The sequence below is a fragment of the Papaver somniferum genome, chromosome 4 (assembly GCF_003573695.1).
Source record: "Papaver somniferum cultivar HN1 chromosome 4, ASM357369v1, whole genome shotgun sequence".
Taxonomy (NCBI): Eukaryota; Viridiplantae; Streptophyta; class Magnoliopsida; order Ranunculales; family Papaveraceae; genus Papaver; species Papaver somniferum.
Window position 1 is genome coordinate 134,098,678 of NC_039361.1, and position 72,089 is coordinate 134,170,766.

The 72,089-nt window shown below is 36.8% G+C and overlaps 3 protein-coding genes across 4 annotated transcripts; 2 read left to right on the forward strand and 1 right to left on the reverse strand.

The window, feature by feature from the left end:
- Positions 1 to 16,117: 16,117 nt before the first annotated feature.
- LOC113274284 (non-specific lipid transfer protein GPI-anchored 1-like) lies at positions 16,118 to 17,314 on the forward strand. Its single transcript, XM_026523715.1, has 3 exons — positions 16,118 to 16,688; positions 16,832 to 16,903; positions 17,016 to 17,314. The coding sequence occupies exons 1-3, from the start codon at positions 16,304 to 16,306 to the stop codon at positions 17,156 to 17,158; spliced, it is 600 nt and encodes a 199-aa protein (XP_026379500.1). The 5' UTR covers positions 16,118 to 16,303; the 3' UTR covers positions 17,159 to 17,314.
- Positions 17,315 to 40,682: 23,368 nt separating this feature from the next.
- On the forward strand, positions 40,683 to 43,104 carry LOC113276639 (PHD finger protein ALFIN-LIKE 4-like). Of its 2 annotated transcripts, none has more exons than XM_026526264.1 (4): positions 40,683 to 40,971; positions 41,104 to 41,365; positions 41,841 to 41,979; positions 42,245 to 43,104. In XM_026526264.1, the coding sequence occupies exons 1-4, from the start codon at positions 40,878 to 40,880 to the stop codon at positions 42,809 to 42,811; spliced, it is 1,062 nt and encodes a 353-aa protein (XP_026382049.1). In that variant the 5' UTR covers positions 40,683 to 40,877; the 3' UTR covers positions 42,812 to 43,104. The 2 variants fall into 2 exon arrangements, with proteins under 2 accessions (XP_026382049.1, XP_026382050.1); XM_026526265.1 differs by having other exon boundaries at positions 42,263 to 43,104.
- A 1,586-nt stretch (positions 43,105 to 44,690) lies between these two features.
- Positions 44,691 to 46,507, reverse strand: LOC113276641 (50S ribosomal protein L27, chloroplastic-like). Its single transcript, XM_026526266.1, has 3 exons — positions 46,127 to 46,507; positions 45,176 to 45,277; positions 44,691 to 45,084 (listed from the first exon to the last, which is right to left on the reverse strand). The coding sequence occupies exons 1-3, from the start codon at positions 46,445 to 46,447 to the stop codon at positions 44,902 to 44,904; spliced, it is 606 nt and encodes a 201-aa protein (XP_026382051.1). The 5' UTR covers positions 46,448 to 46,507; the 3' UTR covers positions 44,691 to 44,901.
- Between the last annotated feature and the right edge of the window lie 25,582 nt (positions 46,508 to 72,089).

Consider the following 72,089-nt stretch of genomic DNA (forward strand, 5'->3'; position numbering starts at 1 on the left):
CTTGTCTGTAAGAGTCTTGAGATAATTGCATAATTCCTTCTGAGTGGCAGCCATGTCAACCTGATTCTTAGAAAGAGTTTCTTGCACCTTCATGAGATCACCATGGTAGGCGTATTTTCTCTGAATTCTTCAGGGACCGGCCGAAGAGAGGATTGTTGATGGCACTAGTACCGTCGTTTGCAGGGGTGATCACTGGAGCACCAGTATTTAGAGGAGTAGTATTGGCAGGTTGCGCTAGAAGAGTGGTATTAGCGGTACCACTAGAGCTTGTAATGTTAAGGTTGGGTTTTGAACCTGAGTTGGTAACTGAACCAGACCTAAGATCGACCATATTTGTGAGAACTGAGATTGCAACCGAGAGAATGATCTCCCACTGTGGTCGCCAAACTGTAGATGGGGAAAAACGATTTGCTGGTTTTTACGGGATTGTGGAGACGACTGTGCGGATGAGACTCCTTGAACCGAGCGAAATGTTTAACCTCACGCAGATGCACTGCAAGAAGGGAGTGATTTAAGTTCGAGAGATCAATCTGTAGGACTCCGGCCTAAACCAAGACAATGGCCGTTCCAGAGTCAATTCGGTCACAAGAGAGGATGGGTCGATCTGTAGGAGGGAAGCTGAGAAATGTGTGAGATCAATGGTTATCGAAGATTGTAGGTGTGTTGTGTATTCTGCGTGAAGAAATAAAATAAGTTCTGATTGATTGAATTTTCTTTGTTGAGAGTAATTGCTCAGATGTTGAGTTATTAATCTCGTGTTGTCTTCTTGACGAGAGATTGTCTTCTTGTCCTTCAATCATGATCCAGAGACTTATTTATATTGCTATAATTGTAAACACCTCGATCCCATGAAGTGTGAAATTTGCTGGAGTTAAAGAGTGGGGAAGTGGAAATCGTGTTAAAACCAGTTGCTCACCATGTAGAGACTTGGTTAATTTTCCACCCACCACTTTGCTAACTCCTCCAACTGATTGCACGACTTGCTCACATTCTCGTCGTGTGCATGAACACACATGCCATAGACCGCCAGACCAAAATCCTAGTTAATATCCCCCATGTGACACGATTGACATCTCGTGAATGTGGAGTCAGTTGCTGACTTTATGGGACGATGAGTCCTTGTATCGCTAAGTCGAACGTGATTTGCAAATGTTCCAAGACTCATAAAATTGAACATGTTTGTTGAGACAAAGGTATCGGATAAATGTTGATAACCTAAGGTGAACAAATTTTGCTGAATCGTTGAGCATTGATAGGTGAACCAATATTCAGCAAATGTTGCTCGTCTGAGCAAATGTTGCTCATCCGAGCAAAATGCTAATTTAAGATGCTGGCATCTGAGCCGAGCATAATTATTAAAATGTTGATCACGGGATCACGTAAAATTATTAATGTTTGAATCTGCTCAAAATTATGTTATTGCAGAGCTCTGGATTCGAAATCCTAATTTTGATCAAGTGATGATTTATTGAAAATCAACCACAGTGAAGGAGGGACCGGCTACATGGGATGACGAGTCGACCATGTAACGCACGGATGTTCAAATGAGTGAAATACCAAAGTCTCTTGAATACCAGTTGGTGAAAAGATGACTAAATGCTGGTTTAATCATTTATTAAAATAGTGCTCTTACGAGCGTCAGATAGTAAAACCTGATTATGGAGAGATGAGGATCCGACCAAGGGGGCATGAGACCGGCCCTTGGTGGTCATGGGACCAGTTGATGGTTGTTTGAGCAAACTCCAAGTTGTTTGAGAAGAGTTTGGAACCAATATGAGCAATTGAGAAAATTAGGTCAAAATTGTTAAAACACATGGGACCGGCTCTTTGCAAGCCTCAGGGCCGGACTTGGTCGGTCAAGGAGACATGCCCATGTCACCAAATTGTCAGTGTCTCAGTCCTGAGAGTTTCGATATTTCCTGATGCGCGTTTGAGCAACATTTTGAGAAAATATGAAGGATTCAGGGTTTTGCTGAAACTGGGAAATCTTCATGAGATGATGAAAAATAATTAATAAAATAGGGAATTGCAAGGTGTGGGACCGGCCGCTAGGGCATGGCCTTCCATCTAGCAAGCTCGGTCCCACAACAGCTTTCCCAATTTTATGCAATTTTATGTATTTTCCATGATGTGAGCGAAATACCATAAAACTGAAGAATTTCATGAGATCAAGGAATTTCCATGAGATTATGGAAATAATAATAATAAAATAGGGATTCATGAATGTGGGGCCGGCTATGGCTATGGCATGACCGACCGGCCAATGAGCACGGTCCCGTGGCACTTTCCCTAATTTTATATTATCTTCATGACTTTAGGGAAATATCATGAAATCAAGGAGTTTGTTGAAACTAAGGATTTTCCTTGAAGTGAGGGAGTTTCCATGAGATGAGGGAAACAAATAATAATAAAATAATGAGACAAGGGCATATGGGACCGGCCACGGCTAGGGATGGCCGGCCGGCCAATGAGCCAGTCCCGTGAGCTTTTCTCTAATTTTATATTATTTTTCATGGGTTGAGGGAAATATCATGAAATCAGGGAATTTTCATGGGATGATGGAAATAATAAAATAATAAGGAATCATGAGGTGTGGGACCGGCCACGGCTAGGACATGGCCGTCCGGCTAGTGGACTCGGTCCCGCGATGCCTTTCTTAAATTTTATTATTTCTTTGATATGATGAAACACAATGAGACTGGGGAGTTTCCTTGAGACGAAGGAGATTTGTTCAAATGAATTTTCATGAGGTCAGGGAAAAATAAAATATGATAAAATATAAAATTGGGCGTGGGGCTGGCCACGACGTGACTAGCCGGCCGGTGGACCCGGTCCCCTGATGCCTTTGCTAATATTTTTTATTATTATTTTTCTTCCTATTTTGCATAGGTTCATCGTTCCTTCATGTTTTGGAATGCTCGTTCGTGCATTCAGGTACTCGTTTGCGCATTATTGTTGAATACACTTGCACCATTTTAGTTGAGGCTTACTCGATAGCTGCTCAGACGCCAGTACATCGAATATTTATTACTCACCCATGGAATTCTGCTGGGAAGAGCCATCAATTGAAGTAACAAAACATCATGAATAATGTAGAATATTTTCCAGGGATTCAGTTAATGAATCTAATAATTTAGGGATAATTAATTGATGACGCTATACTAGTAAGATCTTCTAGGAGCATTAATTATTCAGGAATTGAGCGATATGAGCTAGTTGAAGCATCATATTTATTACGTATACTCAGGGAACACGTTGTTGCATCCTGAAGACGTTATCACTCTATACTAGAAGGCAAGCTGTATAGGAGTCGTCCAATCATTAAGATTCTATACACATGTCCTTTATATAGTCAGGGAAAACATTGTTACATCCTGAATACGTTATCGCTCTATACTAGCAGGCAAGCTGTCTAGGAGCCGTCCAATCATTCGATTCTATATAGAAGTAATTACTGATATTGCTCAGTACTCGTGAGATATGTCGTTGCCTCAGCTGAGAGACTACACATTTATATATACTCTGAGAGACAGTATTCTCAGTCAGAGATTCTCGCGGCATGAGCTTTCATGCTTCGATGAGAGACATGAGCCTCAATACTCATCTGATTGCTGGATCAGGAGTATGTATAATTATGGTTTTACGATTTTAGACTTTGTCGAAAATCCACCATCTACAACAGGGTCTGCAGCTACTCACTCACCAGAGATGATATGACCCATATACTCAATTTGAGTTTGACCAAAAGAGCACTTGCTAAGTTTTGCAAATAAGGAATGTTGCTGAAGTAGAGTGAGAGTTATTTGAAGATGCTCTAAGTGTGATTCCATTTCAGGGCTATAAATGAAGATGTCATCAAAAAACACTAAAATAAACTTCCTTAAGTAAGGATGAAACACTTTATTCATCAATGCTTGAAAGGTAGCAGGGGAATTTTTCAAGCCAGATAGCCTGACTAAAAACTCAAAGCGGTCTTGGTGGGTTCTAAAAGTTGTTTTGTGAGTATAAGTAGGATATACTCTAATTTGATGGTAACCAGCTCTGGTTACAATCTTGGAAAAGACTTTGGACTTCTTTAGTTCATCCAACAACTCATCAATAATTGGTATATGATATTTTTCCTTAATGGTGAGGTCATTCATCTTCCTATAGTCTACACAGAATCTCCAACTGCCATTTTTTCTCTTTACTAAAAGAATGGGGTGAACAAAATGGATTGTGACTAGGTTGAATCACTCTTCAATGAAGTATTTATTGGACCAACTTCTCAACCACTTCCTTTTGCACATAAAGAATCTTGTATGGTCTTTGATTTAAATGTGAGGAAAAGGGTTTAAGGGGTATGTGATGGTCTTGAGTTCTGGAAGGATGTAATTGAGTTAATTATTTAAATATGTCAGGAAATGACTCTCGTAAGGTGGCAATTGGTGGTGGTGGAGAGGATAATGTGATGGGTTGTTGAATAGATGAGATGGAGAAAAGATGACCCACTAACCCAGTTTTGGTATTCTGAAGTACCATGTAACTCAATATTTCTATCAGCTCTAGTAAATGATATTGTAAGGTTGTTGAAGTCAAAGACCACAGGACTGGCACCCTTCATCCATTCCATTCCAAGTACCATGTCAGAACCTACCAAGGGTAATGATCCAACATCAAATCGGAAATCATGTCCTTGCATTTTCCATGAAAATGCAGGACATCTGGCTGTACTGACTAGCATGTTACCATCTAGTACAACTACCAAAAATGCAACTGTGGGTTCTATATAACTGCTACATCTTCTAGCATCCTCTGGATCCAGAAAACTGTGAGTATTCCTGCAGTCATAAGAATTGACAAAGCTGTTTTCCTGACAAAACCTTGAATCTTGATGGTAGAGTGGGAAATATTGCCTGAAAGTGCATGAAAAAATATATCTACCTCCTCATCTACCTCTTGAATCACTGGAGTATCGACTGTGAGTCAACCTCAATGGAGTGGTGGTATTCTTCCTCGGAGGCAAGCATAAAAATCTGTTGTTTAACACATCTGTGTCCTCTCTGATAGACTTCATCACAGTTATAACAAAATCCCTTGTCCCTTGTTGCTTGCATCTCAGTTGGTAACAATATTTTGATGGAAGGGAGTTGGTGAGTAGGTCTAGTGATAGTGGGGATAGTGGTCTTGTATGAAAGTGTTGGACTAGTAGTTGGTGATGAATGATTTCTAAAGAAATATTGGTTGGGTACAAAGACTGGTGGAGGTCTATGATGAATTTTATTCTTAGCTATACTCTGCAGTAATTCCTCTGGCATACTAGCAAGAAATGTTGTTTGTTGTAAGATTTTTGCGGAGTGTGTTTTAACACATGTAGGCGCAAATCTTATTTAAGGCCACTAATAAAGCTAGAGGTAAAATATTCTTCAGTTAGATGATGATTCTTTGCTAGCATGAGAGCTTTTAGTTCCTCAGAAATTTCCTGGTAGTCCAAAATGTTACCAAGCTTACTTAATTTATTGAGTTCCCCAATTATATCATTATGTCCTAATTCCTGAAATCTAGCACAAATATCACAGACAAATTCATCCCAACCCACATGTGACCCTTGCACACTTTATAATCATGAAACCATACACCAGATTTACCATCTAAATACATAGAGGCCATCGTTACCTTAATATTATCAGATAATTGATTGATATAAGAGAAAAAGATTTGTGCACTTACAAATCCAGGATCTAGGATTAGTTCCATCGAACCTTGGAAAGTCGATCTTTGGTTTATGGTGATGAAAACTCGATTCCTGAGATCCGATAAATTTTTTGAGGGTTAACCGGAATATCACCTGAAGAAGCTTGGGTTTGTTGATGAGATCCTTATCCATAGTGGTTGACCGTAGAATTTCCCAAAACACTTGAAGATGGTTCTTGGTGGTGGGAATTACGACTATTACTTTTAGTAAGGTATCTATAATCTTGTAAAAATCTTGCCGAGACTTATTAATTTCTTCATTAGCTAGTCTTTGTTTCTCATCTCGTTCTAACTATGCTAGTCTCTATTGCTCTAGCAGCTCGGTTATGGATCTGGTATATTCATGTCGCATCTCTTGTTGAGATCTAGAGATCTCTTCCATTCTTTTTGATAGATCAGTTAAAGTAACCACGATTTCAGTCCAGAAACGACTGCTCTGATACCACTTATAGTGATAAAAATACAAATGCATTAAGTTAATAGCAAAGAAGTATGATGAAGATTAGAAGAATGAGGATTTAGAATAGATAATATGAAAAAGAAGGAGTTTTAGAGGAAAAAGAATGAGAATAACAGAGAAATGGAAGATAAGATTATCAATTATGCATGATAATACAAGCAATGAGTACAAAATCTCATATACAACATTTGAGTAAAACACCAAAAATAATATAAGAAAGATAAGGGCCACCCGACTAACTAGGAAGGAGGGTGACCATAACAGGATGGACAAACTATTGGTCCATGGAAATAAACAAGGGGGGTTTGGTTGTGATTATAATTAAATTATATTGAAGAAAGTAAATTAATACGAATATCAGAGGTAAAGTGAAAAGACGAGGGTACTCAAATACACCACAATATTTTTATTTAATCACAACCTATTCAATCTCTACCGTGTATAAACCTCTTGGAGCAACAATCACTCAATGAATATTTCAACACAATGTCCACTTGAAATAGGGTTAGTCCGGACTGGGCTAACACGTGAATAATTATATCAGACAAGTGGAGAAATCCAATACACTTTGTGTGATCGTCTATGGATATGCAATCGAGACAATACTACAACAAAGTGTTCACTTGATAACTGAAACCTTGTAAGATAAATATCAAGTGCCTAGTTAACGTACAAGTATAATTACTTTAATTATAATATAAAAACAATCATAATACGGAAATAAAGTAAAGCACACACCAGAATTTTGTTAACGAGGAAAACTACAATCTTGTAGAAAAACCCCGACACCTAGTCCAGATTTGAATACTCAATGAATTAAGACGCTACAAAAAGTAAACCTGCAACTTCGTGTAGACACTACTAAGTAAAATTAAATCCTAGTTACTCAGCTTCAGCAGTATCCTTGTTTTGACAATATCTAGCAGAACCGAAGTTCTCTATAGATAATTGTTTTGATAATATCTAGCAGAATCGACGTTTTCAATAAATATTTCATACTAGATATCCTAGCAGAACAGGCGTTCTCTTTAGGACTAAATCTAATATATCTTCTTAATGGTTCACAACAACTTCTTCTTCAACTCCTCAAAATCTTCAATCTTCGATTTGATCTTCAAGGTAACAATCTGCAAAAACAAACTTGATTCCTTATTGATTTGTCGCACAGAACGGAGTCTGTTAACAATGGAAAATCAATGAATCTATCTTACGGATCTAGAAAAAACTTAGATCCGTGGAAATGTTAAATCTTTGATCTAGTTTGAGTGAGCCTTATATCAGAAGAGAAGGTTCTCAAGAATAAACAAACTAGGTGCAATCAAAGATTCAACAACCGTTAGTCAATCAAATCAATCGAAAACAAAAGATAAACTGCAAATATCTAGTTTCCCACCAACGGTACTAATAGAGATTCTCAATACCAAAGAAGACTTTAAACTGAGCGGCCATAAGAGATTTCGCCTAATTAGGTTACTCTCCTCTCCGAATAGGCGGCTTCACCAGTAGCAGCACAACAAGAGGTAGTTTGCTGTTACGAAGGATTAGTTTGCTAGAAATGCAAACTTCAGTATTTATAGACTAGGAAGTTTGGACACCAAGGAATTTCCAAAAACGAAAATATTCTCAAGATATTCATTAAAGCAAAAATTTGGTTTCCATAATTACTGGAAATGCTCTGTCCAAAAATAATGTTCGAAATCTCTCGGAAAATCTCTAATTAGTAAATACACATTACTAGTTCTTATTTCCCTACAAAATGAAATTAGTAACCTTAATTAAAAGATTCTTAACTTATTTATGTTTCGATCCTGGGATTCTGTTCCCTTAGCTATTAAGGAATAACTTTGAACAATTAAATAATAAACATTCACAGCACGTATTCAAAGTATGTCGACATCCTAACTTTGTAAGTTCTCTTTCATACTTACAACCTTGAAACAGGTTTGCCACACTTCCAAACAAGTTTAGAATTGGTTCATTTGACTTTCAAGAACTATGTGATTGATCAAATAACATTCAATCACAAATCATGGGTTTAACGGTTCTACCAAAACAAGTTTCGGTTCTACCTCCATGTGAGTACTGTGCATAGTCACACTAGCTTTCCAAAATTAGGTTGACTAGGTACTAGGATCGGTTCCCCACATATATATGGTATCTAACTTGAATGTATTGCACATGTCCATAGGATCGGTTCACCTTCCTGCTATAAACCTGCTGCACCTCATACAAGGATCGGTTCCCCTTTGTGATGTACTGCACCTCTTAATAGGATCGGTTTCCCTTTTCCCAGTTTTGGTCAGACATAAAATCACAAACCCGATCATACCATCTCAGGTGATTACTTAAGATCGGTTTCACTAATAAAAGTCATACCAATACATAAGTCAGGCCTTTGTGAATAGTTCTACCAAGAACACAAACAAGTTGTGAGCGGTTATACTCAATCACACATATTGGTTGTTCATAAGATAATCGATGAATAACAAAACCAATAACACATGGCAATTTCCTTTTCGGTTCACAAACAAGTTTATGAACTTCCTTCCTTAGAACACATGTAAAACATTGTTCCCTAGTATGAAATCCTCACCTTATACCCATTCAAAATCACCATAGCATTCAAATGATTATGGCGATGTCTTATCTACAAAGTTTAATGGTTAAATAATAAACCTCGTATTGTATTCCTTAATACTATGTCTAACTAGAGTGTAATCATGCTTCACAGTTTTATTTTCATTATACACGACTTGAAAGACACATGATAGATATGTAACAAGTCAAGTCATAATTACTAACCTCAAGCTGAAGGATGATGTCTTTCTTGTCTTCAATCCATCTTCAGATCTTTGTGAGTACCTGGAGCACAATACTTCTATTATTTATAGTCCAACCTATCGAAGTTGACTGTAGTTTACATAATAGCGACTCGAGTTTTGAAACTAAATATGACAACCAATCTTGACATACCAACGCTTGGTGGGTTCAACCGAGCAGTGCTCTAACATAAAGAATACTGGTTAGAGTTTTCATCTTCCATCTTCCAACATGTTATCAATTGAATCATACTCAACATTTATTCTCTCTCAATATCAATAACCCTAAAGAATCCTATCGCAGGCTTACTCCAGCAAAACTCTTATTATCATCAAAGATGCAAGAATCACTCTTTGAATCCTTTTCACTAAATAACTTGGCGTAAGATCTACTCAAGTTTAACCCAATGAAAGAAATGGTCTTTGTGAGTTGAGGTTACTCTAAGCAATCCAGCGCAAGATCCACGTAGATTAAACCTAGGTCACAATTCTACACATAATTGAATGGCAATATCTCGTCGTTAACAACTATGTATGCTACCGATAACAAGGATATTCCGAAAATTCCGGATCTGAAACCCTAGTCTAGATATAGATATCAAAAAATTCTCATCTAATTCACGAATTAAACAAACAAGCAATCAATCATACAAACAGTATTAATCGTAAAACATAAGAGATACTAAGAGATTATGAATTAACAAATATGATTACTTATATTGATAAACATGTCTTTAGATTTAGGATTACATCTCTAACCAATAGGAAAGGTTTAGTTACTCATTGATTTCTCAAAATCCATGAAAAATATAAATGAACGCAAGTATAGCAAACCCTAGAAATCATAGTGATCAATCGCAACTCCAAGCCTTACCTCATTGTTCTTATTATTCAAAGTATGATAAAAGATCCCTTGTTAACGCTTAGGAAGTCTTATTATAAAGTTCTCACGAATTTTGTATTCAATATCTCTCTGGACCCGTTTTTTCTTCGATTCATAGCCTCAAACAAGTGCCAAATACCCTTAGTTATGGTTGGTATCAATAACCTCAAATCAACCGTAAATATGACCATCAAAACTCACCAAAAATCCCCAGAGTTATGCCCTACTTCATCCCAACCGTAACTTTGTCCACAAAATCTTGTTGAAACACTCAGAATTACGGTTGCTCCAAAACATGCCAAAGCTGGTCGTAAATCCTCCTGTACATTTTTCTTACTTCGCTATTTCGTCCACAATTTCTTCATATGATGTCCGATTGACCTCATTCTTTTTGGGTTGTATTCATATCATCATCCTATACAACATGGAAATGACTAAATTTTAATATATCTTCAACTCCATTTACGGTTGGCTTGGAATCAACCATAACTCCTGAAATTTGGTGCAAAAAATCAACTTGTGTTACAATTGGCTTTTGAGAAACTCTTACCAACCGTAAATTCCCCGGGAACTTGTTTCCAAGAGTTGTATTTGCACCTTCCAATTTATTTATTTTATGCTGGAATGAAATTCTTTCCTTTTCTTATATCCTTTTAACTCCATTTCCATTGATTTCAGATGATTCGCCTAAAGAAACAAATAAAACAGAAAAGAAGAGTAATAGAAGGTAAAATGAAAGAAATATAGCTATAATGGAGTTGACTCTAAGAACATGGCGTAGAGAATAGTTTTTGTTGATGATTATTTTTCTCACTAAAATCTTGTATCTTAGTGCCTCTAACAATAAGATCGCTATGTTTTCAGCTTCGTTGTTTGTAACTGGCGAGAAGAGAAAAAACATTTGGATACAAATCTACTTTTGTTCGTAACTAGCAAGTAAATTTGTTAATGTCCAAGAATATCCTTATCTTTGTGATTAGAGTAAAGGTCGCTCATGTTGTTCTTTCGGGAATGACTTCAAATGGGGGACAGTTTTTTTGAACTTGTGCTAAAACGTAATATCTTTGTGGGGAGAGAGGATGTGGAATTATAGGAGATGCTTGTACCTATATATCTCCATGATGAAAACGCCGATTTTTCTTGGTGTAATCGTCTAAACTAAAAGCTTGTATGTGTTCTTTAGTCTCGAATACTCTTTTGTTTGATTCATTACGATCCTTATTTTTCGCCTTTGCCAATTTTGTTGATAGAAAATGGATGAATTATTAAGTAGTATCTTACCAAAATATATGGCTTCTCGGGGAAGTATATGATGGGGAGTGGATTATTTTCTATATTTATTTACCTATTATGCAAAATAGGTAAGTATTGACTAGGGGGGAACATTTCACCGTAGTATTGCTTCAATTGTAAGGTGCAGCTGAACTTTGACGAAGGTTTCAATACTATGTTTTTGTATAAAAACCAATGACTATAGTGATTTTTTATTCTAACAAGCTCTTTTTGAGTATTCTCATAAGTTTTTATGGCTACGGATCTTCAACAACAAAGATGCTGAACAAACACATGCAGAACCATAGAAGAACTTGAAGTACAAAGAATTCAAGAAGTTTGTTCAAGAACCAATGAAATCAAGCATAGTAGATTATGAGCCGAAAAGTCTATTTATTTTGAATCCATATGTGTTGAATAGTTTTGTCATTAAAATTGACAAAAGGAGAGATTGTGACGGACCAGCTAATTACGCTTGGCGCGCCTAGGAGCGCAGGCCATAACTTCCGCGATGCGCCATGATGATGCTACTTACTGGGCCTTAAAGCTAGGAAAATACACATTCATTTTCCCTTGCAAGCATCTTCGTGGAGCATGATGCAGCTAACTTAGCTTCCACATCGTTCCAACTTACCCTTGTCATGCGAAGGGTTGAAAGCCTTGAAGGATATATCCGATGCACCTCACATGCATCACTGACTTCCGAGTCTTGTCCAGGCATAAGGAATGCCTTGGACTTACGCATAAGACATTTCAGGCATAATACCCCATCTTCACTTAGCTTAGGCACCGCTGAGAGAATGCACTTGTCTTGATCGTGCCAAGGGTGCATCAATCAGGCTCATGCCTCACTTTCCTTAAGCTTATGCAAGTTCCGGTAACTTGCATATTAATGTAGCTTACTCTCTTGGCCATGTCGAATTCGTAAACGGTGCATATGCCAACACCGTGTAGATTGATAGGAAGTATGAGCATCCAATGAAGGGCGTGCAACTAGCCTCATCAAGTGTGACCACAATCATCTCTTGATTCGCAATACCGAGCCAGATGATATGAGAGGCCAATATGCCGCAATCATTTCTCAATGAGGAACAAAATGCTGGACCGGCAATGCTGCAACTCATTGCGGCTTCCTACGTACCATTCTCTACTCTAAAGGAATCAAGCACAGACCGTAGTTCATCCACGAAGGAACGGAAACTTGAGGCAACTCGTTTGCAAGGCTGTGGCCTAGCAATAATGGTAATGGCCTAGTTTGCATAGGTCGTTCCGTCAAAATGCACAAAGATTGTGCATTATCGAGTACGCGGCATAGCATAGTAATTCCTTCGCTTTTTATGCTCTATTCGCAAGGCTACGCAGCTATAAATGAGGTTTACGCATCATTTATACTTTTCCGGCTAAGCTATGAATCTTACTTAACACATAGTCTGCATATGCACCTTCAACCAACTACCCCTACCTATATATGTTTATTTACCATTTCTTCAACTTAGAAAATGGGAGAGGATTGACATGCTTGCTTCAGTATTCATGGTCGTTGCCATGTATCCCTGATTAACCGACAATGATTGTTGAATTCTGTTCTGTAATGCACAATGATTGCACACCAGTCGCTCTGGCTATTGTACAATTATTATGCAACACTCACTCTGGATATTGCACAATGATTAGGATGAATTCAATGTTCTAAGCGTGGAGCTTAATTAATTAATATACAAGTCAATTCAGAGTTTTAATCATTATCGATTTTTTTACCGTATATACAATTTATGAGTAATTGTTAGATTGTTTAGGTGTACAACTAGATTAATCAAATGATTATTCTATCACTAATAGAAGTTGTGAGATAAGTATAATAATCTTATAACTCTTTACACAAGTAAAAATCTCGAGACCTTGCAGAGGGATTCTATGGAGCAATTGAGAGTGAAGAGAATACCATCACGTGGACTTTGAGCTAAGATCTTAACTACCGGGATCAACCTAAATTCAAAAAAGAATAAAGCATTCGATTGGATTACACCTTGAGTGAACTATTACTTAGTGGTTCAGACGAACAAAATTAGGTATTGGAGAGCTTATGTATCCAATTATAAAAAGTGTTTTATGGATAATTATGAGCTAGCTGTTATTCTACGGTTGGTGATGAATGATTTTAACGAAAAATAAATAAATATACTGATTGAGTTAAAGTTTGGTAACGTCGAATGATTCCTTAATCATCTCTTTCTTATATTTAATATTATTTTTGTTTATTTTAATCAAACCAATACCCATTTTTAGTATTTATTAATGTTTAGTTAATCCGAATAACATATCAACTATACAACTCTTTGTGGGAACAATCTTTACTACCGCTATATTACTAATTAATTATTGTCAATTATATCGAGTAATTTTTACTGCCATGTAAGAATATAACCATGTGAATAGATACTTCCTCTACATAATTTTAAGAATAAATATAATATTATGCTTAAATAAAAAAAATTACCATGCAACAAATGGTATTATTTCCAAAATTTTAATTAGCCTTAGTATAATTATCATGAAAAGTTATTAAAGTATTATCCAAATATATAAAGAGTATTGTATTTGGAAAACAAAAAATAAGTTTATCGGCTCTGCACTACACGATTATTCGTGTGTTGGATGTGCTTATGTGCCATGTGGTGTCTAGACCTTGACTAAAACAGTACAACACGACACTTTTTAATCTCCAACATTACACGCAGAACACGAAACACTCTTCTTTGCTTGTTTTTTCTTTTCTTGTGCCATAACATTTTACACCTCCCACTATTTCACCTGGATTAGATGGAGCATGAATGAGAATAGGTGTTCGGGGACAAATTCTTCCCAAGGTGGGTGTCTGTTAGCCATACTAACCTGTTGTGATATTTTCTTTTATAAGAAAAAGAGGTAAACCTCAACCATTAGAACACATGAGTATACAGTTTTCCATATTAGTATGGAGTCTAATCTGTCACCATTGACACTTGAGTTTCTCCAAAGTTCAGAGTATTCAACTGTTACAACCAGAACTTCCTTACAAGCATACAAATCAGGGTTAAATGGGCAGGTTTGGGCTGTTAAAAACAAACCCAAACAATCTAACATGACTGCACAAGGCAGAGATATCAAGATCAACAATTGATCAATCCATTTTCAAGGTTTTTCATAAGTCTGTTAAATGGAAATGTTTAGGATGTTGAAGACAACACCAAATAATTTAACAACACTGCACTTGGCGAAGTTGTTAGGATCAACAAATGACCCATCCATTTTTCATGATCTTTCCTAACGAAGTAACTAAAATAACACATGCACTAAAACTAAATTAAAACAGGATCTATTGACTAACTCGGTCTGGATTGGTCGGAGGCGGTCTGAATAAGTCTGTATACGTGTCTGAGTTGGAGATTGGATCAGTGTCTTGGTGATCGGAGCTTTAGAAACCATTGTTGCAGAAGGAGAGATGTGGGTTGTAGAAGCTTTGCCGAAGGAGTAAATCTGCAAAGCTTTGAAGAAAATAAAGCCGAAAGTAAATTGTTGATGCTGTTGATTCATCTTGCTCATAGATTATCAATTTAGCACTAAGGAAGATGAGATGCACTGATTTCTTTGTTGCGAAAGGTCATAACCCATCCCTGCTCTAATATTCATAGATCCAATAAACGAAGAAAATAATAAAAATCAAACCAGTAATAGAAGTAAATCCGAAAAAATACTAAAAGAAACTAAAACAAGATTAACCTTAGTAGAATAGAGAAATTGAAGGGAAGGGAAGGAGAGCAAAAGGTTATAATTGAGCTGCTCCTTTGGAGCCAGGGACAGAGCTAAAAAATTTATACATGGGGCAAAAATAAATAAAATAATTCAAGGGGGCTAATAATAATTATTTTCTATAAATAGTATGAAACTTAAAGGGTTCTTGATAGTTATGAGAGATCTAAGGGGGAGAGCTACCCTTAACTCCCTTTAGATCCGTCCCTGTTTGGAGCGGATCTGAGTAGAACGACGCTCAAATCTTAGTGTTTTCGTCTCTGTCATTTTTTGGAAGGAGAGAGAGTTTTTAGGGTTGCATATGACTCTGCTGTGCTCTAAGCATTCTGAAAACAATAGATTTTGGGTTTGCTCCTATATTCACAGGGATGCAAACAATTTAGCTGATTCTTTGTCTAAATATGCCAGAACTCAATCATTATGTTTTAATTGGTCTAATAATGTCCCTATTTGGACTCAAGTTTTGATCCAGCAAGACAAAAACAACATGTAATCCTTCTTTTAATTTCAATCTATTTTCCTAATAAAAAAAAGAACGGCTTTGTTGTAATATTTTATGTTAGAATACGGACATCCAACTCAAAACCAATTAACAATGAGTGTAAAGGCCCTAAAAAATTATAAACCGCGGGATCTTAGATGCCCAAACAATATGGACTAATAATCTCAACATTTTAGACAACCATGCTTAGACAATCTACAAAGCCATGGATTTGAAGACAAGATGCAGTTAGAAGATAGGGATGCAGTTAGAAGATATGGATGCAGTGAGAAACATACGGCAGTGGAAGGAAAACCACCGCCTAGGAAACTAATCAGTTCGGCAGCAAATGCCACTGTCGCCTAGTAAACTAATCAGTTCAGCAGCAAATTCACACGTGAAGCTAACTGAGACATTGCCGATACCACGGCGTGTTTATGGCCACATTAAAATCAGAAATTTAGAATAAATCAGAGTTGTTTTTATTTTTGGTACACGATGATCAAGCAAAACTCTCATATCAATGCGTCGCGACTTTGTGCACAAAAAACCATGAATTGAAAATGCCAACATAAATGCCAAAAATTATCAACGGTAAGATTATAAACCGTATGGAATTAAATAGTGTAAGATGCAATTCTTCTTTTGAAGTAGAGTTTGACTTCACAGTTCACCCGCTTCAGAGACGCTGCTGGTATCATTTTACTATAAGTGATCCCCAATTCCCATGAAGCATGAACGATTAATATTTAGCTCTTCTTAAACTAATATATATATATATGAGAAAACTCGCAAGTCATAAACAGTAAAGAAACAGAAAAATTCGTTTGAAAATTTTGGTTTTATTAGGTTGACAGTGTGAGACGATGAGAAGTAGAATCAATAGTGGTAGTATTATCTATGCGTGTCAAGTATTTTTGATACTCTCGTTGTGTATTTCAACCAGCTATGCTGCTGCTCCACCTATGCCATCATCGTCTAATTCGACCTTGATAGAAGAGGAATGCAAAAGTGAGTTTGCTAAGGTTGGATTATGCTTAGACTTTGCAACTGGTAAGGCAAAAACTCCACCGAAAGATTGTTGCGCAACCATAGATGATATCAGGCAGGAAAATGAAGTTTGTCTTTGTTATGTGATTCAACAAGTTCACCAAGGTGGTTCTTCTTTGAAGGAACTAGGTGTTCAAGAATCCAAGCTTCTTGAATTACCAAAGGCTTGTAAGTTGGAGGTCAAACTCGAAGATTGTCCAAGTAAGTATATATGCACTAGTTTAGATCTTTGATCTATCAATGTTACTAATTCCGGAAATAGTAGATCCAACAAGGCTAAAAAAGAAAGGGATTTTGGATTTTGGTTCTTGATAATATTATTTCTAACGAATTTTGATATGCAGAGCTTTTACACTTGAATTCAACATCTCCTGACAATGCCATATTCACCAATTCTTCAACAGCATCCTCAGCAGGTTTGGCTATTAGATATCCCGTGGCGAAGTGTTTTTGTGCAAATTAAATTGTTTTGTTTCTTGAATCTAGCTAATTTGGGATGTGTCACTTTGATGTTTTATTGTCCTGCAGCTGAACCCACTCATTCGTCCCAGCAAGCAACTGTGCCCGAGAAGAAAAACACATCTTCCTCGGCTAGATTTGTACGTGGATCTACACTAACAGGCGCTATTTCCATCATCGTCTTGATCAACTATATGTTCTTTTCAGCTTAATTAGGAGAAGCTAGAAGCCATGCATCGTAGTTGTTACCCTTTTCTTTCTTTCAAAGTTTTAAGTTATGTGTCAATGATTCATATATTAGATCGCCGGTAGCTACTAGTAATCAGGGATTTAATAAGTTTGGCAGTTAAACTACTCTCAGTTTTATCTCTTTTCCTGTGTTTGTCTCTGTTTTGGTAAATGCTAAATGGACACTGCAATTTGGCCCTCAGGTTGACGATGGCTACTCGAAATGCGGTATATCCTTGCTCAAATAAAACGGGACCTAAAAGAAACAATTGAAAATAATCAGAAAATGGAATCAAAATTAGAAAATATGGTGTATTCTTTTTTTTTCTTAGATTTTAGGGTGTTTGGATACACATTCATAATTTGCTTTTTGATTTTTGGAAGCAAAAATGTCAGAAGTTAGTTTGAGTAAACAATTTCAGAATGACAATTTCTAGAAGCAGAAAAGTTAAGAAGCAGAAGTCAGAAACAGATTTGTATCCAAACGCGCTATAACTCTCTGTAACCTTCTTCCACTCGAAACTATCAAATGAATCATATTATTGGGGTTGTTTCCGCTCGAAACTATCAAATGAATCAAGGGTTGCACTCATTTGGGTTTGTGGGGCTTGCATAGGATTCTAACATCTTAAAAATGGTTAGGGGAAACCTAACCAATTGCAAAAGTCAAAAATACTCTTTCCTATTATTAACCTAAATCTAATTCAAAAACGAAACACAAAATAAATTTAAATCTAACCATTCTCCTCTCTTTTTTCTTCTGGTATTTTTCTCCACGCCCTACTCCATTTCTCTCTCTTCAATTCTCAAAAAAGTTTATTGTCGAAATTCTTTTTATAAAAGAGAATGAGGTCAAAAAATGTAATTAAAATTAAGAAAAACAATTGAAAAAAAGTAGAAATGCAGTAAGTTCATCCGAATCATCATCAAATGAAGATATTGGACCCTAAAGTGAAAAAATGCTGAATGTAGGAGTTGAAACATAAATTAATACTCCAAAAATGACTCTATAAAATAACAATGGAAAACCAACCGTTTATTTCTGCTTTTGATATGTTAAAAAGTGGGATTCTATAAAATTATGGTTTAAAATTAAGTTTCTGGAAATGTTTACGGCCGGGATTTCTCGTTTTCTCAGCCATAAATCATTTTTACGGTTGGTAAAATAAGAACTCCCAGTCGTAGTTGGTTGCCTATGGTTAGGATTTTTCTATACGAAACAAAAAAACCCAGAGATGTTTACGGCTAAGTATTTCCCAACCGTAATAGGTGAAATCCCTTCCGTAGCCCTTTCGTCCTACCCGTAAACTGTAAATCACGTCTAGGAAGTTAATTCCTAACCAGTTGTAACTTTGTTTTTTTTTTTCTTTAAAAAAAATGGGTTTACAACTAGATATTTCCAAATCGTACTAGGTAAAATCTCATCCCTGACGAAATTCATATCCGACAGTTTTATTATGGCGAATAATACCCGACAATTTTATTAATAAAATGGCTCGGTATTATGAATCATACCGCCGACTGGATAAAACTGGTTTTTCAATTACGACCAAGAGTTTCCACCCGTGGCTCGTCTTTATGGTTTCTTCGGTTCCCAGTTGTAAGAAAGTATTACGGGTCATAGTTCTTCATTTCCTTCCGAAATTTACCGGTGGCGGCTGGGTCAACAATATTTCCAGCCGTAACTACAAAAAAACAACAACAGATTTTTGGCATATGTTTACGGATTTGTGAAAAGACGAGGGTACCTACACCACAATCTTTTATTTATCCACCTATAAGTCCTCTACCAAAAGTGATTGTCTATGGACTGAGCCGAGACAATACAACATATCGGTTCACACTTCGGGTGATCGTCTATGGATACGAGATCGAGACAATACGACAACAAGATAACTTGTTTTACTGACTATGGATAGAATATCGAGACAATACAACAACGAAGTATGATACTTGATAATAGGTTCGGACTTAACCAAACTCTATAGGATCACTATCAAGTATATGCGGAGTTAACATTTGTTTATTTTACTTTCAATTATAACTAAGTAAAATACACAGTAAGTTTTGTTAGCGAGGAAAACTGCAAATGTTGAAAATCCCCGGAACCTAGTCCAGAATTGAATATTCTCGTAATTAAGACGCTATATAAAATCTACACCAACTTCGTATAGTTGAGACCAATCAACTACCCATAGTTCACTTAGTTTCCTCAGTATCCCTGCGCTTCCGACTTCAATGAGTGCACGCACTGGAACAATACCTTTGGATCGTATTCCAAACAGTAAAGGAACAACAAATCTGTTTGGTAACAACTCTTTCGATTCTTTCAAGATAAAGATATCTCAAGTCATACGCAAAGGCTCTTCCGTTTAATCTAATAAACTCCTTTGCCTGGTTAGATCAATCCATCCAATAACTACCAAAGTAATCAAGTTTAGATTCACACTCAATCAAAATAAATCTCAAAGAGATATATTGAGAATGCCGATCTCACGCAACTAATCAATCAAATAAATATGATTCTAGTTGGATCCCAGCCGATCAAGGTTTGTGCACACACAAAGATATGAGAACTAAATAAGAAATCTTATTCGTCCTAAAATCTTCTTTAATCTTCAATAAAAACCTGCACAACACCACTTGAATCTCTTGTGATCAATCACACACCGAACGGAGTTTGTTAACAATGGATTATCACAAGATGTATTTAGTTCTACAAAAAGTTCTAAAGATCTCGTCGATACTTCGATCTAGTTTGAGTGAATCTTATATCAGAAGAGAAGATTCTCAAGAATAAAGAAACTAGGTGCAATCAAAGTTTCAACAACCATTAGTCAATCAAATCAATCGAAAACTAATAACACTGCAATTATCTAGTTTCCCATCAACGGTACTCGTAGAGCTTCTTGATCCCACAGAAATCTTTAAATGAGCGGTCGTAAGAGATTTCATCTAATTAGGATACTTTCCTCTCTGATTAGACGGCTCCACCAGAAACAACAAGAATGAAGTTTGCCTGGCCTTAGGATAGTTTGCTAGAAATGCAAACTTAGGTATTTATAGACCAATGATGTTTGTACACCAAGGAATTTCCAAAACCGAAAATATTCTAGCAAAATTCGGTTTTCCTAATTCCAATAAATGCTTGTCCAAAATTTCCAAAATCTCTCAATAGAAAATCTCCAATTAGTAAATGCACATTACTAATTTTTATTCTCTAGAAAATATGCATTTAATTACTGGTAATATTTAAAGCATATAAAACCAAAAACCTTAATTACAATTTATTTCGGCACATGATCTACTTGAGTACTAAGGAATATCTTTGAACAATAAATGATAAGACTTATTGTACGTGTTTAAAGTATGTTGACATTTTTCACTATAAATCCTTATTCATATTTACATGGATTTACATTCTTGGAATTGGTTATACCGCACTTCCAAACAAGTTTAGAATTGGTTCACCTGTATTCCAAGATGTGAATGATCAAATATCAAATCACATACATGAGTTCAATCGGTTCTACCAATCACTAGGATCAGTTATACCTCAATATGGAAATACTTGTGATCGGTTACATCAGTTACCAGGATCGGTTACATCATTTATCAGGACCGGTTACCATATTCTCATGGTATTTCTTGACATACCAACGTTTGGTGAGTTCAACGGAGCTATGCTCTAACAATTTTAATCAACAAAATTGTAATGGGAGTTAAGTATAAGGTTTTTAGGAGTAATTAGAAAATATTTCTCATCATATTCTTATAGGCGGTGACTAATACAACCCACGTTTGGCCAAACTAAATACAACCGTTCAGAATTTTGTTTAGACTAAATGCAACCCCTTGACTATCTATTTCCACTAATTCATCAATGACCTTATATCTTTAATCAATAATCATAAGAGATGATTTCACCATTTTCCCTCCTCCCTGTGTCTCCGTCGGTGAATAGCTTGGAATGATCCTTTAGTTTTCACTTATCACACAACTATATCTATATGACAATGATGGATGATTGTTAAAATTATTTTAATGTCGTGTGGTTCCAATAAATTTATGGTTATAGTTTATTAACCTTTACGACATAAACAATGAATGATGACTTTTAATTTTCATCATCAGTTAGAACCAGAACATATATAGATAGAGTTATCGTATTCATCAAATCCAACAAATTTGAATATATAAGTAAAAGCCCGTAAGATGGTGATCAATGAGATTGATTCATGCATAATATCTCACAACTCTATTTGTGCTACTAATGATCGCAACTAAAATATAGGTGAGTTCCAGCAACAAGTTATGATACATATTGATTATCGATGTTATAAAGAGGGATGCACTTTGACTTTGAGATTTAAGAGTCATAGAACGGACAGGATTTATCAGGGAGTGTAATACGGCGGTCTATAGCATCCGGATGGAGTTCTTGACACAGACGGCTGAGAAATATTGAATCAATTTACGGGCAGGAATCATCCTGTCACGTATTCAGAATTTTAACTTGGAAAAATTCCAAAATTACGCAATTTTCAGAAATTCTCTGAAAGGAATTTTATCTTCGACACAAAATTCCAAAATTACAAGGAACGCCACAACGAATGCCTTTTATGGAATCAGGGCTACATGTATTAATTCAAATTCATCGAAGATAATTTTGTTTCTCAGACAACTCCCGATTCCACATATTTTGTTCTATCACTTCATCATTCTACAATACTTTCACACACATCCTGCAGCAAATATGCCACCAAAAGATGCTTATCTCAACCTTAGCAGTAAAAGGTCAATTGGACAGCGGAAACGTTGGGAATTCCAGGGCTACGTGTATTAATTCAAATTCATTGAAGATAATTTTGTTTCTCACACAGCTCCCGATTCCACATATTTTGTTCTATCACTTCACCATTCTGCAATAATTTCACACAGATCTTGCAACAATTTCACATAGATCCTGCAACAAATATGCCACCAAAAGATGCATATCTCAACCTTAGCAGTGAAAGATAAATTGGACAACGGAAACGTTGGGAAAAGGAAAGATAAAAACACCTGAGCGTGGAAAAAAGTCATCCAAATTTACATGTTTCTTCTCCTCGGGTTAACGTAAGCCAAATTTACATGTTTCCTCTCCTCAGGTTAACGTAATATTGATGTTTATTGTTATTTGATTGATTGAACCCTAAAATATTTCTTCTGCAAAAATAAACGGAAAATTTAGCCAAAGAAACTTATATTAAGCTAGCTTCAATTAATAGATATGGAGAACCTTAAAACTTGGAATTGAGAGCTACCTTCATCCTGAAGTTTTTTTGATTCTAATAATAAAAACCTGTCAATACAATTAACTCAAAGCAAAAAGGAGGTTATTGAATCTCTTTCATACAGTGTTATCATCTTCGTAGTTTTAATAATTATTTGGCTCCCCAGTTATGTACTTAGCATTGTTTATCTGGCGTGTCGCAAGAGCATGGTGATCTCAACCTTTGTAATAAAAGGTCCTTTGCCCAGCGGAAACACTGGAAAAAAAAAGAAGGCAGCAACATGTAATTGAAAGTGACAGAAATTAGGGGCAACAATCAGATGCAATCTCATTCGAAGTTGACAATCCAATTTTACATGCCTCTTCTCTGCAATTCTGGATAGAAACCTGGGTATTTTTCTATAAATGTCTTCATATATGTGCAGTATTCTTCCCAGAAAACATATATTAATACATTAATTATCAGTTATGTTTCGATGAATGAAAAATCTTGAAGGTAATAATACTAATTACGAAATTTTCGTGTGACTGCATTGTTTGTTGGTGTTTTTATTAGAATCAAAAGGTTACACAACCAGTAGGTATGCAGAAGAAAACTCGGCGTAAGAGATATGCATCAATCAAAGAGGTATACAACATGTGTTATTATTTCAGCAAACGCTATTCTTTGCATAGCATTACTGGATGTTATATGCTGCTGAAAAATTGGGCTGCATATATGTTATAGGCTAGCCATACGAAACGGATGCGCACGTGCTACACAACCCACTTGCCAGACATTGTTGGTTCAGATAGTTCGGTAAATTCCTAAACATATTTTCGTTGTTGGATCTTTACGATTCACAGACCTAGCTAGCTGCAGGCCCGACTACCTAGGCATATCTAATTGATTGTATATGAATGTACAGAAAAATTCAAGCATTATGGTCAACGACGATGTATGATAGTGGATGCATCCATTGAGCCCATGGAATCAATTGATAACCCTTTGGAGTCAACTTATATTCAAACATAACATCACTTTTACAAAAAATTTCCTTTCTATAGTTTCTTTTGTGTGGCATCACTTTTTTTACTTAGGGTTGTCAATGGATACTCATTACCCGGACTGGAAACCGGATCCCGTAGAAATGGGTCTGGTTCCGGGTCCTAAAGTTGGACTCATTAACAACTTAGGAACCGACGGGTAATTAGACGATTGGATCTGAATCTTAACGGATCCAAACGGGTAATGCGATCTAAGCCATTCAAATAGGCCCGATGGTACCCAGTTATTCTAACTTTTATTCATCTTTTTAGCAAAATCATAAGTATTTTGTTAGTTTTGGCTTAGACTTTTTTTTCATTTTTCGTTTTTTCTTATATTTAATCTTTATTTAATACATTAATGCAGAAACAATAGTAAAAAGAATTTAGATTCAAGCCAAAAAGAGAAAAATTTCTGATTTTTTTTATAGTTTTTTGATACCCGTCGGTTCCAGAAATTTTAACGGGTCCGGTTCTGGGTCCACAAATTAGTAACCGGACCCGGAACTGTTAGGAACCGGACCCGACTTTTATAAGTAGGGTTCATGTCTAATGATACCCGGGAGGACCCGGACCCATTGACAGCCCTACTGCTAATTCAAAAAAAAATATATCCAGTTGCAACTATGAGTTTTACAGTATTTTGGATGCACGTAGTTTCGTCAGTGAAAAAGCGGGGGTCTAACAACCACACCCAATATTTCGTTTAGGAAACCTGTATGAACTAACTCCAATATAATCCAAGAGAATCAACTACAGTCAGACTCAATCAAGGAAAATATATCCAAGAGTTATATATCAATTTCTCAAATCAATATGCAATCGAACAAATAGAAATATGTGAGCCGGATTAATATGAGAAATAACTTGGATGGTACCAAAGACCAATATCCAAGCGTCAATCAATTTCAATCAACAACCAAACGTTGGATTCACCAATTGATTGAACTACGCACAATCTGTGATATTTCAATTATATAGAAAATATAATGCGGAAAAGAAATAACACAGATGCCAGAAGTTTTTTTAACGAGGAAACCACAAATGCAGAAAAACTCCGGGACCTAGTCCAGATTTGAACACAACATTGTATTAAGCCGCTACAGACTCTAGCGTACTACAAGTTAACTTTGGACTGGATTGTAGTTGAGCCCTAACCAATCTCACACTGATTAAGGTACAATCGTGTTCCTTACGCCTCTGAATCCCAGGAGGACTCTACGCACTTGATTCCCTTAGCCGATCTTACCCACAACTAAGAGTTGCTACAACGCAAAGTCGAAGACTTGATAAAAAAATATGTCTCACACAGAAAAGTCTATTGAATAGATAAATCTGTCTCCCACAGAAATACCTACGAGTTTTTGTTCCGTCTTTTTGATAAATCAAGGTGAACAAGAACCAATTGATACACCGGACTTATATTCCCAAAGAACAACCTAGTAATATCAATCACCTCACAATAATCTTAACAGAATGCTAGCGAAACAAGATATCGTGGAATCACAAAGAATGCGACAAAGAGCTTTGTGATTACTTTTTATCTTACCTATCGAAGATTAAATCTCGAGTAAATCTTAGAGAAGATAGTTCTCAATACGGTAGAACATAGTGAAAAGGAGAGGGTACCCAATTATACCTCAAGCTAAAACTTTTCATACCTATAAGTCCTTTCTCAGAAAGTGATTGTCTATGGACTGAGTCGAGACAATACAATTAACCGGTTCACACTTCTTGTGATCGTCTATGGATACAAGATCGAGACAATACAACAATGAAGTATGTTTATTTGATAAAAAGGTTCAGACTTAACCAAACACAATTGGATTGCTTATCAAGTAAATAGTAATTAACGTTTGTGTAATTTACTTTAATTATAATAAAACAATTATAATGCGGAAATATAAAGTAAATGACACAGCAAGATTTTGTTAACGAGGAAACCGCAAATACAGAAAAACCCCGGGACCTTGTCCAGAATTGAATACTCTCAGGATTAAGCCGCTACACAAAATTAAATCTAACTTCATATAGTTGAGACCAAGAAACTAAACCTATAATTCACCTGGTTCCATCTGTATTCCCACGCCTCCTACTTATGAATAGGTCACGTACTTGGAACAATTTCTTTGGTTCGTATTCCAACAGTAAAGGAATAACAAATCTGTTTGGTATCAACTCTCTTCAACCAAGTGATGTGAGTTCGACAAAGGATCTTCTGTTTATCTCAATAAACTCCTTCGTCAGGTTCTTAGATCTATCTTTTTCTCAACTACCGAAGTAATTGTAAAGATTTTGCAATCAATACTTTCAATCACAAAGAATTGTATTGATGCCGATCTACATAATTAATCAATCCAATCTACCACAAGGATAAACTGATTATAGTTGGATCCTCTTATACCGAAACAAGTATCATGCACACCAAAGATTATGAACCCCAAATCAGAAATCTTAAATATCTTCTTTGTCTTCAAATCTTCTTAGATCTTCAATAAACACCTGCACGCAACAACTTGAAATTCTTATGATCAATCACGCGCAGAACGGAGGCTGTTAACAATGGATTATCACAAGATCGTCTTTAGAACTAACAACAATCTAAAGATCCCTGTCGAAACTTCGATCTAGTTTGAGTGAATCTTATATCAGAAGAGAAGATTCTCAAGCATAAACAAACGAGGTGCAATCAAAGTTCAACCACCGTTGGTCAATCAAATCAATTGAAAACACAAGATAAACCGCAATTATCTAGTTTCCCACTAACGGTACTCGTAGAGCTTCTCAATCCCAAAGAAGACTTTAAACTGAGCGGCCGTAAGAGATTTCGCTTAAGGTTACTCTCCTCTCTGAATAGGTGGCTACACCAGTAACAACACAACCGAGGAAGTTTGCTGTCACGAAGGATTAGTTTGCTAGAAATGCAAACTTCAAGTATTTATAGACAAGGAAGTTTGGACACCAAGGAATTTCCAAAACCGAAAATATTCTCAAATATATTCAATATATTCCAAATTCGATTTCCATAATTCCTAGAAATGCTCTGTTCAAAATAATGACCGAAAATCTCTTTGGAAAATCTCAACTAGTAAATGCACATTACTAATTCTCGTTTTGCTAAAATAAAATTAACAACCTTAAATAAAAGATTCTTAACCTATTTATATTTCGATCCTGGGATTTTCTTCCTGTAGATATTAAGGAATAACTTTGAACAATAAAAGATAAACATTATTGTACGTGTTCAAAGTATGCCGACATCCTTACTTTGTAAGTCCTCTTTCATACTTACAACCTTGAACCCGATTTTCCACACTTCCAAATAAGTTTAGAATTGGTTCATCTGGCTTTCAAGAACTATGTGATTTATCAAGAAACACTCAATCACAAATCATGGGTTTAACGGTTCTACCAAAACAAGTTTCGGTTCTACCTCCATGTGAGTACTGTGCATAGTCACACTAGCTTTCCAAAATTCGGTATAGGATCGATTCCCCTTTCTGCTACAAACTTGCTACACCTCATAGAAGGATCGATTCCCTTTGTGTGTGTTGCACCTCTTCATAGGATCGGTTCCCCTTTACCCAGATTCGGTCAAACAAATCACAAACTCGATCATACCATCTCAAGTGATTACTTAAGATAGGTTTCATTAATAAAAGTCATACCAATACATAAGTCAGGCCTTCGTGAATAGTTTTTCCAAGAACACAAACAAGTCGTGAGCGGTTATACTAAATCACACATATTGGATGTTCACAAGATATGCAATGAATAACAATCCCAATAACGCTTGGCGATTTCCTTTTCAATTCATAAACAAGTTTATGAACTTACTTCCTTAAAACACATGTAGAACATTGTTTCCTAGAATGAAATCCTCACCTCATACCCATACATAATCACAATAGCATTTAAATGATTATGTCGATGTCTTATCTACAAAGTTTAATGGTTAAGCAATAAACTTCATATTGTATTCCTTAATACTATGTCTATCTAGAGTGTTCATGCTTTGCAGTTTTGTTTTCAATATGCACGACTTGAAAGATAAGTTAGGGAATGAAACAGTTCAAGTCAAATATCACTAACCTCAAGTGGAAGGATGATGTTGTCGTTGTAGATTCTTACTTATTCACTTCTTTAAGTCTTCGCAATACTTATAATGTCTCATATCCTAATACTTTCAAGCTAACCTATACGAAGTTGAGTCTAGTACATAATCAAGCGACTCTTAAAATGATTTTGGATTCACTAAAATATGACAACCAAACTTGACATACCAACGCTTGGTGGGTTCAACCAAGCTATGGTCTAACCCAAAGTAAGATCAGAACACGCAAATACATAGAAAATAATTGGATCTGGCTTTAGATTCCCAATGAATTTTTTAAGTCGTTAACCTATACTGGTTTTAGGAAAAACCTAGGTTAAAGGAGAATCGGCTCTAGTCGCAACTAGTATCACACAAGAGGTGTGTGTATTAGGTTTCCAAGTTGTTAGAGTTCTCCCTTATATAGTCTTCAAATTAGGGTTTGCAATCAATGTTACCTTGGTAACAAAGCATTAAATATTCACCGTTAGATGAAAACCTAATTAGAGTCAAGATAATATCTTTCGAACGTTAGATTGTTTTAGCTTTTTACACATAAATGAAATGTGCCTTCATTTAGATATGGGTAACTGTACCTAAACGTGTACACTTAGTTAGATCAACAATAGTTAAATGAAGTTATCCATATGAACACTTTCATATCAACCTTGTTCATCTTAATAACAACTAGTTCAAATGACTCAAATGAAACTAGTTATAGAGTTTTTCAATTGTTTATATTCTCATAGAAGTATACAAGACACAATTGAAGCAAAATTGGTTTTGATTCACTCGAATCAATTCATGAACATTGTAGCCAAGGTTTGCAAATATTGCATTCCTTATTATATAAATGTATTTGTTCATGAGTATGTAAACATACATAACAGATTTTAGAACTTAACCCACTCATGTATGCAAACGGGTACACATACCTAAGTTCCCGGACTTGGTCTTGTTCGCCAGTATACAAACGGGTACGCATATTGTCGTTCACGACCGAACTCAGTTGAAATCAGTACACATACGGGTATGCATACTATAGTTCCAGGACTTCAACTGTTGAATCAGTACGCATACGGGTATGCATACTAAATTCCCGAACTTGGAATATGATGCAACAGTTAGCATACAAGTACGCATACTGTGTTATATCCAATCAAAGGTTAATTGTTTTAAACTCCCATTTTAATCATTGAAACATTCTTGGAAGACGAGAATAGCTTTCTCACACAAAATATAGTGATCAAATGGTCAATACGAAACATTCCGAGCCTACATCAAATGACTGTGTCACACAAATAATGTAAGATGTTACCAGGCGATTTTCACATGGTCATCTTTTGACTTTCGTCAAGAATAAAAGATGAACTTTGTCAAAGCGAAAGCTTACGAACACATATTTCGAGAAATATGTGAGCGAGTTAAACTCACCTCGAAATATCAAATGTGTATAATGTAAAGTCTATATAGCTATACGACTTTTGTCTCAATAAGAGATAGAATAGAAATAGACTTCTGAGTGATAGATGAGTTCAAGTCTCCATATATCTTTTGTTGATGAAGTTCCACAATCTCCCCTTAGTAGTTCTTCGTCTTCAATCGATGAATGCCGTGAAGTCTAAAGCTCAACTACACATTCTATCTTAATCCGAGACATAGCTATAAGTAGACTAGAAATCTAGACTTATTGTTTTGGCAACTAAATTCGACAAACAAGCTTGAGATAGAAACCCTTGCGAGTTCGACCGAGCAGTGCTCTAACAGTCAGTATTGCTACAATAAATTAGAAGACAACTATGTTTAATTGTGAGGCCAAAATTACCTTGCATTAACTATTTTTGATGCAACTGACTTCAGTGAATTTCCCGAAGAAAGCATCTCAGCAGCATCAACAAGCTCAGCCTCATATGGATTACTGTAGTCTATCGATAAATTAGACAAAATATAGAATCAGCATCAGCAAGCTTCATCCCACCAATTTGGGCGAATTTTTATGCGCTTTGATATGGTACAAAGTAAACCAAGGAAATCGATCGAGAATAATTTTAACACCACGAGGAAGTTGGTCATAAACTTTATGAACTTTGTACCAACCACCTCTTGTTTTTTGTAGATAACTATCCCGCTCAACCTTTGGCGATAGATGACCTTCACTAATTGCTAATTCTGGACATGAGAGCAGCTGTACATTATTATCTTCCTCCGGATCTTTTCCTCTCCCTGGTAAAACTTCACTGTATTTATTTTTAGGTGGTTTTCTATTTATTCGTCGAATAAAATCTTGTGATCAAGGAGCCATGGTAATTAAATGGATGCTAAATATGTGTTTAGAAAACTGCATAGAACATTGAACTTTTGTTGAAAAGATGTAAAGAAGATTGGATTTGAGTTGAAGAGATGTAGAGAAGATTGAACTTGAATTGATATTATGTAGAGAAGAAAAGGAGTTGTTGTGAGTAGAGAAGATTGAAGTTGAGTTGAATTTATAGGAAGTTGGAAATGTGGCCGTTTTTTTGTTGTTGAAAATTTACCGTTGTGGAGACACATTGAGCCGAGGCTCGTCTCAACAGGAATCGAGGCTCGTCTCAATTGGGGCCGACTGCCGGTTCTGTTGGAGCCGATCGTTTCAAGGTGCAACAGTCGAGTTAACTTTGTCCACTGCCAAAATTAACTTTGACCATCCACCTGGCCTGCCAAACTGATAAATTAGGTATGCCCCATTGGACTTGCTCTAATGGATGGATTATAAAATGACCCTCAAAATAGATGAAGACTTGATAGTACCGTCGAGTATCCGACAATTTTTTTATCGAAATGGATACGGGGTTATAGATACTAGGAGTTACTGGCTAGTCCAGGAATGAGGGAATTGGTTACTTGCTAGTCCACTCCCAGAATTTATTTATCCTTTGGTCCAAAAACATGTTTTTGGACCAGAAACTTTATCCCCTAATCCATCCACGTGCGGTTTACACAAGACCAATTTTCAAATATTCCCAACATACCCTTCTGCAACTTAAACTGAAGAACAGAAAACCAAATCAGTTTCTTTCCTCTTTTTTTCTTCTCAGACCGGTTTCTCTCAATTTCTGGTACTGTTTTTCAATCATCTTCATCTGAGCTTCGAATTAGGTTCTTCTGAGTTTCGAATTAGGTCATCTGAGCTTCGAACCAAGGTATTTATCCTTTCAATCATCCTCTTCTGCTGCTGTTCTAGAAATCTTGATGAATAATTAGGTTTATTCTGATCCGATTTCTATCAGGATAATTGTATATGATGTACATTGTTATGTTTTTATGATTTCGTTTTATGATTTCTGTTTTATGATGATTTACAATGTCAATTCAGTTTCGAAGTAATTTCCGTTCGTTTTTAAGTAATTTTCGTGATTTTTGTGTGTTTTAATTAGGTATTTGAGCTTCGAATTAGGTTTATCTCAGATTCGAACAAGGTATTATTTCTTTTTATGATTTCTGTTCTGTTTTTTGTAATCTGATTTTTTGTATTTTCTACGTTTTTCTGCTGCTGTTCTGTTTAGTTTTCATTAGACAGATCTTGTAAGATGTATTACCAATACGTACTGCATATAGCGTTCTCTTTTTTCATTCTGCAGTAGATGCCAATACATATGAATATGAGTCAGTATATGTCAATACGTCCTGCATATAGCATGCTCTTTTTTCATCCTGCAGTAGATGCCAATACATATCAATATGAGTCAGTACATGTCAATACGTACTGCTTATAGCATGTCAATACAAAGACTCTTTTTGTTTCATCTCAGTACATGTCATTTTTTACAGGGTTAACATGTCTGACGTTGCTCCCAAACCAGACTTCTCCATCTATTCTCATGTATACCATAACCAATATCATTTTGCATATGAGGTTACATCGTTTTCAACTTTAGAGGATTTGAAATTTTGCATCTGTAATATGTGGAGCTGGTTGACTCCATCGACTATTCTGGTTAACTATTTCCAGAATCAAGCGATAGTTCCTATTCTTGCCGATGTAACACTCCAGGGCATCTCTGCATTACATTCTTCAAAGCAATCATCTTTCTTTGATTTGCACGTGGATGTAATTTCAAATGGCGCATCTAGGAGTATGGAAGTTGACAGTAATGCAGACTTAGTTGTCAGTGCAAAGAATAGTTATTTGAAAGAAGGTAAAAAAGCCCCAAGAGTGTTTTTTTCAGATGGTTGGGATAAGATTTTTGATGATACAGATCAATTATTCTATGGTGGTGTTGATGCCGTACGTATAGCATGCCAAAAATACTGCATGAGAACTGGATATGAGGTAATTAAGAAGAAGAATGACCTTAAGAGATTCACCGATGTACGTAGTGTGAAAGGTTGTTCATGGAAGCTTCATGCAACTGCCATTGGTAGTTCTATTGATGTTTTTAAGATAAAGGAATATGTGGGAAGGCACACCTGTGGCGGTGGTTATATGTTGAAGAATACAAGAGTTACAAAAAAACTCATGAACAGTCTAATTCATGAGATGGTCAGGCACAACCCTTGCATAACACCAGCAGAGATCATAGATTATCTTAAAGTTGGTGGTGGCATTGAAATCCAGTATCACCACGCATATCATGCAATTGAGTTGTCGCATAAACAGATTTTTGGTAATGATGTGAAGTCGTACACTGATCTTGCTTGGTGGGTGAATGCTGTTAGGGAAACAAACCCTGGGTCATTTATTGATTTCGATTTCAATGATGCTACAAAAAGATTAAATAGACTTTTTGTTTGCTTTAGAGCTTGTATAGAGGGATATAAACTATGTCGTCCCATGATTTTCTGTGACTGTACATTTCTCACTGGAACTTTTAAAGGAGGTCTCATGGCAGCAACATGTCTTAATGGCAATCAAGGTAACTGGTTCTTTTTTTTTTTGATATGTAGTGTCTCGTAGTTAGATCACTCATATTGACCTTACTTCACTATATGACAATGAGTATTGACCATACTACATACTACATATTGACCTTACTGAGTATGAGATAAACCATACTGCATGTGAAAATGTAGTGTCAATCAGTTGCTTAACATGTTATTATGTAGTGTCAGGTTTTCACATATCAACAAAGAGGTAAACCAACTGCATGTCAATATGTAGTGTCAATATTAGTTGCTTAACATAACTAGTAATTCCTTTTTGCAGGATTTTATCCGCTTGCGTTTGCTTTAGTACCTGGTGAAGACAATATCAGCTGGGAATGGTTTTTCAAGAAACTGAAGGAGGCTTTGAATGATGATCGCCCAATCACTTTTATGACTGACCGAGGTGAAGGGTTGGTTAAATATATTCCCAAAGAGTTCCCTGATTCTCATCAAAGATATTGTTACTTCCATTTGACAAAAACTTACCTATCGCAAAGTCTGACGAAAAGTATAAGGAAGTGACTGATGCTTTCCGAAAGGCGACATATGCTCTTTCTCCTGCAACATACGAGGAAGGTCTTCAAGAAATGGTTAATTTGGGAAGGCCTTGGGTTGCTGACTACTGCCGCAACATATATGATACTGTTTTTTTCTCACAGGCCCGATGAGTATCACGTAGATGATATCGTTCTCCCAGCAGAAGTAATTAGGTCTCCACCAGGCAGGAAAAAGGGGAAACGTATTAAGTCTTCATATGAGACTAGTAGAAAATCTGTCAAGTGTTCAAACTGTAATTTGAAGACTCATCACAACAAGGCAACATGCAATCTTATCCGACAGTATGAACTTTCTGAAGAATGATTTTGTGTCAGGTATGTATTTCAGTCAGATACATATTAATGTCTTAATTAATTAAGTTTGATACAATACAATGTACTTTTAAGCAAGTAGTGTTCTGATTTCTCTTTTTCTTTTATCACAGGCTTGAACGTGCAGCAGAATGTTATATCGATGATGTTGCCAGATTCCTTTTCCACAATTCTTTCCTCTAGCCCTTGTTCTATTCTACCGTTTTTCTTTTTGATTTTTTCAGTACCAACTGAATTTGGTTAATAAGTATTTCATTTACAGTACATACATTACAAGTGTACTGAAAATACTGTTTTTGTTGTTTCTTAGAACATCTTTTGGTTTTTGAAACATTATAAGTCTATCAAAATGTAGTTATTGTAGTTATTTTCGAATAATGAAATATGTTGTTAAGTCTATCAAAATGTCAGTATCTATCACCAGTAGTGAAGTATTTACATACTGAAATTACATGTCAGTATTGTAGTGTTATTATCTACCACTACATACTGATATGTAGTGGTTGTAGTGTAACCATACTAGATGTTTGTAACAAGAAAACAATTAAATATGTACTGGTTTGTGGTTTAACCATCTTCCACTAAGATTATTTAGAACATCTTTTGGTTTTCCAGCTGATTCACCATCTTCACAGGGGTCGAGGGGGCAACGCCCCCTCGTATCAACAACACAAAATCATGTTTAAGTAACACAATTGAAATATCACTACATTAAAGTTAAACCCAAATTCAAATTAAAAATCACTACATATTAGATATATGTTTTTGAACATTCTTGAACTCATGAAATGAAATGAAACCAAGAATAAAAAGAAAAGAAAATAGGTAAATAGTGATATGTACTGTCAGATTACTTTTAGCAAGTAAGACTATTTTTGTGTCATCTGCCAACTGATTTCTGGTGGAGATGCTTTCAGCAATTTGCATGCTAATGGGACCCTTTTGTTACGAATCTTCGCTTGCACTTCTTCATCATCTCCCAAAGGCACTCCCACATATTTTCTTTTTGACATCATCTTCATAAAATGCATCACAAACAGTAGACAGTCTGGCGATCCCCCTTGTTGAGGTGCTTCACATTCATTCACTATTACATTCTTCATTGTTACTTTGTTTTCTCCAGCAAGTACACGTTGATAGGTACGTACATGTAATCTGCAATTTTGCAGGCGTGTGGATAACAAATACCTCCCCATTCAGCCTTAGAAGAATTGTAGTGGTTGAACACCATTTTTTCGCAGTCATACTCAAGTAGCGTCCAATGAAGATTGTGGTGGCACATTGGTACAAGAATCTTCTTGATACTTTCATCCATCGCCAATATTGGTTTGTAAACAGAATCATGTGCTGCTCCTTTGAGGTTATCCGGGAACTCGACATTGTACTGAAAACATGGATGTACTTGAAATAGTTTATATCTAATTTTGTTTTATGCAATATTGATATGTAGTGTACCTACCCCTACATACTTTTTTAATTTTTGAATATGTGCTGTAGTAAATATGCAGTTTAAGATAACAACTTACCTAAGCGGACGGATCCAGATGCAACACAGGCAAGTATTTCCTGTATACTTCGTGCATCGGTTGCTCATTCTGAAATTTGGTTTTAAGCTTGTATTGTGCGTAGTTGAGAAGATCTTGTTCTAATAAATCGTTTTGCACCAAGTCATCAACTGTAGTTCCACTTACACAAAGACCACCTTCTCCCACTCTCCAAGCAATTGAGCTAGAAAATAAACGACGTAAAGGTTAGTATTCTTTGTGTAACAGTACAGACTGATATGTCTTTCTCAGTATTTTTTATACAAATATGTATGTATATCAAAAGTACATACACAAACTAATAGTACATATCAATATAAAAGTGTCAATTGAGAACTCACCTAAGATTTTTTGCATTATTGATGTATGTGGAAAGAGTACTATTTTGTTCATCGTTCATGTCATTATAGAATGGTGATTTAGTCAGTTTCCAGAAATACTTGCGCAATTTAAGCTTTCTCTTTTTGTTTAGTGGTAGTGCTTCTGCTGTTGCAGCTTTCGGTCCTTTATATGATGGTGATAACTTACTTCCACTCTCATATATATCATCTACCTTCTTTGCAGGATGAGAACGAGTAACAGGTCTGGTGGGTGTTGTTACCTGCTGCTTTTCGGGCTTTGTAGCACGCTTTTTGTTCACTTTTACCATTTTTTGTTTCTGGCTTGGGCTAAACTGTTCCTGCATTTTTAATCAACATAAAAAAATATATAAATATCTATATTGCATAAAACATAGTTACATCACCTAATCATTTTTGAAAGCATGTAGTGGTATATGATTGTATGGTATAGTGATTTCTAGTGCTACCATACTGATATACATATCAGTATGTAGTGTCTTGTAGTGTAATATTAACTACACAAAATGAGATTTTTAGTACATATCATTCACCTGTGATGGAACCTCCAAAACATCTTGCGAGGGGACATCCAGAACATCTTGTGATGAAACATCCAAAGGATCTTGTGATGCAACCTCCAAATGACTTATTGAACTGGTTGTAGGTATGTATTCTTGTTGCTTACCTGTAACTTCACCTGCATCTTTCGGTTCAATGGGTTCTTGTTGCTCAGTTGTTTCTTGTGGAATTTGTAAAGGCCGCAAATCTCTTCCAAACAGATTATCAAATTGTTCTCGTAAGTTAATACCAAAAAGACCATCGTTGTTATCTGGAAGGAGGTCTGCAAACTCTTCGACATAAACACCAATGCCAGAGTTTGCCATTTCTATAAAATCTGGCATAGACAGCTTTTCAATGTGTTCCAAACTCGACATCATAGTAAACAAAGGTACATCCAGCAGATGAAACTCTTCCGCCGCCAATCCGGCGTTATACTCTGGAAATTTCTGCGAATTAACTACAACTGAAGACTTCGTTTCTAGCATAGTTGTAAGCAACTCCTTTGCTGCTTCCTGCCTAACTTCAAGTTGATCAACCTGCAAAAATCAATTGAAACTGTCAACAAAAACCTACTTAGCTTGAGTTTTTGCTATGTCTACCACCACAAGAATGTACTGTTACATATAAATATGTTCCACTACAAGAATGTACTGTTACATATCAATATGTAATGGTAGATACCACTACATATTGATAAGTAACAGATAGATATTGATATGTAACAGATAGATAGTGGTATACAAGAATGTACTGTTACATATCAATATATAATGGTAGATACCACTACATATTGATATGTCACAGATAGATATTAATATGCTACTTACCTGTGTGTTTTCTTTGCCCTTTTTCTCTTGTATCTCTTTGACTTTTTGCTCCAAATTAGATTTAGCCCAATTTTTAACCTCAGAACGCGGAAATTCAACATCATGGAACTTCAATACTGAAGTTGTTGACAATTCAACCTCAGAGGTGGCATTAGCATGAGTTTGATCTTTCGGTGTTGACAAACCAACTTTAGGAATGTTGACATTAGCATCTGTTTGATCTTCCGGAGAACCTTGTATTTCGTTCTCAACTATTTGGTCCACATTCAACTCTTCATTGGGGCTTCTTGGAGTAGGTGTACATCCCAAGCTAACATAATCTTCCTGGCTGGCTTCTCTCTGCAAAGAGAAAGCTTTCCGGTAAATATCATGCAACATAAACTCAAGCTTTGAAGCGTCAACCGGTTCGCCCTCTTGCTGCATTGTGTTGAATTCACTCCATTTGGCAGCTATTGTATTCCTCAAATCATCGTATTTAATCTTCCAATCTTCTACCCCCAACACTGAGTCCTCTTCTTCTTTCTCTTCTTCCTTCTCTTCTTCCTCTTCTTCTTTCTCTTCTTACGATTCGGAATTGTCATCTAAACAAAAAGCATCATCATTTGCTTCATGTTGAATCCTTCTTGAAATACGATTAAGGATTTGTCTTTCTTCGTGTGTTATCTCATCTTTGAAATCAACATGGAACTGGTACAAATCAAATAAATGTAAAAAAGCAACTACATATTAGATATTACCAAAAAAAAAACATGTCGTAGTTCTTTCTCTATTAGATACACAGGGAGAACTACATATTGATATGATAATAACTACATATCAATATGTATCACCACAAATTGATATGCTAATAACTAATACATATTGATATGCTAATATGTAGTAGCATATTGATATGCTAATAACTACTACATATTGATATGCTAATAATTACATATCAATATGTCGAACTACGTGTACTTATCAATATATATTTTTATTATGTCAAAATATGTACGGCAAGTTTACCTGATACTCAGAAATACCAATATCCTTTAGGAACTCAGCACATATCTTTGTATGATTCCACCTAGCCACTCTTGGCACATACATTCCTGCAGGTTCTGTCACTATATCCTCGGGCGCTACCAAATGGGTATGCTCCACAAACCATGGCTGCAAAATATTGATATGCAGTATTAGATATACTATCAAAATGTAGAAAACACATAAAACAAAAACATTTTGAAGTAGAATAAACAAATAAATAGATTCTTACCAACAAATAAATAGCACAACCATTTGTGCGTTCTACGGATTCCACGTTTTCATTCAGCTCTTTCTCTAAATGAGAATGGATGAGGTCAGGCCATGAAATATTCTTAGCCTTCTCAAGATCAAGAACCAAACCAATATATTTTTAAGTCAAAGCGTTTGCATCACTTGTAGCGAAAAATAATGAAATGCACATATACAAGCAGATAAGCCTAACAAGATCTTCGGCATCTTCCTCGTCTTCCTCGTCTTCTTCAGAATCTTCATTTGATTGATCACCCACGCTTTGCAGAGACTCTTCATCAGACTTCTTCTTTTTCAGATTAATTGGTGTTCGTTTAAGGATATTCAAGATTGCCTTCACAATCATTGGCCTAGTCACTTTATCACCAGCTTTCATATCAGTAGGAAAAGTCCTTTTGCAAAATTCTGTTTCACGCCATCCACTTTTTTTATTGACTTGTGCAAGCCTATAATCAAGATATTCCCTATTTGGAATTCTCGGCATCCCATAAATAAGTGCCATTTCTTCTGGTGTGGATACTAGCTCATTCGGTTGGTCATGCCTTTTAAGACAAATGTAAGCTTGTTTGGATCTTGACCCCTAACGTAACAGCGTAACATTTTCGTCATTGCATCTTCAATCTTCAACCAATATTCCAACTCAAATCTTGTGTACCAGAACATTAGGAACAGGTTACCGAATGATGCTTCAGAAATCATCTTCAGCTGCAACTCACTCAACTCAAGGTTTTCAGTGGACTTCGCAATAGCCTTCTTAGTGGTCCTAATAGTCTTCGCAAGCCCCCACAAGCCCCTGAAACCGCCACGGTATAAACTTCGTGGTTTTCCATCTTCTTTCTTACGCTTATTAGCACCTACACAATAACAAGAACCAAAAACTATTACAGTACATATCAATATGGTATATCAAATATGTAGTTACATCATCAATATGTAGTTGTAATATCTACCAAGTCTTGAAACTACATATTATTAACAGTACATACGAGAATATAAGTATCTACCTCTACATATTTATATGTAATATGTTATCAGAGTATAAGTATTTACCTCTACATATTGATATATAATAGTAGATACCACTACGTATTATTTTAACTACATATCGATTTTGTAATAGTACGTATGACATATGTATCTGCTTTGATACAGTAAAAATGTAAAAACACTTTATACCAAAAACAAGCGCAACAATGCATCAGTACATACTCATAAACATATGTTATTAAGGATACATATTATTCATATGTTTTGTTCTTATATGTAGTTGTACTACATACCTTCTACATTTGCTTTCCCCCCTTTTGTTTTTGGTGAAGGAGTAGCAGCTCTCAAGGCAACTGCTTTCTTCCCCTTCTCTTCCCCTACACCATATCAAATATGTAGTTAATGTATCTACCATGAACATGAAACAACTACATATCAAATACCACAACATACTGGTAATTTTATAACTACATACTGATAACTACATATGAACCACAATTTACGGGGGTCGAGGGGGCAGCGCCCCCTCGTTATTAAGAATTATCTTCAGTTTTAACATTACAAACCTTCTTTCAGGGGCGCTTTTGCTTTCCCCCTTTTTGCTTTTCCCTTTCCTTTTGGAGAAGGAGTAGCAGCTCTCAGGACAAGTGCTTTGTCCCCCTTTGCTGGTGGTAAAGGAGTAGCAGCCTTTGTCGCTTTTTTTCCTTTTGCTCTAGCAGTTGCCGCTGCTGTTTTTCTTTTGCTTTTTTGCTTCAGGAGCAGCATCTGCTTTCTTTCCTTTGGTTTTTGCTGTTTTTGTAAACCAAAACTTTTGTACACATTACATATCAGTATGGTACAACATATAACTTGTCAAAATGAAGTACAAATTGCAGACAACATATTGATATGTAGTACACATATAAATTGACATACTAAACTTTAGTATGTATTAGTTAAACAACACTACATTTCAATATGTAACAGTACATATTTTAGGTTTTGGGAATATTGCATTTTAATATGAAGTACATATTAAGCTTTGTTTTTGATTTGATTTACCTTTTTCCTGAGGAACCTTACTCATACTTCTTGTTGTGGGAGATTTAGCAGTAGCGGAGGTTCCTGTTGGTGAATCATCGGTAGACTTCCTTCTTCTTTTCACTGGTGTACGAGATTTAGCAGTAGGGGAGGTTTCTGTTGCTGAATCATCGACAGAAGCAGGGGACACTTCTGTTGGTGAATCATCGTCAGATTTCTTTCTTCTTTTCACTGGTGATAGAGATACTTCAGTAATTTCTTCTGTAATCGTCCTCTTAATTTTTCTACTTGTACCCATTTCTTCTTCAATTGAATTTAATGAAAATTAGGTCAGATACTGAAAGAAGAAGCAGTTTTTGTTTCTGATAATGGTGATTTTTCGATCTTTTTCTGATAATGGTGATTAATCCATTGAGTTAGGTTGCGGAAGAGAGACGAAACAGTTTTCTGAATGTGAAGAAAGACGAAGCAGTTTGCGTTTTTCAATTTAGGTTGCAGAAGAGATAGAGAATGCAACTGTAAAAAAACTGAAAAGAAAACGGACGAAAACTGTACACATCACGTGGTCCAGGACATATAGGTAAAATAACATGTTTTTAAACTTTATTGGACTAGCCATTAATTGTTATATCCCGCTGGACCAGCCAGTAATCCGAGTCGGATTTTCTGGACTAAACGGTAAATCCCTCGAATATCGTTTCGATAAGTACGCCGACCACATTACATATAACGGTTTTCGGATAGGTTTATGTGCCCCGCTACACTCATCACGCCATCAAGGTGAAGACTTCACATGGACCCACTGACACGCAGACTACTAACATTTTGCGCGGCAGAAATCTGATCAGAACTGTAGTTTCCGGTCCTCAATATTTCAAACCCAGGAGAAATCTCTTACAGAAAGATATTCCCTTTTCTCTATCTCGTTCCTGCATTCAGTCTTCATTTCTTGTCGTCGTTAAGAATTTTAGGGTATTGAAAAGATGGGTGGTGGTGGAAGAAATCCAACAACAATTAAAGAAATTTTCTCAGATTTTAAAGGAAGAAGAGCTGGTATCCTTAAAGCTCTTACTATTGGTAATAATTACTCTGTATATTTCAATTTTACACGGTTTAATTACTTCCCTTTGAAAAATTTTGTTTAATTTGGATTTTAGGGTTTATAACCCTTTTCCTAATTTGTTCTGTTTGGTTAACATTTTCTTTTAGATGTTGAAGAATTTTACTGGCAGTGTGATCCAAAAAAGGAAAATTTGTGTTTATATGGGTTTCCTAATGAGAAATGGGAGGTTAATTTACCATCTGAAGAAGTTCCACCAGAGATTCCAGAACCTGTATTGGGTATTAACTTCGCTAGGGATGGTATGAAAGAAAAAGACTGGTTGGCTTTAGTTGCTGTTCACAGTGATTCATGGTTACATGCTCTTGCTTCCTTTTTCAGTTCCAAATTTGGACTCCAAAAAAATGACAGGTATATACCTTGTAATTATGTATATCTTCAGTACTTTTTGTGTGGTACATGTTTATGGTTGAGTTTGTAAGGACATACTAATTCTCCAGCTTGCCCTATCACTTGGTTATGTGTGTGCGTTAATGTTTGATGCTTGCTGGTGTGTTAGTTATGTGCTTACTTCAATGAATTCATTGATAGGCTGATTTGAAATGAATTGCTTTCGTTCCATAGTTAGTTTAACTTATCAGTCTACAGATTGTGTTGTAATCCACCATTAACTTATGGCAACGTTAAATAATTTAAGTTTCTCAGACTCGAGTTAGTCTCGAATTCTGTATATTAGCCCCTCCTAAGCTCATTCTGATGTGGAACATGTTTGTAAGTTCTTATGAAATGTCCTTAGGCTTTATGACCAAATATAATATCGTTTCCTGTTCCTTTTGAATTTTCTTTTGCTTTGAGAGTGCTGGTAACTCTTGTATTTGTGATGCAGGAAGCGTCTACTTAATATGATGGTTGAACTCCCGACAGTGTTTGAAGTTGTTACTGAAGCTGCAAAGAAACAAAAAGTAAAGAAGAAGTACTCAATTTCGAAGCACAACAGCAACAAATCCAAGACAACGTCCAAAGTGGTAAAAAACTGTTTCAATATTTGTCTAATGTTAGAACGTATGATTGTGATTATTATTAGATAGTAGAGTTTCTCTGGTACATAGAGCAGAATGTTCCATGACCTTGAATAATATTTCTTTTAATGTTAATTGTATGCTGTTTCTTGGCTTTCCAGAAGTGTTATTATTTAGGTGCCGGATTGCGTACGCCTAGGATGTCCATAAAAATCCAACTTTGATGGCATCTTTTTTATTTATTCTATCACTTATTTGGAAACTAATGCAGCGAGTTCCCGAAACTCAGGCCAAGCGTTCCAGGATGTCTTCAGAGGAAGACGAAGAGGATTTAGAGGAGGACAGCGAGGATGAGGACAGGAGTACTTTGTGCGGGGCATGTGGTGAACATGGTGAAGATGAGTTTTGGATCTGTTGTGACAAATGTGAGAAATGGTTCCACGGGAAATGTATGAAGATAACCCCAGCTAGGGCTGAATATATCAAGCAGTACAAGTGTCCAGCTTGCTCCAACAAAAGAGCAATTTCGCGAGTATCCGATACCCAGGTAAAGTTCTCCAAAGCGATGTCTCCAATTGAAGATGAAGAGGGTCTAGAGGAGGAAGACGAGAATGTGGATGGGCGTACTTTGTGCGGGGAAGACGAGAACGTGGATGGGCGTACTTTGTGCGGGGCATGTGGTGAGAAGCCGGACTTGGATTTGCGTGAGTTCTGGATTTGCTGTGACATTTGTGAGACATGGTTCCATGGAAAGTGTATGGAGATAACCCCTGCTAGAGCTAAACATATCAAGCAATTCAAATGTCCAGCTTGCACCAACAAGAGAGCACGCCATTGAGACGGTGTGCAGGTTCTTTCTCTCCTTATCTCTCCTTATCATTTTGTAATTTTCTAAAGGGTGACATTGCTAACTGCCTCTTTCTTGCGCCTTGGTTATACATAGCTTGGTTTTGAGTACTTGGCTTTTGGAGTCTGCCTGTCACAAGAAATTCAACTCTATGTTTAGGTCTAAAAATTCTCAAATAGGGCTGCTAATGTATATTTTGTTGGAAATTGAATTTGCCCTTTTGGAGCCACTGTTAATGTTTATAGTTTTTTACTTGATAATGACTAAAAACTATCATTTATTACTAAGCCTCTGTTTATCAAAGCTTTTTTTCGGTTAGTCCTCCGTGTGTGTTAAATTGGTATATAAAGAAACTGAATTTTTCGGTATTTTTATTTCTGTAATGGCTGGGGAGTCTGAATGGAATTGTTTTCTTCATTGAAACTACTGCTGATATTTAATGGTTGGGAATGAAATACTAAGAGAGTTTTGGATTAAACTGGAAAGTAACTCTGACACTGGCTGCTCAACAATCAGATGAACTATGGGTTGCTGCACTGTAGGAATGATTGCCGCACCTTTTGTTTGTCTAGGCATTTAAGTGGCTTAGAAGAGGTTGGACCAGTTTCAGGACTCGGAAATTGGTTTATGATGTAGTTACGTCATTGAATGAATTTTGAACATGTCGAAATGTCCATACGAATCTGGGTGAAACTCTTAGAAGCAAATGATGTAGATGCGTATACACTGCATTGAGTGTGTGGTGGATTTCGCAGTTTAAGCAGGACCTCTATCCTGCAGCAACTTTACTTTTTTCATTTTCCTCGACCTCAGAGTGAATTGTTTGTATTTTGTTTCTTTCCGTAACAGGTTTTATTTGTCACAGCGTAAAAGGCAACATTGATCGATCTATTTTATTCAGATGTGGGTGAACAAAGAAAGTTTCGTTGATATGAATATAAGTGCCAACTTTTTTTTTTTTTTGTTGCAAACTTTATAAAATGACCTGGTCCTGGAAGAGGGGATCCGCTTTATAAAATAACCTGGTCCTGGAAGAGGGGATCCGCCGGTCATTGAAATAATTTAGGTTCGGTCAGAAAATATATCTGACATCAAGTGGCTTTAGTGCTACGGTTTTGTGAAAATTAAGCATTAAACAAATAGTATGTATCATTTAAACTCATTTATGTCTTACGAAGAAGTTCCGTGCCTGAGTCTGTCAATATTGGTTCATCTAAATTTCAGTTTTAAGTTCTAAGGTTCTGGAAGATACGATCTGGATTTGAAAATTTTAAATTTAATAGTCTAAAGTGCTGGAAGACGCGATCTAAACTAATACGCCCAAGTATGATGCAACCAAATCAAAGTTTTGCTGTCTTCTGCAGGATGAATAAATGATCCGTGCAACCCTGCTGTGATAAATTGCTCTGATAACTAGTTAAAAGCTCTATCTGATCGACTTTGGTCAAAAATGCAATAGTAAGTCGGAGGCAGATTTCACAAAACAAGCCCCTAGTTTGGCCTATTTCACTAGACATTACTAGAAGTGAATGTCTACTGTAATTGCAATTTCATTGTCTAAAATTGACTATTTTCAGAAACCAAGTCTAAAGAGTATGGCAAGTAAATTTTCTGAATGATCCGGTTTTGTGCAGCCACTTTATAAGTGAAGTGAATCACACTTTCTTCACCATGGAGGGTTAAGCCACCTTTAGCAGGCATGGCAGCTCAAGCAGCTGCTAGTTTAATACTCTACCCATACTATTGAAATGTAAACTCTTCCAAAAATCATTGCCAAATTTAAGTAGCCAAAGATAAAATTTCCAAGATCATCAGCAGACAATATTTTGAAGGAAAAAAAGAAAAAGAAAGGTAGAATTCACAAACAGAAGAGACAGAAAAAACAAGAATTGTCATTGGCTCTGTAAGATTAAATGTATACTGATATCTTTACGGATCCAAAACAAATGATACACAAAGAAGGTAAACAAGGGAACTTGATTCTAATTGTAGAAGCCTACTTCTTACATGTCAAAAGGAAATGCAGATTTCTGCAAAACAAAGACAATCGCCTTCAGAGTCAAGCTCATATGGATACTGGATTAACAAAGTGAGTTACTTTCAGAGCCTTCTTCCTCTACTGAAGCTAAGATCAATTGAGGCTTCAACACAATTCCTTCTTTTCTAGCTTTACGGCGCTCACGTTGCATCCTGAAGGCCTCTCTCTTCCGTACTTTGTAACTGTCAGGGTTCTCAGGCACTGGCACACGTGGGTAAACACTTACCTGTTGAAATGCAACCATACCATAAATTGTCAGCATAAGCATTACTGCATGTCTAAAAATAAACTTAAGATTTCAACAATTATCATCTGACCTGTTTCCTGTCTGGTCCGTACTTTTCAAATTTCACTAATCCATCAATTAAAGAGAAGATGGTATGGTCCTTGCCTAGTCCAACATTCTTCCCTGGATGGACCTGCAACATCACCCACAAATCAAGGTTTACATTCGACAAAAAGAAGATTGTACCTTCTTTTTTTTTGGATCAGCAAATAAACTAAAAAAGAAAAATGTAGCCAAATATACATGAAACCGGTGGCAACTATTAAAAGAATCGAAGCTCAGTGAACAAGAGCAAAGACACACACCACTTGGTACTTCAAGGAGGCTCAAAGGGCACATATTTCAAACTGTTCACAAAGATTATACACACATTGCATAACAATGTCAGGAGACCAGGTAACATTTCAAATGGAGGGTTTTATATGGACAAGAAGAACAAAGTTACACTCTCGAATACCAAATAATAATCTAGAACATCTTCTACTCTTAGTCCACAGAAAAGCAACTACACTCTAAGTAACCCCTAAACCTTACAGGTCGTTCAACTATGGCAGGCAATTCTCTTCTTTTGTAACGGAAAGACTAAGCTGTTAATTACAATTCTTGTGTTTATGATACCCCCGAAAAATTGGATAGCAAACATTAAAAGCAAAACCTAATTCAACTGTCTATTTCCAATTGAAATTTTTCAAAAAGCACAAACTAGCATTTCATAAACTCGATAATGTACCACATAAAGCTCCGCGTGTCCAATCCTAGACAGATATTCAATATGCAAACGATATTCAAACAGAAAGGAAAAGAATAAGCAGTGTTATCTATGGTTTCACACCATCACCACTACCCCCTCAATTTACCACTAAAACAGCATAATTTGAACTTTACAACAAAACCCAAAAAGGATTTATCATTTTAACCCTTAAAAATGTAACATTTCAAACATTAAAATCAACAGCAATCACAAAATTAGAGATTTTTGTACCTTGGTACCGCGTTGCCGAATGATAATAGCACCAGGTTTAGCAACTTGATCACCATAAATCTTAACACCAAGTCTTTGACCTTTAGAGTCACGACCATTCTTAGTACTACCAGCTCCTTTCTTATGCGCAGACTCGATTGTCAGTGGAATTGAAGGGTTTTGAAACAAAGGATATGATATACATAACTTGTTCCCGTTAGTAGTGGTGTAAATTGAATCAAAATCTCCTCTAAAGAAACTACACGAAGATGAAGATGATGATGATAGTGAGAGTCCTCTGAATGCACCAACCAGGTTTACACTCATTGCTGTTGCTGCCATTTTTGTTTGTCTTCAAGTTTTTTTTCCAGTGTAAAATAAAGATGAGAGTTTTCTTCTTTGTATGTGGGAAAAAAACCTTATCTTAGAGAGTGATGGGTGCTCCACCAACACCACCAGGCTTAGGGAACGGGCTCGGCCTTTACTCAGGTTAACCAGCCCAAAAAGTGAACATCTGCGGGACGGGTACGTGTGCGTCGTGTGGTAGATGTTGAATGGTAGATGATAACCATAAGATCTTAATATCGTGGCTAATTGGAGACCTACGACAAAAATAAACATTTTGAAGGAAAATAAAAAACCTAGTATCTAATTAATTTTGTTAATGGTTAAGTTGTCCCATATTAATCAGTGTTATTTCGAAAAAAGTTGAAATTTTGAATCTTTTTTGAGAATTAAATTAAAATCGGTGGATATTCATGTTGCCGTAGACCGATTATGGATTAATGTTCCTCATTCACCACTAAGAATTCATAAACATTTATTCATTTATAGGCCGATTACAACAGTTGCTGGATGTGGATTGTATTTACAAATCAACTGTGACAGTTATTCATATACAGTCTGATTGTAACAATCGTTATATGTGGATTTTTCTATAAACAGATTGTCACAATCGTGTGTACAATGGCCGATTGTAGCTTATAAAACATACAGAAAAATTACGCATTTTCTTTATCCATAATCAGTTTATATGAACATTGACCGATTCTGGGTTGATGTTCTTCGTGTTGAAGAACATCAAGATCAATCGACCAATGTATATGTGTGTATTATCCGATTGTTCAGAATTGGATAATGTGGACATTCTTATCAGCTGATTCTGGATAAATCTAGAAAAAAATTCTAAAAGTTTTCAATTTCGAATAAATGGATCAATCAAAAACCTAATTAAGAGGAATAGGTTGATAGAAAAGTATCTAAGAGGTTGGAATTCAATAGATTTGATTTAGGTTTTTAAGTTTTAATAGTAAGGATAACTTAGTACATTCACCCCCAATTTATTTAAAATATAGTCTTTACCCAACATTTTATTTAAACTTTGGTTATTTTGTGTTTTTAAACTTTTTAATTTGTCTAAAAGATATACTTTGCCAACTTTAGCTCTGTGGTATAAGCTTTAACAACTCATCGAGATGATATCATATTATTTGAATAGATAGGCGACATGACCTAGGTATTGGATCTTAGGTCTCTGCTCTGATCGAGGATATCTCCGGTGATCTAGTATTCCTCTCGCTTTCCCTAAAAAGAGGAGTATCTTTTAAATGAAGATATTGGATTGTCAGCTAGTGATCTAGTCTCTACCTTTTCTGACCATGCGACATGTGTCGAGGTATTGAATTATATTTTTGGAGGAATATTAGCCACTAATTTTTGGAGAGATTATAAAGTTACTGCTTCTAGTTATGAACACGTTTTTCACATGGAGTGTGTTCTTCACCCTTTTCGGAGATCGAAGATTTTAAGTGAGTGCCACATCTTTTGGAAATCGAAGAGTTTCCTCTTATCGTATCTGATAGTGTATTGCATGACCCGTGTTTGCCGATTGTCATTACAGTTATTACTAAGATATAGAGTTAGGTAGTGGAGATAATGTACCGTAAGGAGGTCATATGTTTTCACTTTCCTTTTCTTCTTATATAAAGATATTTTTGGATCTGTAAAAAAATTCTTTGCAGTCTTTCATCTTCGCTTAGGAAACTCGGAGTTCCTATTTTTTCAGACATTTTCAAACTTTTTTTATAATCTCAGCGTCTTTTGGAAGTTTTTTTATTTTATTTTTCAGAACTCAACCCCATTGTTTAAGTTTTTACACTAACCTTTATACTTTTATTTTTCAATGGCCGAATTTTTTGTTCTAACACCTCCTCATAATATGATCTTCTGACTGGTTTTGGCATAGAGGTTCATTAATCGTCACTATGTACCATTAATATTCAGGAAGTTGTAGATTTAAAAGAGGGAGAACTTATAATCCCTCGATCATACCTTCAATGTGGTTTATTTTCACATTATTTTTTTAGTTCTCGATCTTTTTCTGTACTAACCTTTCTCCACAAGAACTGGAATTCGAGTTTTCTTTTATTATGTGTGCTCAATTTTCCGGGATCACGATCTTCCTGAAGAAGAGAAGATTACCATTGAAAAACTTTGTGCGAAGTATGAAGTCCATACTATTCCTAGTTCTTATCTGAGAAACATTTTCTGCAGTAGTCCGAAGCTTTCCCTTGTTTTGGAATACGACAATTCAGTCGTGTTCAAAGGTTTAGATGACACTAAGTTCAATAATAAGTGTCCATTGATTTTATCTAGCCGTTGAAAGCATGGTAATCGTGCTACCAGTTCTTTGAGGCTGAAATCTTTTTCGTGGTATGTTTCTCGAGCATCATTTATTCATGCTTTTTGATATAATCATGTACTTCAGAACCTCTTATTTATTAATTTATTGAATGTTTTCCTTTCTCTTCCTTTTTACGCTTTTATTTTTTTAATATCGGATCTTTTTCCCGATATCTCGAGAAGTCTAAATCTTCTACTTTTCAGTCTCCAGAGGGGCCCGTTATTCTGCCAACTGGTACTTCTGACTCCTAGTTTTGGTTAGACCATTCAACTCGAGTGGAGTCCCATTCAGCTCGAGTAGAGTCTATGAAATTAGATGGTGCTTATGCACTCAGTTTTCTTATGAACTCCTTTAAACTAGTCGATCTGGTGTCTTTGGGTTTTATCGAACTTCTTGAGGATGAGGCCAAGATAGCTTCAAAGATTGTTGTGGTAATTATCTACCATTATATTTGTTTATGCCAATTAATTTTTCATAAAATTTGCAGCTGATAGATGAATTTACTAACAAGATTATTCGCGATATGCATTTGAAAAAGAATGCTGGTGACGCTGCATCTGTGGAATCTTGAAGACTCTGTGTTCTCATCTTAAAGCTAAGCTTGAGATTGAGAGGTCGAGTAATTTGAGGTCATCCTAGTAGAAAGAGTTTAATTCATTTATTATTATAAAGAGAAGTACATATGAAAATGATTAATCACTTGTCTTACACACAGAAATAATACAAAGACCCTGTATTTAAACAAGAAGACACACAGACATAACTGACACAGTGACAGCCAACGAGACAATGACACGACAGTAAAGATAGTTATGCAATGATTAAGACGATTAACAGATGCAGTGTAAGAGAAGTGTCACACATACAATAAAAGCTTAACAATATGTCAGCTACCCGTTGAAGAGTGGAGATGTACTTAACAGTAAAATCTTTAGACTGCACAAGCTCTTTGATGAAATGAAAATTCACTGCCAGATGCTTCATTCTGCTGTGGAAAACTGGATTTGAGGACAAAGAAATTGCACTGACATTGTCACAATGAAGAGTAAGAAATATATGAAAATCTCTGAGTAGCTGACACAACCATACACTTCAGCTACAAATTGTGAAAGATTCCTATATTCAGCCTCTGCTGAACTCCTATAAACTGTTGCCTATCTTTTGCTTGACCAAGAAATTGGATTGGATCCAAAGAAAATACAATAACCAGATGTGCTTCTTCTAGAATCAGGTTCACCGGCCTAGTCAGTATCACTAAATGTATGAACATCCAAAAGACCACTTTGAAAAAGTATCCCATATCCAATTGTAACTTTAATATACCTTAAAATTATCTTAGCATCTACAAAATGAACATTTGTTGGATTTTGTATATGCTCACATACTTGATTAACAATATAGCTTATTTCTGGTCTTGTCCAAGTCAAGTATTGTAATGCACCAACTAAAGATCTAAACTCAGTGGGATTGGATAGTGGAGTTCCCTTAGATGCACAAAGTTTGTAACCAAATGGAACTGGATATGATCAAGTCTTAGCACTTGACATGTCTTTTTAGTCTAAGAGATCAAGAGCATATTTAGTTTGAGATAGAAAGATGCCATATGAATTTCTCTCAAGACATAAGAAATAATGTAGAGCACCTGGGTCTTTAATTGGAAAATGCTTTCCTAAGATGTTAATGAACTCACTGCAGTAAGCTTTATCATTTCCAATTATAAGAATATTATCCAGATAAACTAGAATAATAGTGATCCTAGTACCAATCTTCTGAACAGATAATGAAGTATCATCTGTAGAAGATTTGAAAGCATAAGAGAGTAAAACATTCTGAAGTTTTTCATACCATGCTCTTGGTGCTTTCTTAAGGCCATAAATGGATTTGTGAAGTCTGTAGACATGATCTGGTCTATTTGGATCAACAAAACCTGGAGGTTGAACCATATAGACTTATTCGTGTAAGTCTCCATGCAAAAAAAAAACAAAACAAAAAAAAACATTACTTATATCCAGCTGAGAGATATGCCAGTCAAAATGAATTGCTAAGGATAAAATGATTCTGATGGTTGTTGGTTAAGCTACTGGACTAAAAGTCTCAGTGTAGTCTAGTATTTCCTTTGGATGAAATCCCTTTGCTACCAATCTGGGCTTGAATCTCTCAACGTACCATCTAGATTTTGTTTTATCCTAAAAACCCATTTACAACCCTACCAAGTTTTGAGATGGATGTAGTGCTTAAAGAGTCCATGTACCAGGATCTCTTAGTGCTTTAACCTCATCAACTGTGGACACTCACTATTTGGAATCTTATTTTCCCGTGTAAAATAAGTTGGAGCAGTAGAAGGAGCAAGAGCTATCTGAGCTGCAGACAAGGCATGCTTAGTTGTAAAAACTTTCTTTCTGGAAGTTCTATTTTTACCTCTAGTAATCATTGGATGATTATTTTGAACTGGTGCAGTAGAATCAGAATTAATAGATTGTTGATGTTAAGCAGGTAATAAACCAGTAGAATTACCAGAGGAAACTGAAATTATTGCTGAAGTGTTGATAGCACTAGAAGTAGTTGCAGAGATAAAATTGTCAGATACAATTGATGTTGCAGGTAGAGTATCTCCAGAATGAATATTGTCAAAATAAGTAGTTGGCATAGTAAACGAATCACTAAAAATGCATGTAGAAGTTTCAGTTGATGCAGTTGAAGTACCAGATACAGATGCTGATAAATTAGTCTCTCTTAATGGAAAAGTATTTTCATAAAATATTACATACCTTAAAATGAATACTCTTCCAGTGATAGGATTTAGACATCTATACCCCTTATGTTGAGGACTGTATCATATAAAAATACATGATATACTTGGTTCAAGTTTATTCTGGGTATATGATCTAATCCATGGATAACAGAGACATACAAAAGGCCTCAAAAATGTATAATCTGGTGCTTTACGAAATAAAACTTCAAAGGTGACTTAAAAGATAGAGACTTAGTGGGGAGTCTATTGAATGTATAATTTGTTGTTTGAAAACTTCCACCTAATAAGAATATTTAAGACCAGATTGAATTAGATATGTCTTGTCTACATCAACTAAATGTCTATGTTTGGATTCTGCAACTCCATTCTGCTCCGGATGTGTGGACATGAAATTTTATGCACAATACCACTGTTATACAGAAAAGTAGATAACTCATTATTTAAAAATTCTCCACCAACATCTGTCCTTATAACTTGAATAGTACTCTGTAGAAGGTTCTCAACTTGTGCTTTGAATTTAAAAAAAAAAACTTCCTAAAATATAATTTCTCATACAAGGGAAAGATCCAACAGTACTTTGAGAATTCGTCAATTATATTGACATATTGTATCTAAATCCGGAGTTGGATGCTACATGACTTGGACCCCACAAATCAAGATGTAATAGCTCAAGTGGTCTAGTCCTAGAATAAGCGGAAATAGAAAAAGGAAGCTTATGACTTCTGCCAAGCTGACAGTCACGACAAAATAAAGGTGTTATAAGAACATTACTTATTGAAAGTTGCCTATAAACGTGTTGTAAAGTCTGGAATGATGGATGAGCAAGCTTGTTATGTCAAATGTCGCAGTTGCTGGAGAAGATGTTGTTGATGCTGATAAATCTGTTGGAGAATAATTAGAGGAAGATTGTTGGTTAACTAAGTTCAGAAAGTTGATAGGATATAGACCACTTGAGGGCCTCTCAAAGTTACTCTCCCAGATGAGAGATCCTTCACACAGAAGGCAGAACAATTAAATGTGATGGAACATTTATTATCTTTAGTAAATTTATGAACAAATAAGAGATTAGTTGATTCTTGTGGTACTACTAACGTATCATTCAAGGAAAAATTATGATGAGGTGTAGTTTTAACAGTAGAACCAGTATATGTAATTCTCATACCTTCACCATTAGCTGTGTGAATTTCTTCATAACCATCATAAGTAGACATGAGTTGTAATTTATTATCATCGTAATTAAGATGATTATTTGCACCTGAATCGACATACCAAAGATTCTCTCCCAAGATATTTGCAGTAGCAAGCATAACACTCATATTTTGAGGAGTATTGACATTTTGATACACAAAATTAGGCTTGTGCCTACATGTTAAAGCTGAATGACCATTCTTATTGCAAATTTCACAAGGTGGTTCTGATGTAGTATTTGAAGTAGAAGCAACACTAGAGCTTGGTGGCAGAATTAATAGAAAAAGGATTTGAAGTAGGCCTTCTTACTGGTAGTTGAAAATTTCTCATATATTGGGGAAAATATCCTCTATAAGGAGTAAAAGAAAACTTACCTCTGCTTCTTGGACAAAAAGAAGAGTAAGAATGAGAATATCCAGATGCATGTCTTTGATGTGCAAGAAATGCTTGTTGAGATTGAAAAGCAACAAATGCTTTGCTTTTTTCTTCAGACAACAAGGATTTAGAACTTTCTTTGGAAACAATTTCTTTACTCAACATAAGATTGTGTAACTCATCAAAAAAAAACTGGTGGATTACGAATTCGAATAGAAGTACTGAATAAGTTATATTCTTGACTTATACCATTGAGAATCAGTGTTAGAGCATTGGTCGGTTGAACCCACTAGCGTTGGTATGTCAAGTTAGTTGTCAATTTTAGTTTCCAAAATTCATTCTTGATTTAGTATACTAAAGATAGTTTCAGACTAGATTAAGTCTGAGAAGTAGAATCGAAGATATCCTTGAAGGATGAAGTTTGAAGACTACAAGAAAACATCGACAAGGACTTCATCAACAAAGGTATGATTTAATTGATTTCATTTGGATTCTTTTTCAATTCTACCTTTCTAATCTATCCAAACAAATGCTCACTCTATGGAACAATTCCTATGACGATAAATGTACATTTATGTATATGTACTCTAGGTTATTTGAGCCACGACTTTTGTGACAATAACCTTTATCCCTGAAAAGGTTCTCATATTATAGTGAATGAGCTTACGAATTCAACGAGCCAAGAATCACTCAATTCCGAGTTATAACGATGAAGTTATGAGTGGTTTATTAAAGTAACAATTATAAGTGTTGTTGTAATTGTTACAGTTCGTTAGTAGGAAACAATCCATGGACTGTTTGTAACGGTTCACGGACTTGAGTCCAATTACGTGACTAGAAGTCTTTTTTAGTCAAGTTGGTGATGTTTCCTTATCTAGGCAAGTTGGCTATTAATCTAAACATATTTGATTGTCATATTAAAGTGTTTGTGATAACTTTTAATTCCTTCCTAAGTTAAAATGTGATTTATTCAAATAAATACAATATATGCTAATAATTATTTATTTATGCAAAATAATTGTAACTTAGGAAAGACTCCCAAAATTAGGAGAGTCTTGAAAAAGGAAAATAGTCTAAACCCTAGCGTCGCTTGCAAGCTAACCTATTCACTATAAATAAAGAGTTTGTGAATGCTATACGTTTTCATCCCCTTTTGAAAATTGGTGTAAGCTTCATAATTAAGGTTGTTTTCGATGTCTTTTGTTCTTCGTGAACAAGAGCGGGATAAAAGTCTTTGTATTGAGGATCACAAAGCCGAGTTGGATTTAATCTTCGTGATTGATTATACATCTTGTAATCTAGGTTTTATACCTCTTGTCTATTCTAAGGTTTTATCTTCTGTTATAAAACCATTCAAGAGTTATTGATCATAAACGCTAGGTTTTGATAGATTTCAGTTTCCAATCGTATACCAATACTTGTTAGTCGAAATCGGAAGCTAAAAAGAAAACTTCGATTAAGGTATCTCGTAAAAATCCTTAAGATGTTTTAAACAAGATATCTCTAGATGTATTCTAGTTGTTCTTATTGTAGAATTAGGGTTTTTGATCTTTGGAATCGTCCAAGTTCACTTATGAAAATCAGGTTCATGGACTCCTTGTGTGTACGCATACTAATTTTAAGTTAAAACCCTAATTTACAAGTTTGTTTCGGTATCTCTACTTTTATCTGGTAGTTGTTCGAAACAAACACAAGGTTTCCAAAACCTTGATTTACATCTGGAGGGAAATCGATTCGGTATTTTGTGAAAACAAAAGATCGAAAAATATCAACCGTGTTGTTGTATCTTTTGAAGAGAACTTTGTTCTGCCAGAATATTTTCGGGAATAACTTCTAAAGAGAATTTATGTTCTGCTAGAAGTTATACGAGAAGAATTCCTAAATAGAATCGGTGTTCTGCTAGGAGTTCTATAAGTGCTGAAGCAGGTATTACATCTAGTCCGAATAGGTAGTAGGAATTTGGTGTAACAGCTTATAATCAGTGTGTGTTTATTCTGGACTAGGTCCCGGGATTTTTCTGCATTTGCGGTTTCCTCGTTAACAAAATTTCTGGTGTCTGTGTTATTTCTTTTTGGAATTATATTGTTTATATTTATAATTGAAATATCACAGTTTGTGCGTAAGTTCAATCAATTGGGAATCCAACCTTTGGTTGTTGATTAAATTGATTGACACTTGGATATTAGTTTTTGATACTGTCCAAGTTATTTCTTATATTCAATCGGGCTCGCAAATTCCTATTTGTTTGATTGCGGATTGAATTGAAAAATAGAGATATAAATCTTTGATATACTTTTCTTAAGATTGAGTCTGACTGTCTAGTTGATTCTCTAGAAAGTATATTAGAGTAAGTCCTCTAAGATTTCCAAACGAATTGTTTGGTGTGGTTGTTAGACCCCCGTATTTTCAATTGGTATCAGAGCAGGAAAACACGTTAAAGACCTTATAAGTCTGTGTTTGTAGCGATATGATATGGACAAAAGTGCTATCTATATAAACTTACCGCCAGTCTTCGATGGCACGAACTATTTATGGTGGAAAATTGCTATGCGTGCTTTTATAAAAGCGCGAGATTTTAAATCATGGGTTCGTATTGTTAATGGATATAATCCTCCATTAGTTACAGTAGACTGTGTAACTGTTGCAAAGGATATTGGTGATTATGATGATCTTGAGATTCTTGTTGCAAAGCAAAATTCTGAAGGATTAAATGCTATCATCCATGCCATTACCCCAGATCTCCAGCATCATGTGACTACTTGCAAAAAGTCTAAAGATGCTTGGGATATCTTAGAAACCGTATTTGAAGGGAATGCCGCAGATAAAGAAGCAAGGCTTCAAAATCTAGCTTCTGACTGGTAAAACCTTCGCATGTATGATGATGAAACCTTTGATGAGTTTAACCAAAGACTTTCTCAAATAGTTAACTCCTCATATTCATTAGGAAGAACTATTCCGGAGAAAGTTATTGTGTGCAAAATTCTCAGGTCTCTACCATCAAGATACGAGTCTAAGAAACATTTCATTGAAGACGCAAACGATCTTTCTACACTCTCCAAAAATACTCTTGTTGGAAAGTTAAATATCTTTGATAATGAACACCGGTCTGGAAAAGAAGTGATTTCTTTTAAAGATGCAAACAATTCCGAATCCTCTAAGGATAAATCTGGTTCGCCAGATGCTAAGGATGTTACTCCACGACAATTTAGAAAAATCTTGAGAGACAGGAATAAGAGTTTTTCTATAGGTGCAACATCTCCTAATGATGATGTACAATGCTTTAACTGTCGTGGTTTTAGGCACCTTTCTTCAGTATGTCCTAGCTGGACCCGTACAATCGGCATATGCAGCATCTTTGCCTACTCTTGATGATGGACCCGAATATTTTGATCACCAAGAGTACGCGAGGTTGAATTAGCTTCTGGAAAAATTCTTTCGGATACTGATTCTGATTCTGACGAAGAAGTGTTCCATGTAGATCTAGTTGCTAATAAACTTCTTAAGCAATGTCATCAGAAACTTTCGGAAGCTGAAAGCACCATATTCAGTGAGAAAGTAAAATATGACAGACTTCATAGTCGGAATAAAGAACTGCAAGACCAACTTGATTTTATTGGTGCAAGAGATTATCTCAACGAAATACGAAAGCTTAAAGAAGAAATTGCCGGAAGTAATCGGGAAAATATTCTTCAAACAAAGCTAGATAACTTGGAGAATATTGAGATGAACTTGTTAATTGATTCGGAACGAGAAGATCTAAAAGTTCAATGTGAATCATCCAAGAATGATCTACTTATTGCACTTGAAAAGGTCAAAAGGTTGGAAGAAGAAAACTCGAGTTTAAAAGAGAGTTTGTCTAGAAATAGCAAGTCAGGTAAATTAACCTCAACATTGGGAGCATGTAGAATTCATCGTGATACACGAGGATTGGGATATGAAGGAATAGATGCTCCTAGTATTTGAAAAGAGGTAAAAATTTTCAGAGCTAAAAATTCTTCTCAACCAAAACCTTCCACGGTTGACAAAAGTGAAGTATCTCTGCCAACTGCCGATGACGAAAAGAGGAAATTATGTCAAGCTCCAAAGCAAGCACATACACATTTAGGTAACACTAAACATAACTTTTTCCATTTTACAAAACATGCTTTTACTGTGGAAAACCAGATCACTTGCAAAGAAATTGCAGATATCTTAAGCGAGATAAAACCAGATCTGATTCTGTTAAGATGACAAAATCTGATGTTCCAAACTGGAGAAAAACTGAGTCTTATAATATCAGCTCTTCTAGTATTCCCTCCAAGAAATTTCATAATTATATTGGGGAGAAAAAGAAATACGTTGCTCCAAAAGCTACTCAGAAATGGGTACCAAAGAAGATCAATAAAGAAACGAGTACTATTAAGAAGGATCTCCCAGACAAGAGTTCGACAAGGAATAACATCTTAAAAAGGTATGGAACAGTTATTAAAAGTTTCAAGGAAGTTGTAAAATTCCTAGAGTCTGTGCATGATTTTGTTTCGAATACTTGTGGTGAGCAAGATTTTGCTCACCTCAACACAGCTTGATTGTGTTGGAAGTGCATCCTCACCAAGAAGCCCTTGTAAATGCGGTGAGCATTCAAAAGAATTGGGTTCACATATTATGTTGGGTATTTTTTATATGTTGGTAAGCTTTCGCTTCGACCAAGTTCATCTTATATCATGTGAAAGTTTCCGAGTAAAATATTACATGGTTTGTGTGATACAATCATTTGGTGTTGTCTTGGAACGTTTCGTTATGATTATTTCAATAACTTGAAAATTGCTTTGATGATAATAGTATTTGGAAACGACTATTGTCATCCTCTAAGAAAGTTTCAATGATTAAAATAAAAGTTTAGAACACTTAACCATTATTGGATATGTCATGTTGTGCACTCTTGCACATATGTAATCCATGTCCGGAAACCATAGTATGCGTGCCCGTACGCGTACCTGTTGGCTTGAGAAATCCGGAAACCTAAGTATGCGTACCCATTCGTGTACTGGCGAGAGGTTCATGTCCGAGAATTTCTGCTGGGATTGGAAGTACGCGTACCCATTTGTGTACTGGCGAAACCCAATCTTGGTCCGGGTATTTCAAGTATGCGTACCCGTTTGCATACTTGAAAGTTAAAGTTCTAAAATCGGTTGTGTACATGAACTTAAATATTTATTTATATAATAAGGAATGCAATCTTTGCAAACCGTGGCTATAATTTTCATGAATTTATTCGAGTGAATCAAACCGATTTTGCTTCGATCGTGTCTTGTATACTTCTATGAAATCTAAGCAATTGAACAACTCTCTAATAGTTAATTTGAGTCATTTGAACTAGTTATGGTTAAGATGAATATGGCTTAATAACACGTGGATAATTCTTAAGTATAACAGGTTAGAAGCAATAATCAAATCCATTGGATGTTGGTTCTTAGAAACTTTTTCATACACTTATGGTAACCATTCTTGGTGTAAATCCTTGTGGAAAAGGTTATTCTTCCTTCTAAGCATATCAATTATTGTTTATACAAGTTTGTATCTTAGAAAATATGATCACAATACTTGACCTTCATGATTACATATTGTGTATTGTTACCATAAGATAGTTTCATTTTTTAGTAACACAATCTCATGAGAGACTTTCAATGATTGGTATTTAGCTCGTATCTCCTTGTGGGATTTCTAAAATCCAATATATAAATCCTTCTTCCTGGAGAAAGGTCACTCTCGTTGTTCTTTCAGGAATGACATTTTATGGGGGAGAGTTCTTAAATGAACTTGTGCTTTATTGATATATGTTTGAGGGGAGAAGCGGTTCTGGAACATGTAGGAGTTTTCTTGTATCTTCATTAACTCCTTGATGAATGCATTTAGTTTCGACTATATGAATTCATCTAAACAAAGTTGATATGTTGTTCTCTTTTGGTCATGAAATATCTCCATGAGAATTTCATTAGGATCCCACTAGTTTTCGTACCTTTGCCAATTTATATTGACAAAAAGGGGGAGAATTATTTTGTAGTTCACACTACATATACATATGATTCACGGATCATTATGTAGGGGGGGGGGGGGGTTCATGTTGAGATGGAGTATTGAATAAGAGGGAGTGATACATATCACCGTAGTATTATTGTCAAAGTTGTGATACAATTGAACTTTGATGCTGTGTAATAATACTATGATGGATCTTCAACAAGTACAGGATGAACGCACACATAGTTGAAGAACCAAGAAAATCAAGCATGTCGTATTTTGGAGCTGTAATGCTTTTAACAAGTACAATCCATATGTAAAACGCTTTTGTCGCTAAAATTGACAAAGGGGGAGATTGTTAGAGCAACGCTCGGTTGAATCCACTAGTTTTGGTATGTCAAGTTAGTTTTCAATTTTAGTTGCCAAAATGCATTCTTGATTTAGTATGCTAAAGATAGTTTCGGACTAGATTAAGTCTAAGAAGTAGAATCGAAGCTATCCTTGAAGGATGAAGTTTGAAGACTATAAGAAGACATCGACAAGGAATTCATCAACAAAGGTATGATTTAATTGATTTCATTTGGATTCTTGTTCAATTCTACCATTCTAGTCTATCCAAACAAATGCTCACTCTATGGAACAATTCCTATGACGGTAAATGTACATTTATGTATATATACTCGAAGTTATTTGAGACACGACTTTTGTGACCATAACCTTTATCCCTGGAAAGGTTCTCATACAATAGTGAATTAGCTTACGAATTCAAGGAGCCAAGAATCACTCAATTCCGAGTTATAACGATGAAGTTATGAGTGATTTATTAAAGTAACAATTTATAAGTGTTGGTGTAATTGTTACAGTTCGTTAGTAGGAAACAATCCATGGACTGTTTGTAACGGTTCACGGACTTGAGTCAAATTACGTGACTAGAAGTCTTTTTTAGTTAAGCTGGTGATGTTTCCTTATCTAGGAAAGTTGACTATTAATCCACACATATTTGATTACCATATTAAAGTGTTTGTGATAACTTTTAATTCATGCCTAAGTTAAAATGTGATTTATTCACATAAATAAAATATATGCTAATAATTATTTACCCAAAATAATTGTAACTTAGGAAAGACTCCCAAAATTAGGAGAGTCTTGATAAAGGAAAATAACCTAAATCCTAGCGTAGCTTGCAAGCTAACCTATTCACTAAAAATAAAGAGTTTGTGAATGCTACATATTTTCATCCCCTTTGGAAAATTGGTGTAAGCTTCATAATTAAGGTTGTTTTCCATGTCTTCTGTTCTTCGTGAACAAGAGCGAGATAAAAGTCTTTGTATTGGGGATCACAAAGCCGAGTTGGATTTAATCTTCGTGATTGATCATACAACTTGTAATCTAGGTTTTTTACCTCTTGTCTATTCTAAGGTTTTATCTTCTGTTATAAAACCATTCAAGAGTTGTTGATCATAAACCCTAGGTTTTGATAGATTTCAGTTTCCGATCGTATATCAATACTTATTAGTCGAAATCAAAAGCTAGAAAGAAAACTTCTATTAAGGTATCTCGTAAAAATCCTTAAGAAGTTTTAAACAAGATATCTCTATATTTATTCTAGTTGTTCTTGTTGTAGAATTATTAAGGTTTTCTTAACTTGGAAATTGATCTTTGGAATCGCCCAAGTTCACTTACGAAAATCAGGTTCACGGACTAATTGTGTGTACGCATATTGATTGTAAGTTAAAACCCTAATCTACAAGTTTGTTTCGGTATCTCTACTTTTATCTGGTAGTTGTTCGGGCGTGTGGGTGAGAAACGAGTCTAAACCCTAAACAATGTACTGCAAGGGAGTACTTTAGATTCGAGAGATCAATTTGTACAAATACGGCCAAAACCAAGAAATGGTCGTTCCAGACTTGCTTCGGTCACAAAGAGGAGGAGAAGAGTTGGTTTTTGGGAGGGAAGCGAAGAGAGTGTTGAGACCAGAATAGTTGATTCCGGAAGAGTAGTTGTTTTGTAACTTGTATCATAAAGTTGGAAGCTAACAGATGGGAAATCTAGCAAACGTTTTCTGATTGTTGTATGCTCCTGACCAGAACTTGTTGTTCGGTTGAAATAGGTAATGCCTATTTATACAAGTCGAAGTGAAACGTACTCTGGTCTCATTAAGAAATGGAAAACGGGTGAGTAAATGGGAGGAGGTGGTAACCGGTAACGCTTGGAATTGATGTTCCATAAAAGAAAGCGTTTCACCATTACTGAAGTTTCCAAAACCGAACAACTGATTCTCAAAACTGAAGTTTCCAAAAACGGGGCTCTCAAAAGAAGAATCTTCGAGCTCCCCGTCTTCACAAGAAGAACTACTAGGTTTTTCACTAATCAAACGACCTAGAGTGTTTCTTTTCCAAGACCGTTTAAAAACTTCGGGCATACACTAGAAAAACAAAATAAAAAAAAAAAAGTCCTAAAAAGGAAGGGATGTTCTATGCAAACACAATCAAGGCTGACTCCACCACAACAAACCTACTGATTTCTAGCAAACAAAAAGCATGATGGCTCCACTTAGATTGTTTTTAGACCAGCTTCTAATCCTTCGAACGGGAATTCGTTACAATTTAAGCAAATCCCTCTGGAATCAATCCGAGTTAAAGTAAGTTGAATAGAGGCGAGGGAAGCTCGGTGGAGCTTTGATACCCAAGTCCTCACCGGTATTACAATGCGGCGCAGTCACACATTCAACTTACAGAAACCGTCAAGAACTTCGAAGTATGCTTAAAAGAGTAACCAATATTTTTCGAATGACTTTCCTGTTAAGCTCGTTACCCTATCGGTCTCGTTCTAGTCAAAATTTTAGGCTTAGGTTCGCGTTTGGTGTCGTTTTCCTAAGGCAGGCAAGAAGAGAACGGTGATGAAATCCGAACCCTTATCTTGTATGACCAGTCCTTGCCCTTTACTAGGAAATTAAAGCAGCCGTTTTCAAGTCCTCAACATATATGCATACGAAGGAAGACAGTAACTCGCTGACAGGGGATTCGCGAGTTTTTCGACAAACTTACCTCCCGTACCAGACGGGGGATGAACCTTTGTAGTCGACTCGGCCCACGACTCCTATGTCATGTACGAACCCGAGGGGCCGAGGTGATATCGTAATCACCGTCCTTCTCTGCAAACAGTTTAATATTTAAACTACCCTTCCGTAGGGTTTAAAAAATAATGTCCCAAAATTTAAAGTCCAAAGTCCAAAAATATAAAGTGAAAAAGAGAAAGAAAGTCTAAAAAAATAAAAATCTAAAAAAATAAAAATGTCTCTCTTTTTTTTTATATAAAAAAAATCTTCTTCTTTCGCTCCTTTCGCCTTGCCTTTTACTCCAGTCTTTAAGTATTCACCAAAAGCTCCAAAAACGTAAAGAAGAACAAATAAAAATAAAAACCTAAAAAAAAAAAAATCTAAAAACTCTAGCCTAAAGACAAGTTCGCGTCGGCGACGCCAAAAATTGATAGGCTTTCGGGATTGCCTATATATAATAACCGCAATCGCACGGTGTTTAACTCGTAGACAGATGCAAGTACGAGTCGAACCCACAGGGAGCGGAATAAATACCGTAGTCAATATATCTAATAAAACTAACGAGGAGCAATATTTTGGGATTTTTGAAAGAATTAAGGAATTAAAAGAATGAAAATAAAAATAAAAATAATTAATTAAATGTAAAGAGAAAGATGGTAACTAGGGAATCAACCAATTTTATCATGCAAAACTCATATTCGATTTCTAAACCGCATACCCCATAAAATTGTTTCACCATTTTAATTTCCCCCGCTTCTAAGTTGATAGTTCTATAGATTTATTTATCAATCGTAAAGAATATGCCATCAAATATTTTTAAGCATGCCACATCAATTTAAAAGTATAAATAAACAATGGAGCTATCCAACCAATATAAAGTTTCAAAGAATTAAATATCAATCTATAAGCATACCCCGTCAAAGACCTAATCCAAGCACGGCGTAAAAATCGGAAAGCATATTTAAGCAATTCAACTATTTAGCAATAATTTATCAAGCAAATATTGAAGAAAATTACTAAACATTTAAATCATTATTCAAAATATTATATGGAGAATTAACATTTGAGTCTATGCAATCAAAATGGTTTCCACCGAAGAACCCTAGTTACATAAAACTAGCAAGACATGGAGAAATTAAAATAATACAATAAACCCTTTTCTCTTTTTTTTTTTGGCTCTCCAGCCGTGCTCTCCCTTTTTCTTTATTACCTCAATCCCTTTTTAAATGTTGCAACCACTTTGTGCTTTCCATAGTTAGGGAAATATCACATGCACATGAATATTATCTTTGTTGAAAACTTATTTCCATAAATGGATTACACCATATATTCCCACAACCATAAGAGAAACTAATAATCTTCAATTCATATCCAAATATTTGCCAAATCCCCTCGTTGCATGCATATTCATTAACTTTCCTTCATTGAAAAATATGATTTCACATGCATGTAATATCTTAATATCAATCAATTTATACGGGACTCACTCTATCATTTTCTTTCCATAAAAAATTGCATGTCAACATCATTTCTCTTCTTTCTTTGAATAAAATATCTTCCAATAACTCCACTTACCAAATCTTGCCTCCCTTAAATGAAATACATGTAATCAAATATTATTTTATGCTCAAGTATCTTGACTATTAATTCAGCTCTATGTGGACTGCACATTGAGTTTTCAGTTGCAAACGTTGTTTTAGCTACTCATTAGCAATTTATTTTTGAATGCACAAATTAGCTTATATTTCCTGCAAATGACTCAAAACATGCTTATTAGCGAAATAACGAGGCCTAGCTAATGTAATAATGGGTATAATTATGTCGCACTCACATGCTTATCAATTGTCCTTCTGTGTTGGTATGAATCCTAGCCGTAGGTATGCTTTGCACGTTGTAGTAACATTTAGGCGTGAATACTGTAGTGATGTTGGCGGCCTCAATTACCGTGCAAAGTAGGCATGCATGAGCTGGTAATTGTCATTACCTTCCCGCGAGAACCTAGCTTCTAGGGTTTACTCTTTTTTCCTAGTGTGACCGTGTGTATGGTTCCTGTGGTGGGGCGCGCCTCCTCGGCCGGGCGCAAATTTCCCGCTGCAGGGCGCGGTCTTGGCATGAGGAGGTGATGCAGGGCCTGTCAGTCCCCATTTATTTGCCTATGCACATTATGACTTTGAAATAAAGTGGCTTGCATCCAGGATGGATCTCCTGTGTCTGATAAAATAATTTCCGTGCACTTTCCGTAATAATTTCTCTTCGTATTGTTCCATTGTAGTTATTTAGAAGGTGGAAGTAGCGTGAGATAATTTTCGTTAGGATGTCATTTGAGAAAAGTTCTTTTGTACCGAAATATGTTGGCAATTCCAAGCCAAACATAGATGATGAGTTCTTTACAACATCCGCCACGATTAGGAGAAATCATCCCAAGTGTGTGTCGATTCTTCTGACTGGTCCAGAAAGTGAAGGAGAGGCCCGATCGGTTCGGCCAGGAGGTGTAATAAGGTTTTGTCTTCAGAGGAAAGAGTATCATTCTTCTCCTAGTGACTTTAAAATCTATGTGAGTCCGTTGCGTCCCTTTGAGAAATGGATGCGATTCATGATGAGCCAGGAATGTGTAAAAGCCAGTTTGACCAAGGCGCAGATCATTGATGCTGTCGCGGCTTCCGCAGTGCTTCAAATTAGGAAAGATATTCCAGGCTTGGTTGCTTTTATTTTCAGATGGTGTCCAGACACTTACACGACCATATGCAGGTGGGGTGAAATGACTATCTCCTTAGAGAGTGTGGCCGTGTTGCTGAACCTTCCTGTAATAGGAAACCTCGATGTCAAATTGTCTGTAGATGAAGAAGAAATGCGCGCCGCTCTGGTTGCGAAATCAAAAGGATTCGTTCAGAAAGAAAACGAGACGAGGTGCTTCTATGGCTGGTGGGTGTCTCAGTGGTTTCCCGATGAGTTTGAGACGAATCAGAAGAATAGTACGCTTCATGTCGCGGCGTTCTTGGCTCTATGGTTATCCAGAGATATTTCCGATGACGGCTCGGGAAAGAAGGAGATAAGACCGGAACTTATCAAGTTTTCCATAAAATTGGCAAAAGGTGTCGTTCTCCCTATTGGAAGCTTGTTTCTTGGTTCTCTGTACACACACTTGGATCAGCTGGTCGCGAACATGTGCGTTTCAAATGGTTACATGAAAGTGGATTCGTATATTCATGCCGCCTTTCTCCAAGCGTGGTTATGGGAGCACTTCGAAAGGTATGCTCCAAAACCGTTGGCCGTACTTCCCGAGTCTTGGGGTGGCTCTAGGATACTACGCTGGTCGAATAGGCGCCCAAAGATTGGTTCGAACCTGGTTGGATCCTTTACAACTCGCACACGGTCAATTTTCGTCCATGGGCTTCGGAGCATGCGTCCATAACTCAGATCAATACCTTTTCTCCTGCTCCGAGCATGTCTTTGTCTTCTGATAAAGAGGATATGAGTGTTGGAGAGATGGTGTTCATGCGAAGCTGCACGCCCGGTTGTGTGTCGTCTCTCTTTCGAGATCTTGCAAAGCAGTCTCCTACAATATCGATAGGGCGGATCGGCATATGGGTTTTGACCAAGGGATCCCACTTGTTCGTCAGCCGGTTGTTCCAGAAGTATCGTTGCCAACTGTTCTCGATGTTATTGTTCTTGTGTCGGGTAAAAGTCTCCCTTTCCTATTTGCGGAACGAAATCCATCATCAACCTCCAAATATAACATATTTTGGCAGGATGAGTTTCTCGTTTTTCATGGATTCGTGAATGATGTGGTAGAAAACCGTCGCGGTAAGTCTTCTCATGCGGTTTTAGCGGAGCATCCACTGCAGAGGGATCCTTCTTCGCCAAGCGAAAATCAGTTAACACGAATGCAGATAGTCCCCAAGTGAAGGAGCGAGGATCTAAAATCCGTGCAGATGGTTCCCAGTCAGTTTCGACAGCCCTACCGACTTTCAGTTCGTCCAATATGCGGGTACGTGTGATTTTCCTCTTGACTTTAGTTGGATCATGTATATCCTTGTTTCTTTCCTGAGTATACGTTTTTGTATCTTGCCTAGAGTCTCAGCAGCGTGAATGCCTTTACCAAACTTGCAAGTAGTCAGAAAACATCGCTGCTCGAGACGGAGGGTGGCGGTGCTAAGCCTATCTGTGGCGATGGGGAACCCAAGAAGGATGAAATCTCACAGTTCAGTGATGGCGAGAGTAGTTATTCCGACAACAGTGCTGAATCTTCCTCTAGCCAGTCTGAAAGCGAATCAGTGAGTCTCCCGCATGTGTTTTTTTTTCTTTCTCTTTGGAAAATATCTAATGAAGATGGCCCTGAGACGGAGACGGCCCTGAGACGGAGACTGGTGGTGATACAACTTTGTCTCCAATTATGGCAGCCGCACCGGGCGACCTTGAAATGGATGTTGATCGAGATGAAAACGTCGTTGTGACTCAGACAATGGAGAGTACTCTTGTGGACGAAGGTGCAATTTTCGTTAAGAATCCCTTGTCGGTTGCTGATGTAGACGCGGGCTCCACTTTCAACCCTCCATACCTGGTTCCTTATCCGGATCATGTGTTGAAAGGGGGATTTAGTGTGCCAGCCAAACATGCGGCGTTATACACCAAGATATGGGAAAGCTACGAACATATCGCCACGACCAAGAAGGTTACTAGTCGATTTGCGTTGGTTAAGCGTGTGGAGGAAGCTTTGTCTTCGATTGACGACATGTGCAACGTGACCGGTAATACTGTTTCTGAGGATGTAATCTCGAGCTGGAGGTTCCATCGTGACATGTGTGTAAACTTCGAGTTCAATGTTCCTTGGTTCGTTGAAGGTTTCTCTGGCGTTGAAAAATTGCTGGTCGAAACAGTCGAAGGTCCTTCTGCGGATATGGTGAAGAAGCAGGAAGCGGAAGTCGAAAAATTGTCCAGGAAGCTAAAGTTCAAGAGAACGGCTCTCCAAAGCACGAAGGAGGCTCTTTCTAAGAAGAGCAAGCCATTGTTGAAAAACTTTCCTTGAATGTATTTCTGTCTTCTGAACTTCTTATTTTTAGGTTTTTTTTTTGAAAGGAAAATGAAACGCCTAGTTTATGGTTTTGATTTCCTGGATTTTTGGGTTGATAGACGAATGTTACCTTGAGGGTTTTGGATTATTCTTTTGGAATGAATTGTTTTGGAATGGATTGTTTTGGGAATGATGTTGTCTTGGTTACGATTGCAAGTGACGCAAACATCCCAAGAAAACCATGGAACCGTGAGCGTTGCGTGTCGGTAGATGACATGGGGTGAAACATAACATGGCTATCGATTTTATCATTCCCGTGAAAACTTGAAATAGCAAACCATGTATTTTTTTTAGGTAAGACTTACTCGGTTTTTCAGGTCTCCTGATGAAAAGGGAATCTTCCGGGTATAAGACCGAGTTTTACGGGAGGCACCGCCGTGATTGTGGAAAGTCCCCAGTCGTCTCATCTGATAATCGAGTCGTCGATCCCTGGTTGGATTGTTCGTTTTTAACCTCTAGGAAGTCCCCGGTCATCCCTCGTAGTGTCAAAACTGATAATCGGGTCGTCTGGTAACTGAGTCGTCGATCCCTAAGCAGATTGCCGGCTTCTACCCCCTTTATGTTTGATAATACTTTTTTTCATTTTATGTCTTCCGCTTCCGCCAATCACTGGAATAGTATGATGACTACGTCGATTGATTGGCGGTAAAGTAGTGTGTTTTAATTTATGGTGTTCTTTCTCTTTGTTTAGTAGAGATCTACTCCGGTGCTTACTGGAGATAAACTCCTATCTTTTTTTCGCTGACCTAGTCTTTTTTTCCAAGGACCTTTGGTTCAGCAACAGTTGAGGAGCCAACCTGCTCGGCAATAATTCCATAAACACCTAGTAATTTATGAGATCGATGGTCGAAAATTGACATAGTAACCGAAATATCAATCTCCCACTGTGGTCGCCAATTGTTTGATAGTGAAAACGGTTTCTGCTGATTTCGGTAATTTCGGGCGTGTGGGTGAGAAACGAGTCTAAACCCTAAACAATGTACTGCAAGGGAGTATTTTAGATTCGAGAGATCAATCTGTACAAATCCGGCCTAAACCAAGAAATGGCCGTTCCAGACTTGCTTCGGTCACAAAGAGGAGGATAAGGGTTGGTTTTGGGGAAGGAAGCGAAGAGAGTGTTGAGTCCAAAATAGTTGATTCCGGAAGAGTAATTGTCTTGTGACTTGTATCAGAAAGTAGGAAGCTTACAGATGGGAAAGCTAACAAACGTTTTCTGAGTGTTGTATGCTCCTTACTAGAACTTGTTTTTCAGTGGAAATAGGTAATACCTATTTATACAAGTCGAAGTGAAACGTACTCTGGTCTCATTAAGAAATGGAAAACGGGTGAGTAAATGGGAGGAGGTGGTAACCGATAACGCTTGGAATTGATGTTCTATAAAAGAAAGCGTCTCACCATTACTCCCTTATTTACTAACCGCCTCATCCTTATGACACTTCCTTATAACGAGCATAGTGTACGCCGCACGCTGTAAATCTCCAAACCAATATCCAATGAGCATCCCCCAATTAATGTCTCGAGTGTTTTCGTGGAAAACATGTAGCATGTTGTTGTTGTATGGAAATTTGATCTTGGGAGACTTGCCGGCTCGGTGGTGACCTTCAACGGTCGAGATTTTGCATCTTAAGAGGAAGGTAGCCGTCGATTATTGCAACCTTTCGTTTGGTAGCCAGTGGCATGAAAGTATGATCGGTATGGCTTTAATATGGCCCAGTTTAGGCGCGTCCAAAAGTTAGGGTTTTCGCTTTGTTTAGGCGCGACCAAACTAGGGCCAAAGGTTGTCATGCGTTAGCTGGTAACCTTGGACGGCTAAGATCTCCATCTTAGATGAAAAAGTGGTCGTTGATTGTTGCAGACCTTTGTTTTGGTAACCGCATAGGGAAGGCCGGCAAGGTATGGCGCGGCAAGGTGATTAGCATGCCATTGGCACATGTGGCATGGCATGCCTTGGCGCGGTTTGGCGTGGCAAAAACTAGGGTTTTGAGCCAAAGGTTACCATGCATTGTTTGGCGACCTTGGACGGCTAGGATTTGCATCTAGGATGGAAGGGTGGCCGTTGATCATCGCACGCCTTCGTTTTGGTAGCCGTATGGAAAAGGTCGGCATGGTATGGCGGGGAAAGGTGGTTGGCATGCCATTGGCACATGTGGCATGGCATGCCTAGGCGCGGTTTGGCGTGGCCAAAACTAGGGTTTTGGGCCAAAGGTTACCATGCGTTGTTTGGCGACCTTGGACGGCTAGGATTTGCATCTAGGATGGAAGCGTGGTCGTTGATCGTCGCACGCCTTCGTTTTGGTAGCCGCATGGGGAAGGCCGGCATGGTATGGCGCAACAAGGTGGTTGGCATTCCATTGGCACATGTGGCATGGCATGCCTTGGCGCGGTTTGGCGTGGCCAAAACTGGGGTTTTGGGCCAAAGGTTACCATGCGTTGTTTGGCGGCCTTGGACGGCTAGGATTTGCATCCAGGATGGAAGGGTGGCCGTTGATCGTCGCACGCCTTCGTTTTGGTAGCCGCATGGGGAAGACCGTCATGGTATGGCGCGGAAAGGTGGTTGGCATGTCATTGGCACATGTGGCATGGCATGCCTTGTCGCGGTTTGGCGTGGCCAAAACTAGGGTTTTGGGCCAAAGGTTACCACGTGTTATTTGGAGACCTTGGACGGCTAGGATTTGCATCTAGGATGGAAGGGTGGTTGTTGATCGTCGTAATCCTTCGTTTTGGTAGCCGCATGGGGAAGGCTGACATGGTATGGCGCCGAAAGGTGGTTGGAATGCCATTGGCACATGTGGCATGGCATGCCTTGGCGCGGTTTGGCGTGGCCAATACTATGGTTTTGGGCCAAAGGTTTGGCATGCCATTGGCGCATGATGCAGATAGCATGGTTGGGGCCAAGGCAAGGTGTGGTTGGCTTGGCATGGTGGGGCCAAGGGTTTGGCATGCCATTGGCGCATGGTGCGGCTAACATGGTTGGCATGCCTTGGCACGGTAGACGTGGCTGGCATGGTTTTCCATTGGCACAGTGGTGTGGCTAGCATGGCATGCCTTGGCGCGGAGATGTGTCTGGCATGGTTTGCCATTGGCACAGTGTTGCGGCTGGCATGGTTGGCATGCCTTGGCGCGGAGATGTGGCTGGCATGGTTTTCCATTGGCACAGTGGTGCGCCGGGCATGGTTGGCATGCCTTGGCGCGGAGATGTGGCTGACATGGTTTGCCATTGGCACAGTGGTGCGGATGGCATGGTTGGCATGCCTTGGCGCGGAGATGTGGCTGACATGGTTTGCCATTGGCACAGTGGTGCGGCTGGCATGGTTGGCATGCCTTGGCGCGGAGATCTGGCTGGCATGGTTTACCATTGGCACAGTGGTGCGGCTGGCATGGTTGGCATGCCTTGGCGCGGTAGCATGAGAATAGAGTTTGGCAAAGATGATGTCGATCAATGTTAAGGGTTCTGCCGTGGAACATGACACATAAAAAAAAGGTACCCTGGTAATTCTTACGTAGGCATGCTGATAGATTCAATAAATGTGCTAATGGTCATAGTGACGTCATGTCAGTTGTACGGTTTTACGATTTTAACCCTAAGCTAAAAACCACCATCAACAACATCTAAAGGGAAATCGATTCGGTATTCTGTGAAAACAAAAGATCGAAAAATATCAACCGTATTGTTGTATCTTTTGAAGAGAACTTTTTTCTGCCAGAAGATTTTCTGGAATAACTTCTAAAGAGAATTTATGTTCTGTTAGAAGTTATACGAGAAGAATTTCTAAAGAGAATCAGTGTGCTGCTAGGAGTTTTATAAGTGCTGAAGCAGGTATTACATCTAGTCCGAACAGGTAGTAGGAATTTGGTGTAACAACTTATAATCAGTGTGTGTTTATTCTGGACGAGGTCCCGATTTTTTTCTGCATTTGCGGTTTCCTCGTTAACAAAATTTCTAGTGTCTGTGTTATTTCTTTTCCGCATTATACTGTTTATCTTTATAATTGAAATATCACAGGTTGTGCGTAAATTCAATCAATTGGGAATCCAACCTTTGGTTGTTGATTAAATTGATTGACACTTGGATATTGGTTTTTGATATCGTCCAAGTTATTTCTTATATTCAATCGGGCTCGCAAATTCCTATTTGTTTGATTGCGGATTGAATTGAGAAATAGAGATATAACTCTTTGATATACTTTTCTTAAAATTGAGTCTGACTATCTAGTTGATTCTCTAGAAAGTATATTAGAGTAAGTCCTCTCATATTGCCAAACGAATTGTTGGGTGTGGTTGTTAGACCCCCGCATTTTCAATCAGAACTACAAAATTCAGCAATCGAAATTTCAAATCCAGAAGCAGAGAGTTGACCTGATAATCTCTTGATATCTCCCAAATAAGCAGACATTGAACCAGATCCAATCCTAAGAGTGAGTGTGTATCTTTATAGTAATTGAAGTTCTATCATATCTTAAGTCAATATTAATCCATAAATCTCTTGCAGATTCAACAACAACAACATAGGAAACTACCGAATCAGAAATTGATGATTATAACCAAAGAATGAGTGTATTATCATCATCACAACAAGCAGTATAAGAAGGATTAACAATACTTTGATTGAGATCTTCTTGTGTGATAAATTTTGGAGGACAACGTGTAGATCCATCCAAGAGACCAGATACTTTGTATCTTTTCAGTAGAGGTAGAATTAAACTATTCCAGGTTAAGAAATCATCACCTTTGAGTTTACGTTGAATAATGTTTGGGATATGATTGAGAGGAATGTGAGAAATTCTGAATTCGTACTGTAGATTTTTCATTGAAGAATGAAAAAAGATCTACAGAAAAATAGAAAGATGACGAAGATGATAGAAA

Excerpts from the sequence above, each read along its gene's own strand:
- LOC113274284 (XM_026523715.1), top strand. The coding sequence starts at position 16,304 with ATGAGAAGTAGAATCAATAGTGGTAGTATTATCTATGCGTGTCAAGTA. Across the intron at positions 16,689-16,831 it reads CAAACTCGAAGATTGTCCAA|AGCTTTTACACTTGAATTCA; the intron begins GTAAGTATATAT and ends TTTGATATGCAG. Across the intron at positions 16,904-17,015 it reads TTCAACAGCATCCTCAGCAG|CTGAACCCACTCATTCGTCC; the intron begins GTTTGGCTATTA and ends ATTGTCCTGCAG.
- LOC113276639 (XM_026526264.1), top strand. The coding sequence starts at position 40,878 with ATGGGTGGTGGTGGAAGAAATCCAACAACAATTAAAGAAATTTTCTCA. Across the intron at positions 40,972-41,103 it reads CCTTAAAGCTCTTACTATTG|ATGTTGAAGAATTTTACTGG; the intron begins GTAATAATTACT and ends ATTTTCTTTTAG. Across the intron at positions 41,980-42,244 it reads CCAAGACAACGTCCAAAGTG|CGAGTTCCCGAAACTCAGGC; the intron begins GTAAAAAACTGT and ends AAACTAATGCAG.
- LOC113276641 (XM_026526266.1), bottom strand. The coding sequence starts at position 46,447 with ATGGCAGCAACAGCAATGAGTGTAAACCTGGTTGGTGCATTCAGAGGA. Across the intron at positions 45,278-46,126 it reads TTCGGCAACGCGGTACCAAG|GTCCATCCAGGGAAGAATGT; the intron begins GTACAAAAATCT and ends GTGATGTTGCAG. Across the intron at positions 45,085-45,175 it reads ACGGACCAGACAGGAAACAG|GTAAGTGTTTACCCACGTGT; the intron begins GTCAGATGATAA and ends GCATTTCAACAG.